Source organism: Lycium ferocissimum, chromosome 10 (assembly GCF_029784015.1).
Source record: "Lycium ferocissimum isolate CSIRO_LF1 chromosome 10, AGI_CSIRO_Lferr_CH_V1, whole genome shotgun sequence".
NCBI lineage: Eukaryota > Viridiplantae > Streptophyta > Magnoliopsida > Solanales > Solanaceae > Lycium > Lycium ferocissimum.
The window spans coordinates 36,749,303-36,802,295 of record NC_081351.1 but is presented as its reverse complement, the minus strand read 5'-3'; the positions used below and the strand labels follow the sequence as shown (position 1 = coordinate 36,802,295).

The 52,993-nt window shown below is 33.8% G+C and overlaps 4 protein-coding genes across 7 annotated transcripts; 3 read left to right on the top strand and 1 right to left on the bottom strand.

Moving 5' to 3' along the window:
- Positions 1-12,394: 12,394 nt before the first annotated feature.
- Positions 12,395-16,100, top strand: LOC132033701 (phospho-2-dehydro-3-deoxyheptonate aldolase 1, chloroplastic). Its single transcript, XM_059423751.1, has 5 exons — positions 12,395-12,999; positions 13,578-13,855; positions 14,395-14,671; positions 14,761-15,006; positions 15,671-16,100. The coding sequence occupies exons 1-5, from the start codon at positions 12,448-12,450 to the stop codon at positions 15,926-15,928; spliced, it is 1,611 nt and encodes a 536-aa protein (XP_059279734.1). The 5' UTR covers positions 12,395-12,447; the 3' UTR covers positions 15,929-16,100.
- A 3,867-nt stretch (positions 16,101-19,967) lies between these two features.
- Positions 19,968-31,733, top strand: LOC132033700 (lysine-specific demethylase JMJ21). Of its 3 annotated transcripts, none has more exons than XR_009408855.1 (16): positions 19,968-20,270; positions 21,922-22,032; positions 22,135-22,190; positions 22,286-22,428; positions 23,376-23,573; positions 23,653-23,852; positions 24,914-25,013; positions 25,122-25,697; positions 26,852-26,974; positions 27,320-27,400; positions 27,488-27,816; positions 27,948-28,205; positions 29,364-29,430; positions 29,650-29,863; positions 30,402-30,559; positions 30,774-30,913. XR_009408855.1 is itself a non-coding variant. In XM_059423748.1 (16 exons), exons 1-16 carry the CDS (start codon positions 20,128-20,130, stop codon positions 31,599-31,601), a joined length of 2,901 nt encoding a protein of 966 aa, XP_059279731.1. In that variant the 5' UTR covers positions 19,978-20,127; the 3' UTR covers positions 31,602-31,733. The 3 variants fall into 3 exon arrangements, 2 of the variants coding, with proteins under 2 accessions (XP_059279731.1, XP_059279732.1); XM_059423748.1 differs by lacking the exon at positions 30,402-30,559 and adding an exon at positions 31,463-31,733 and having other exon boundaries at positions 19,978-20,270; positions 30,774-30,936; XM_059423749.1 differs by lacking the exon at positions 30,402-30,559 and adding an exon at positions 31,463-31,733 and having other exon boundaries at positions 19,980-20,270; positions 27,951-28,205; positions 30,774-30,936.
- Positions 31,734-32,894: 1,161 nt separating this feature from the next.
- LOC132033698 (serine/threonine-protein kinase SAPK2-like) lies at positions 32,895-36,374 on the bottom strand. 2 transcript variants are annotated; one of them, XM_059423746.1, is made up of 9 exons: positions 35,956-36,374; positions 35,755-35,829; positions 35,115-35,216; positions 34,415-34,468; positions 34,240-34,332; positions 34,062-34,154; positions 33,867-33,971; positions 33,624-33,722; positions 32,895-33,338 (listed from the first exon to the last, which is right to left on the bottom strand). In XM_059423746.1, exons 1-9 carry the CDS (start codon positions 36,073-36,075, stop codon positions 33,063-33,065), a joined length of 1,017 nt encoding a protein of 338 aa, XP_059279729.1. In that variant the 5' UTR covers positions 36,076-36,374; the 3' UTR covers positions 32,895-33,062. The 2 variants fall into 2 exon arrangements, with proteins under 2 accessions (XP_059279729.1, XP_059279730.1); XM_059423747.1 differs by having other exon boundaries at positions 35,755-35,836; positions 35,956-36,093.
- A 9,898-nt stretch (positions 36,375-46,272) lies between these two features.
- Positions 46,273-48,394, top strand: LOC132033697 (14-3-3-like protein C). The gene is made up of 4 exons (XM_059423745.1): positions 46,273-46,892; positions 47,635-47,757; positions 47,891-48,007; positions 48,157-48,394. Exons 1-4 carry the CDS (start codon positions 46,407-46,409, stop codon positions 48,208-48,210), a joined length of 780 nt encoding a protein of 259 aa, XP_059279728.1. The 5' UTR covers positions 46,273-46,406; the 3' UTR covers positions 48,211-48,394.
- Positions 48,395-52,993: the final 4,599 nt, after the last annotated feature.

Here is a 52,993-nt window from a genome sequence, read left to right as displayed (position 1 = left end):
GATATCTAATCTAGATTGAAGATTATAAACTTCATTTTGGATTGAATTTTTTTCTTTTTCACAAATTTCTAATCTTGATTCCCATTCCTTTTTCTCCCTCTTGATTTTCTATATTCATCAAAGACATTATTTAGATCCATAAGAGTTTGATCTAATAATTCTTGGGTTTCTTCACATTTAGCACGGGAATGAGAACTTTTCTCTCTCCGAGAGCCATGAAACATATATTTTCACCTTCTTCGATTCTTATCCGAGATCTGTCACTAGGTTGAAAGCTATTTTGTTTTTGATAGCCTACGGTTGGTTTCTTTCTTATCTCGGGACATTCGGACGCAATATGGCCATATTTTCCACATTCAAAACATTTTCCGTAACATGTCCGATTCGGGGGTCTTGCCTTTTTAAAGTTTGAGCTTCCTTTTCCGTGTTACTTGATCTTCTCATAGCTTCTATCACATGCCTCGAAATCATGGCTACTTCTTTCTTCTTTAAAATCATCATCATCATCGGATTCCTCAACTTGAGCCTTGAATGCGACCACTTTCTTCTTTTCGTCCTTCCGGTATCTTTGGATATGATTCTTTTCAAAGTGAGATTTCCTCTTAATTCATCATGTGAATTTATCCAATTTCCGTCTTCAAGAACAATGGCTTTGGTTTCCCAAGTCTTTACTTACATACCACTTTCTAACTTGTTGAGAGTTGGTATAGGTTACTCCAAGCGACTTAAGTTCTCCAATAATCTTTTGAATCTTGTGAACATTGATTCGATGTTCTCATCATCTTTCATCATGAAAGCTTCATAAAGTGTCTTAGAGCATCAATTTTTATTTCTCTTACTTTTGATGTTCCTTCATAAGTGACCTCAAGTTTATCCCACATTTCCTGGCAAGATCGGTATCACAATTTGAAATTTTTGCATACTTTTCTCCCTCACGTTTTACAAAATAGTTTGTAAGAAGCTATTGCCATTGCATTTATTTGTAGAGTCTCTTGTTATTCTTTAGTAATGTCGTGTGACTCTAGATCAATTCTTTAAAACGCATCTTCTTTGCTTTCGGTGTTAATTGAATGGGTTTAGGTCCCTTTTTGATCACGACCCGGTGCTTGATAATTAGTTGATTGCACAAATATTTTAAACCTTTCCTTCCAGTGCATAATGTTCCATTAAAGTATGGTGGTCTTGTTGTGGAGTGCCCATCTTGCAATTTTGACCAACGATATACCATTTGATCTTTTCTCACGTGCGGTTAAGCATCGAAAGTGAGACCTTGCTCCGATACCCGATTGAAAGTGCAAGGGGGGGGTGAATTGTTAAAATTTTCGCTCCGTTAGTCGACTAGGTAATGTAGCTCGACTACTGCATCGGTGAATATTTAGGTAAAGTAAAATAAATGACACATATAATTTATAGGGGTTGATTCAATGTGAATCCTAGTCCGGTCCTTTAGGTTGGGGTGATCTTAAGTTTTGTTTAAGGTTTAAGGTTTTATGAAGTTTAACGTCTACATCAAAACACTCTTATTTTTTAGCCTCACAAACTATAACTCTCCTTTCTCTCTTATTACACTATAATCACACGGACTAATAGTTTGTTTGAAAGTAAAGTTATAGAAAGAGGTAATGAGACAATTGATGATTCTTCGTTTGCGCTCGGACGTCTTTTATATTGTTTTAGGCACTTCACGTGCAGAGAGTTTTTGATCCTTGGAAATGGAACAATCCTTATTTCCAAGAATAAGACCGAGCTTTGTTTACCTTTCCTTGTGCGTCGAGGCGTTGTTACATTTCTTACACCCCGCGAGATATGCCTTTGATATTTTTCCTTCGAAATGATTTTCCCCGAAAAATTCCTCTTTAAATTTTACGTGATTTCCTTTTTTGAAAGATATGATACCGAGAGTTACAGCGGTTAAAAACCACGTTTGGGCTAGGAAGCCATATGTCGAGTGAATCGTCAATTTGGGCTTCCAAGTTGTTCAATTTTTGGGCTCACATATATTAATGTGATTTAATTTCTATACTCGCACAAGTAAAATTGTCATCATAAAAACTTGACACTAACAACCCCTACCTAAAACGACAAGTGGCAAAAATATCTAGTGCATGAACCGTTAAAAAATTGTATTTGAAACCTTATTTTAGTGGCATGTAGTATTTGTTTTTACTTTTTTTCATCTACATTTCCAATATTTACAAATTCAATGGTTTGCAGTAGTGGAGAACCATCCTTGTCCAAGTATTGTTAATAGACATATGTTCGCTGAAAAATTACATTGTGTAGATGCGACGTACCCAATTCACATTCGCATAGCCCAGCCCCCTTCCAATATTTACAAATTCAATGGTTTACAGTAGTGAAGAACCATCCTTGTCCAAGTATTGTTAATAGACATATGTTCACTGAAAAATTACAGTGTGTAGCTGTGACATACCCAATTCACATTCGCATAGCCCAGCCGCCCGTTCTACCTCCCTGCACATACCCAATATATATTAAATCAATCTTTTGATATTTTTAATCAGAAGCTGATCTTTTTGAATTAAATAGTCGATTATTTTCTACAAAATTCTTGTAGACCTTCCTGAGAAAAACAAGGAACAAAATTAGGAAAGGAATTCGTGGGACTAGAATATTAAATGATTGAGTTTGGTTCTAGTTTCTATTACCAAATTGTTGGATCACTAGGCTTGATTTGTTTGCTCTTCTGGGTTTGGTGTTACATTCTTGACACCTTCTTTTGATATTTTTGTTTCTTTTCGATTTTATGACATCATTAAGTTTTCCTTTTTCTTCTTTCTTTTAGGAGGTTGTCGGCACCAATTTCAGAGAATTAACTAATACCCAAAGAACTGAAAATGGGATACTGAATAGCCACTAGCCACCATCATTTTAGTTGGTGGGTCTTTTTGTAGTAGCATTGTCTACCTAATATCCCTTGTTTCTTTTGGTTGATTCTTACTGGTTTCCATATCACGTGTTCATGTTACTCCTCCAAATGATAGTACGATCATAGGCGGCTAAAGGTTAAAGCAGCCAAAACAACTATTTTAAGGCCCCCTAATTTTGAGTTCTTAATCTTTCTAATACTCGTCATGTTTCAATTTATGTGATATAATTAAAATCGAACTTTAAAAATGAAAAATATTTGTTGTAGTTTAAATATATAAACATAAACATGTTGTGGGCACACTTCTAAAAAAAGATGCCTTAAACACGTTATAATATTTATCGTTTATGCTTCTCATTAAATGTAAAACAGAAAATGTGAAATTAATTGTTTTCAAATATAGAAGCGTGTCATTATTTTTAAACTCACTACAAAAAAAGTATGTCACATAAATTGAAACGAAAAAAGTAATAGTTGTATATATTAATATTGTCTTGAAAATAGATTTGAACAATTCGAAGCATATGAAATAGTTTTGATTTCCTTATTTAATTATTGGTAAAAGAATTGATATCACTAGATGATGAGAGTTTAAAAGGGTATTCTTTTAATCTTGAATGTTTTTCAAAACATAATGGTCACTCTGATATTGATGGTTTTGACTCGATCACTCTTCAAATTGCAAGTATTAAGGGAAATGATGAAAATAATGCTATTATAGTTATACTCAATCAGATAAAAACATTGATTATTTTTCAAATGTCTATACTGCTTAGAGAGTGATGTTAATGTTAACAACATGTGTAACAGTTGTCTCGACAAAAAAAAAAAGTTTTAAAAAGTAAAATAAATAAAATCTTAAAAGAGATTAAATGTATTAGCTATATTGTTAATTAAATTTCATACAATATATATATATATATATATATATATATATAAAATTTAATAACTTGATGAAAAATAATTGTAAATATTCTATAAATAAAGGATTGTCTCACAATCTAAAATAAATAATATCTGTTATATATGATAATTTAAAATTATATTGATTTTGTAAAGTAGATCTGCAATAGGTGCATGATTACTTTTCCTTGTGTTCATTAGAGCCGATACGATAATTTCAATGCGGATATCGGATGCAGGTGAAAAACCAAAAAAGACTAATGAGCTCTAGTGAATTCGATGTGATGTGTATTTTCAACCATTGGTAATATAGAGGGAATTATTAATGGGATAACTACATGACATAACTAACTCTGCTACATATTTATATTTAGTTGCTATAGTTTAAAATAATTATATCCCACAGTGAATAATAATATGTTAAATACAACTTATAGCAATATATATATACACAAAGTAAAATACCCTATCAATCACATTATTCACTTCCAACCAAACCTTCCCATCTCTCTCTTCCATCTTCTCCCATTACTAGTATGATATACGAAGTAGAGCCCGTGGAAAAAACCAAAACAAATAAAAAATTTCCTTTTCCTCAAAAAGTCTTCTTCTATGGCGGAGCAACCTTCTTCTTTTTCCTTCTTCACCTTTGACTGGAAAATACATTATTTCTTCAATTTTTTCAGATCTAATAGGAATTTTTAGATTTGAAGGTGACGGTGATGATGACGGAGAAAAGAAGGTGAAGGAGAAAAAGGTGTACACATATCTGATTGGAATTTTTGACTGGAAGTTTTTTTCCAGATTTTTGAATACATACACCGTATACATATTTTTCGGAAGTTTTTTTTCCCGTCATATGTGTATACATATACCGTATACAATATTTTTGCGTTTTCGAAGAAATCTTTTGTATACAAATTATGAATTTACGCCTGTATACAAATGAATACAATCAATTTTATTTTTTGTATTCAATATTTGAATGTATTCGTTATTTTTTTGGTGTACATATGTTGTATGCAGTGTTTTCGCCTGTTTTTGTTAATTTTTTTGGTGTATCTATGTTGTATACACCTGTATTTGTTGTATACATATCGAAAAATATGGTGTTTGTTATATATATATATGTTTATATATATATATATATATTCTACGTATTTATATATATATATATAGATATATATATATATGAACACACACACATGGTATTCATGAATACATAAAATGAAAAAAACGTATATATATATATATACACACAAATGTAAATACACACACATGTTATGTGGCTTGATTAAAACCCAAATGTTTATCATTTATGTAGTTTGCCCATTATTAATCTCATTCATTTCGTAAAACATTTGTCTTACTTGATCCATTAAATTTTGACCAAATCTTTTCTTAGCTTAGTTACAAACGAAAGTTCTAAAAAAAGTCAAGTAAGCACTCTTTATCAAAGGCCCTTTTTCTTTTTCCTTTGGAAAAAGGGTCAAATTGCTTGTTTATAGCTTAAATTGGGGTTCCTCCGTCAAAATTAAAAGTGATCAAATTTGCCCTCCACGTTATGGATTTTTCTTTTTCGATTCCACAATACAAAAAAAAAAAAATAACCACATAGGATCCTATACCCAACTCAATTAACTCATAACCCGATTTGTTTCCCCATCCCATAAATATTCTTTCAACCCATACCCAACTCATAAATAATGTGGAAAACAATATAAATAAATAAAAAGGCTGCTAACTTATTTCCGTGGGGTGACTTTCATATTCTTCTTGTGTAGTTGAAGTGCGAAGTGGTCCAGTGCTTTGTCTTTTTCTCTCTCCCCGATTTAACCTACTGGCTATTCGTATAATGAAATAGGTTGAAAGAATATTTATGGGATGGGGAAACGGGTCGGGTAATGGGTTAATTGAGCTGGATAAGAAATCCTACGTGAATCTAACATGGATTCAATGTGGCTATTTTTTTTTATTTTTTTATTAAACGAGAAGTACAACATATTCCATCTATAAAGGACAAATTTATAGAAGTCTTGCAGGGGACAGACAAATTTGATCTCAAATATTGTTTCTTTGAAACAAATTTAAACTATAAACCTTCTCTAACAAATTTGACCCTTTTCCTTTTTATATAAAGTATTGTGCTAACTTAAAATATGAGGAGGCAAAAGTGTTTTAATACCTTCCCCTACACGTTTATAAACTTGCCCCTTGTCGAGGAATCTCTCGCGACTTTGCTACACAAAAACAAATATACCACAACTGACAGAGCCGAGACAATTATCATGAATCTTCCAAATTCAGTCCTTCACGCAATTGACTAGGAAATTAAAAATGGATGGATATGTCATTGTGTTGGGTTTTAAGTGTAGTGTGAATTTGATTTTGGTTGGTGAAAGGAAAATGAGGTTGTTGTGGTTATATATAAAAGTACTTCTTCTTGCGCTTAAAGAATGAGTAATGTATTTATCATTTGCTATCGGCTTTATGATCTGATTGATTGGATACTTCATTTATTAGTTTTGTCTTCAAAGCGGACGAAGTAATAAATAGGGAAATTTATTAGTTTCGTAAATTTTATTTTCCAATACAGAAAGATAACACATACCGTAGAATATACCTAGGTCATGGGTTCAAGTCCCAATTGGATTCTTTTCACAAAAGTTTTAAGACGACTTTTTTTTCAAAGATCGATTTCCTTTATTTAAGCAAATAACCGTAGTTCAATTCATTTTCAATTCCCAGACTCTAATATCACTCTCTTGCCAAGTTTGGAAACGAGTTCAATTTTGAAATTTGACCAGTTATTTTAATATGGAGAAGATAAGTTATCCCATTAGAAAGAGCACAAACAAATGGTTGTTAGAGTTGCCAAAATAAAAGGAGGTATTAATTAATAAAAAGAGAAGATATAATAAAGAAAATGTGGTTGGTGGATTGAAGACTCGAGATCCTTTTGTTGTTGTTGATTAAGAGATTCATAGGTTGGTAAGCTGATGAAGCCATTGTGACATCAACAATTAATTACAACAAAATTCTTTTTTCCTTTCAAAAATAACGGAGAGGTTCAACGTATGAGGTCCGTCAAAAATTTAATATTTCCGATTTCAATTTGGACATCAATTTCTTAAACTTTTAGCATAAAATCTAACTACATAACTAGATCTAAATAAACTGTTTAATAGAATTACAATTTATTTTAATTAAAAATATTTTACAGATATTAAAAAAGGTTGTAAGTCAAAGCAAAATTATTTAATTCTCCAAATAATAATGTATAGTATGATATAAAGTAGGCCCTATGGTAAAAACCAAAACAAATAAAAAATTGACATGAACAAAAAGGTGTTAGAGTTTTTTTTTTCCTTCTTCTATATTAATACTATTGAGGTAAAATGACCGAATGAGCCCGTCAACAAGAAGAGAAATGAACGTTGCACTTGAAAGGTGTTTAAAATAGAGTTGGCAATCATTATATTACAAACTTTAATTGCAGTTGACTAAGTCAAAGTGCATATATATGTATTATATTGTTTGAGTTTGTGCTTGTTCACCTAAACTTATAACAAGTGGCCTTTTTTTTGGAGATTAATTCATAAGCTGGTATTAACTAGGCCGATTTTTTTTCGCTACTGAACTTATAGTAAGAGTTGATATTTTTCCCACTTTAAATTCAAGGAACAGACACACGCACATTCTATTAATATAAATATACATATATATATATATATATATATATATATATATATATATATATATATACACACACACACATGGGTTTTCATCAAGAGTATATATATATATATACACACACATATAGACACACACACATGGGTTTTCATCAAGAGTTCAATATTTATTAGAGTAGTGTATATAAATAAAAAAAATTAACCTTCTATATATGGCATGACATTCAAGCGAAAAAGACTAAGATAAATCCCCTATATGTGTATGTGAATGTGAGCGTATGCTTGTTTAGGTTGGGGTTGGGGGGCATGAGGGAGTAGGTTAGCTTTTTTTTCTTTTTTTCTTTTCACCATTTCTTGTCCATAGCTTTGGTTAAAATTACACCTCAACGACATCAAAATTTCAAAAAGCTAGTACGAGACAATTAAACAAGAGGGGGCAAGTATTGTAGTTCATGATTTTCTTCTAGGGGTGAATGGTGATTCCAATTTGTGCCTTTAGATAGATATCTCATGCTTTTTTGGTTCTATAAACTGCAAAAGCTATTAGATAGAAAATGAAGGAAGAATTACTCTCGCTGATCCATTATTTTCATCTTTTCTCCTCATATATTAAACGAGAAGTACAACTTTATTATTTATTTCCTCAAATTTCATTAGAAGTCTTGCAGACACGCATACACAATATATTGTTTCTTTGACAAACAAAACATTCTTCTCTAACAAACAAATTATAACTCCTTGGTGTTCGATTCTAATCATGCAATTTTATCCTCCTTTCCTTCCTATTATTACTCTAGGCCTCATTTATTTCATTAAGATTAAGACGTTTAAATCAGAATGTACGAATGATTAAGCTATTATTTCTAGATCTGAATACCGAATGATGAACACTGTTTGTTTTCTCACGTTGAATGTGCATAATGTATTTATTTAAACATAACTAGATTTTGGATCTATCATTATTATGTCCATTGTCTTCAAAATTCAAAGAAAAGAATAATAAATAAAATTCAAAGATCGTAGAATAAAATTGAAGATCATCAGTGTGTTGATATTTTATGATAACCATGGTATAATGGCCCTCCGGTAAGACATTATAACATCACAACGACCAAAAAAAGGATACAACACTTCTACAGCACCTGGAGAAGTAGATCAACATAATTTATTAAGCAGGTATATGAAGAGATTTCTTCAGACAACACCCTTGGCCTTGACAGCAATACTAGAATCTTAGTTGGCCAAATATGATGATATAGTTGCTGTTATTGGATCGGATGTAAACATAATACCATCTCATGAATCAGTTCACACAAAATTGTAAAGTAATTGTACTTATGAGCCAAAAAACAACAATGTAGCTCAAGACTCACTTTAGAGAAAGGAGTTTAAACTCTCACGATTCTGTTATAAGTGAAATATATATTGTACCTTAGCTAGAGAAATCTATTGCAAGAAGAATTATTAATACAACGTACCATCAACCGTGAGCTTTCTCCTTTTTTTTTTTTCATGAGCAGTAGAAGTGAAATCTTCAATCTTTTCCTTCTTAAATATGAAAAAAAAATTGTCAAGCTGAAAACATGAAGGTCCCAACCTAGACAACGAAATTCCCTAGTTCCAACATTAAATTTAATTACCTCATTTATTAGAGTTTGTCTTTTTGAGACATTTTCTCAGTTTTACTTGCCATGAATTTTGGGTTGTTGGGGTTGTTGGGGTGGGGGGTGGGGGGGGGGGGACATTGGTTATCCTTTTTATCTCTAAGTCTAAGAAACTAAATCAAAACATAATTTGAATAAGTAATTGGCGAACAAAAAGTATAATAATGAAAGAGGTTATGTCTTGTACGACACACATGGATTAACATGTTGAAATCTACTAGTGCATATTTTCCATAGAGTTCAATTGAAGAGGTCATACATCAGATGGTTATGATGAAGAGAGATCATTTGAATTTAAAAGGCAATCATGTGGTATCAAATTAACCATAAGATAATTAAATGTCCTAGAGGAAGCTTTTTGATAGTACCGATTTCGATTTCAGATTAAATTAATCGAAAATTACTCGGGAAAAAGAATTGCAAAAAATTGTGCCAAAGATAAAGAATCTTGTTAGAAATACCTGTTGCCTACCTCATTTATATTGGCGCTTCAACTGTCTGCAAAAGCAACACGTCAATTATTTTCTCCTGAAATAAAAAAAATTATCACATAAGTTGTTGAAACAAAATTTTAGCAGTTTATTTTCATGTGAGAGATCAAACTCTTAAACGTTAATTAACAACATTATATAATAAGCAAAAAAACAAGATATTAAGCAAGAAGCAAAATGAAAAGAAAAAAAAAATCTTAAAAGAACATGCGGCAAGGGCTCTCTGCTCTTTAAACCAAATTCAAGTACACTCTATGCTCTTGAAACCAAATTCAAGTACATAGTACTGTCATTGGAAGAAAAAGTGAAAGAGAAATAGACATTTGAGGAATCGAAGAAATACAGATAATTGGCGAATGAAGAGATAACAGTTTCTTTTAGTAGATTATTAACGAATAATTGTCTTTTCATTTGCTTTCATATTAAAATAATCAAATTTATTATGAACATTTATATTACTTAAAAGAGAATAATAATGATAGCAATTGAAGAGAGATATATGTACCCAAAAAAGCTGAAGACATATAAGTAAGTTAAATTTTCAAAAGTTAAATTTTCTGTACTAAAATTTCTTGAAGGGTTACAAAGTAATATTATATATGATGATGATGATGATGATGATGATAATAATAATAATAATAATAATAATAATAATAATAATAATAATAATAATAATAAAAAAATAATAATAATAAGATAATATGATCATTTAGAATTTTTTATTATTTTAAGCAATCGGAGAGGATGGGTTGCTTTTTCAATTTTTTAATTATTTAAATAGATTTTAAAATAGAGTTTTTGTTAATTTTTAATGATTAAAAATTGTTTTTGTTGCCTACTTCAAATTCTTGAGCTCTTCTATGACTTTGGCCTACTATATATGATGATGATGATGATGATGATTATGATGATGATGATGATGATGATGATGATGATGATAATAATAATAATAATAATAATAATAATAATAATAATAATAATAATAATAATAATAATAATAATAATAAGATAATATGATCATTTAGTTTTTATTATTTTAGCAATGACAACTCTTCAAATTCTTCCGTTGTTTTTTATAACAATAAACAATAAGCCTGGTTAATGTTGAACAGCCTGTTTAATGTACCAAATTATGAAGGGATTGTGTAGTTTTCTAAAGGGAACTAAATTAATCCACCAACATTAAGCTAGGAGGTGAAAAGGTTGAGAAAATAAATTCATGGAACACGACCATAGTAACAACTCAATCAGTTAATATGATCCCATCTAATCACACTCTTTGTTGCTAATTAGATATTTAATTCGATTTTGATTTACTACATTAATATATTACTGTTTGATTAGAAATTTAATTAGATTTTAATTTACTACAGGGACAAAATGATAATCCAACTTTACACTAACGAGCTTCCTGCTATTAGTATAATATGATAAATATACAGATCTAATAATAAATAAATAAATAAATATTTGAAAATAAATATAAATCTAAAAAACATCTCATTATATAATTTTTTTTCTTGAAGACAAATATAAATCTAATAAAACAAAATTACTATTATATAAAAAAGAACATTTATGTTCGTTAGTGATGGTTGAAATGTTTTGTAATGATGGTGATAGTTGGTGGAGGTGGTTATTGTTGTAGTGACGAGCACGATGGAGGTGGTTGGTAGTAGTGGTGGTGCTTGACAGTAGTGGTGGTGGTGATTGTGATGGCAGAGATGGTTCGTAGTGTGGGTTAGTGGGGTGGGGTGGAGCGTGGGTGGGTAGGGGTAGGTAGGTGGGAGGAGGAGGGTGGTGTGGGGCGGCGCAGGGGTGGGCGGGGTTGGGGCTTGGGAGGGCGGGGGTGGAATTAGTGGTTGTGGATAGAGTGGTATTAAAAAAATATTTATATTTTGTTCAAGATCTCAATGATTAAGCACCTATTAGACCAAATAAATACTTAAATCTTAATACAAAAAAATACACTTAATGACTAAAGGTTTACATTATTCATATTCAGACCTCCATTAAGTGTAAACAAATAAGGCCTAACTGAATGAGTACTATTTTTTAAACTTTAAATTTTCTATTTCAAATTTAAAATAAAAAATAATGAACCATATTATATAACAAATATTTATCTAAAAAAATCATCAAATATTAGAACCCTAAAATAAAAATAAAATATAAAAAGAACTCAAGAATGAGAAGTATCTTTCAAATAGGTTTCACTATTTCATCTTCCTTCAAAAATATCTTTTAAATATATTTAAGATTATAATCTTAAAAATAAGATATGCTATCTATCATTATTGTACTAAATGAATGTTACTGATGATGTAAATTTCTTTTCACGCTAATAGTTTACGTCACACAAACTCATTTTAAAAAATAGGGTATTTCACTTTGTTAAGTTTTTCTTTCGTCTTTCACTTGGTTAAGCTTTTCTTTCGTCCTTCACTTTGTTAAGTTAACCAAATTTATTTGAGTAAAAAGAAAATATAAATAGGTGCCTATTTTCCTTTCTTTTTTTTTTTTTGTCTAAGAGTAGGTACATATTTGACTTTCAACCAGTTCAAAGTGAGTAAATATGTTATACCTAAAATACCCTTCACCTAACTATACTCCACTTGTCTCATTCTCTCCTTCCTCCGTCCAACCACTTCCCAATACACAAAAACCTTCTTATAAAACCCCCCATTCCATTTCTCCTCTTCGTCAGGTACCTACCAATACATCCATCTCTCTCAACAACAAAATAATAGGTGCCCAAAACAAAGTAAATCACACTCCATAAACACTCACATTTTGTCTAAAAAAAAATGGCTCTTTCAAGTAGTAGCACTACCAACTCTCTTCTCACAAATAAATCTTTGATTCAAAACCAACCCCTTTTACCATCTCCTTTAAAGAATGCATCTTTCCCTACCAACTCAACCAAATCCGTTAGATTCATCTCAGCCGTCCATTCATCTGACTCATCCAAAACCCCCATTGTTTCTGACAAGCCCACCAAGCCATCTCCACCGTCAGCCACTGCCACGTCAACCCCAACCGTGACAGAAACAAAATGGACGGTGGATAGCTGGAAAACCAAGAAAGCTCTTCAGTTACCTGTATACCCAAATCAAGAAGAGCTTAGATCTGTTCTTAAAACAATTGAAGATTTTCCTCCTATTGTGTTTGCTGGTGAGGCTAGGAATCTTGAAGAAAAGCTTGGTGAAGCTGCTATGGGGAGAGCATTTTTGTTACAAGGTGGTGATTGTGCTGAGAGTTTTAAGGAATTTAATGCCAATAATATTAGGGATACTTTTAGAATCCTTCTTCAAATGGGTGCTGTTCTTATGTTTGGTGGTCAGGTTCCTGTCATCAAGGTTAGTTTTTTTTTTCCCTTCCCTTTTACCTGTTTTGGCTTGTGTGTGGGATAATTGTCAAATTTATGTTTTCCATGTGATGCACATGGATGTGATATCTTGTTTTAATCTTTCATTGATGGTATCTTTCAAAAAGATTCTTGTTTGTTTGTTGGTTTTAGTATTTTACTTTATATTGCCCTATTCTTGAAAGATTTAACTTTTATGTACTTTTTAGCCTATTAGATTGGTTAAAATTAAGTGTTGATTGGTAACATGAATAAATATGGTAAGTAACTTTTTGCTGATTTTGTTATTTTGCTTGATATTGTCCCTATTCCTGAAAGCTTTAACTTTTATGTACTTTTTAGGCCATTAGATTGCTAAATTTAGGTGTGATATGGTAAGTAAACCTTTTCTAATTGTTTAACCACATTTGTATGGAATTTAAATCCTGCTTAGAAATGAATTTAACTTGGATTCTTGGCATTGACTGTTATAATCATCTGTTTATAGCGTTCGATTTCTAGATTTCCATGTTTTGAAGTGATCTATGTTCAAATATATGCTTGTATTAAGCAAATGGGAATTTGGTATAGGTTGGAAGAATGGCTGGTCAATTTGCAAAGCCAAGGTCAGATAATTTTGAGGAGAAGGATGGTGTAAAGCTGCCGAGTTACAGGGGAGACAATGTGAATGGAGATGCATTTGATATCAAGTCCAGGACTCCTGACCCTCAGAGGCTGATCAGGGCTTATTGCCAATCTGCAGCTACTTTGAATCTGTTGAGGGCTTTCGCTACTGGAGGATACGCTGCCATGCAGAGGATCAACCAATGGAACTTGGATTTCACTGAGCATAGTGAGCAGGGTGATAGGTATGCTCCTTCTTGTATTGCTTTTAGTATGCACTCTAATTGTATTTGTCTTGCATTTTATCTTATTGTCAATATTAGCTGCAAAGTGTTGGTATGATTACGAAGTGCAGTTGTGATGGCATCATGGGCGGATCTAGGTAGAAGGATAGGGTCAAATTTTTGTTTTATGTATATATATTAAATGTTGAATCCTCTTAACACAAGCCAAAAGCTCAGCTCAGTGGTAAAGGGGGTTCAGATTCTCTTAGAGGACATGTTCAATTTCTTCAAACCACAGTTTCTAATCTTTTCAGCTTTAGGCGTTTCTTAGTTTTTTTTTGAATTCCTTGGGCAAAAATCCTGCCTCCGCCACTGGTCATGGCATCACTGAATTTTTAGTTTTTTTACTTCACCCGTGACTAGCTTATTACCATAAAAGTCTCTTTTTGCTATAAAATGGTCCTCTTTTGTGCATGCTATTCAGGACTAGATAATTAATGATCTCAATTTACTAACTAAGATAGTTTTGTAGGTTAATAATGTAACTTTTTACATGGTAGGTACCGTGAACTAGCTAATAGAGTGGACGAGGCCCTTGGTTTCATGGCTGCAGCTGGACTTACAATGGACCATCCCATTATGAAAACCACTGAGTTCTGGACATCTCATGAGTGTTTACTTTTGCCCTATGAGCAGTCACTAACACGGTTGGATTCAACTTCCGGCCTTTACTACGATTGCTCTGCCCATATGATTTGGGTTGGAGAGAGAACCAGGCAGTTGGATGGTGCCCATGTTGAGTTCTTGAGAGGAGTTGCCAATCCCCTTGGTATTAAGGTGACCACAGTTCTATGCTACAAACTTTTGTAATTTGTTCATTTTCGTTTTCTCTTGAATTTGGGGGCTTATGTAACTTTGTGTTGCAGGTGAGTGACAAGATGGACCCAAATGCATTGGTCAAGCTCATTGAGATTTTGAACCCTCAAAACAAAGCGGGGAGGATTACAATTATTACCAGAATGGGAGCAGAGAACATGAGGGTTAAGCTTCCTCATCTTATCAGGGCAGTCCGAAGAGCAGGGCAAATTGTCACTTGGGTATCTGATCCTATGCATGGAAATACCATCAAAGCTCCTTGCGGTCTAAAAACTCGACCTTTCGATTCCATTAGGGTAAGTTGTTGTGCCAGGTTTAATTATCCATAATTCCTCATATCCTAACATCCATTTTATTAAGTTCAATATTATTAACAAGGTGGCTGATATTGGACCACACATTGAATTCATAAAATTCGTAAAATAGTTCTTAAAGCAATTGCATAGTTCATCTGCACGGATCACAATAATTGCATCCAAACTAGTAGTCATTTAATAGGTTTTTCGTTGCAAGTACTAAATGGACCGGTAGACCACCAATGATGAGAACATAATAGGTTTTTCATTGCAAGTACTAAATGGACCGGTAGACCACCAATGATGAGAACATGGGTAGTTGACAGGAAGAATCGTAGTTGTTTCTTGGCAAGACCAGGACCAAGAAAGTAAGCAGGGTGGGTTGGTAGGAGAAGAGGCTCAACGTGTAGCCTGGAAAGGTTTTTCTTCAGTGAATCAGTCAACAGAATATATATTTTTTATATTGATGGTGGGTTTAGACAATGTGTGCAACTACTTTAGTAGGTTTGGTTGTTGTGTGTCTCTTTCGATGAGTTTGGTTATCGGGACCCACGAGTTCTGGTCGCTCTACTCTTTTTAATGAAGCTCTTCCATTGTTAAAGTTGTGAATAGGTTACATCATTAAACAAAGCACATATCTCACATGATTTTCTTCTTGTGACAGTCTGAAGTAAAAGCATTCTTTGATGTTCATGAGCAAGAAGGAAGCCACCCAGGAGGAGTTCACCTGGAGATGACAGGCCAAAATGTCACAGAGTGCATCGGTGGATCGCGAACTGTGACCTTCGATGATCTGAGCTCACGTTACCACACCCACTGCGATCCTAGGCTCAATGCATCTCAATCCCTCGAGCTCTCATTCATTATCGCTGAACGTTTGAGAAAAAGGAGGCTTGGATCACAAACCGTATTAGGTCAATAGATGTTTGGAAATGTTCAAATGCTGCCTCTTTTTATTTACTTATGAATGATTGTATGAATATTTACATTTTCTTAAATCCAATTTGGAGGATATGTTATGTTACTGAAGAGTGTTTTAATGTAATGAGAGTTTGGTGAGACTAAGGAATAAAGCAAAGGAAGTTATTACTCTATGTTAGTATATCTATTAAATTTATTTATTTGTATACCAATCAACTTGAACTGCCTATGCTACAGGTGCCTATCTATCATCTGACGAAAAACAGCAATAAGTGACTTATTTTCTTCGTTTGTTGATGGTGGGTGGGTTTGGTTGTTGGGATTGGTAGATCAAATGAGAAGATGAACTATAGTATATTCTCAAGGGATTCGGCCACCTACCACTTACAAACATGGGCTATTGAAATATAGGTATTTCTAGGTAAAACATAGATTCTTTCAACTTATTCCTTACCTATTTACCATTATTCCCGCATATTTCTATTTTATCCTATCTACATTTGTTTGGAGGGGAGTAAGTCCATGAATAGTACGCGAGGTGACTAAGTGAGAGAGAAACGATGTTTGGTGAACACCGCCTTAGGCTTAGGTGGAAAATTTTGCACAGACAGCTTATTTTCAGAGCGGCATTTAAGGTGCAACCATCTTTTTAGAAACTCTTATGCGTAGTCGGTTAAGGATTTCCAGCATTAAAATTACCATTGTTGCAAGCTTAAAGAAGTGGTCTTGAATTTTGAATATAAAGTTTGAGTTTAAATCAAATGAGTATTGAAAAAACTTGAAAACATCGGTAGAGATGAAAATAGGTAGTTCATATTTCAGAAAAACTATTTTCAGTTTCAAAAACATTTGTCACCCCAAATTTAGGTATGATTATTGAAAGTTTGGCCTTGACAAGCCAAATTTCAAACAAACAAGTCGGAAATTTGGCTTTGGCAAGCCAAACTTAAGACAAAAATACCGGAAGTTTTGCCTTGACAAGTTGAACTTCTAGCAAAAATATCGGAAGTTTGTTGCCAAACTTAAAGGATTGTCCGGTGCACAAAGCACCCCGCTTTAGCAGGTCCTGAAGTTAGTTCTGCCACGGTAAACTTACAAATTTTTATGTACAACGGTTATGACTTAAATGGTGGTCCCAAAATCGACTATCGGTGCACTTGCCCGCTTAAGTTCATGGAAGATCCGATAGCAATTTTGGGATGTAGGAGCAATTTAAACTTTTCTTTTAATAACATTTCCCGTGAGTTATTTGGAAAAATAATGTTTATTACATTTATACGTGAAAACGTTGAGGAGCTAATGCAACTATTAGAATACCTATTCAATTCGACGTTAAGGCAAAAAAGTTCATTAAATTAAGTGTAAGATGTGTTAAATAAATACAAAACGCTAGTATAAATAAGGCTGTGAAAATATGTCATCATTTATAGAAGAGAACTTGCACGCCATGTACGTGTTAGGTTTCCCCGTATTTTTAGCATTTGTGCTAAACACAAGAGGGATAGATAGCTCTCATTGAGAACACGTGAAAATGTTAGTTTCAACACAAACAAAAGTATTACTGTTAAGGTTGTCTTTTCTTTATTTTCCTCTTCTTTTAGTTGACTAACTTATATAGGAGTATTTGCCACGCAAAGTATAATCAGACATTAGTATTTGGACAAATTTTAGGAAAAGGGCAGTATTTTCTAAATATAATTTTATGAAAAATAAAAAAACTAAAACATATATAGATAGTTTAATTTCTTTCTTTTTATTGGTTATTGAAAATTTGTGCATGTTTTGTGTCTCGTCTCATATAAAATATTTACCTAGTTCAGCGAAACCAAATTTTATGAAACATATTTTGAAATAACTTTTCAAAAAATAAAAGAACAGATTTTTTGAAAAGCTTTAATTTTGTCAATCTCATTCTACATTAATATACCATGTACGAACAAAAAACTTTTGGTCATCTATATTCCTGGTCACCCTGAATTTAGGTAATCAATTGAATTTGTAAGTGAGGTATAGGATATGTGGATGAACTTTAATCTATTATGGGCTAATATGAACGTATGAGAATTCGTGTGTAAAGATAAGAATATGTATATGAATATATATTTATCAACAACTTGAGCTAAGATGTAAACGTTGATGATTAGAGCTAATATGATATTGAAAGGATTATAACTCCACGGATTCGGACCGAAGAGAAAGAAAAACAAAGCTTTAATGTATTTTTTTGCTATTACAATGTTCTAGATCTTAAGAAGCCAACCCTTAAAAGTAGGGAAATGTCTCCTATTTATAGTTTTGCCCTATGGGCCTTGTATACAACATAAAGCCTTTTTAGAATAAAGTAAACCCTAAAAGGATAAGGTTGGGTCGTACGGTAGTCGGTACAATGTGACAGAACGATGTTGACGCGTGGCGATTTTATAACTGATTAACCGGACTAACGGCCACGATCAACTCGGTCATCTTTGAAACTAGACCAACGGCCACGATCAACTTGGTCATGGAGAAACCGGACCAACGGCCACGAAAACTTGGTCATGGAGAGACCGGACTGGCTATGATGCCGAGTTTGGTCCGGAGATGTCGGACTAAACAGGTTTGCTTCGCTTTTCCCAGGGCAGCCGCAGCCGGTGCAACTCCATCAGTTCTAAGGGCAGACTCGGTGACCATGATTGTCTCTTTTTATCTCCGGCCTCATCGGTCTTGCATATATCCGATTTTTACCGTATACAATTCCAAGCGCACAATCACTACTAATTCCCACGTTGAAAATCAAAAGGGAATGAGAAAAAGGAATCTTATAGATATTAAGTGGTCATTGTCGAAAAGACTATATTCGTTTTTTCCCCTCGACTCATTACTTTAATTTGTAGTTTCTCCTTCTCAAATTAATACTATACCAATATAATGTGCCAGAATAATATCTACTTCCATTTAATAAATTTCTGATATGATGCTCAAGCAATGGTTTTATCTTACCCAATTTTGTTGTTTCCTATATATGTATTTTTCCCCCTCTATGGCATATAAAATAAAAGCATTTATAAGCAGAGATACATACACTAATACACATATCCCAGAATCTATATATATTTAAGCATTTAAAACACGAGACACACATACACCCACGCACATGGAATAAATATCTCTACTTAGCATCTACAGGTACAACAGAAAGGTTCAGTAACGTCACGTATGTTTTCTCAACAAATTAAATTCTGAAAATTCAAATAATTTATTTTCTTAATATTTGAGAAAACAGCTAGTTTAATAAATGTTTAAAGTGAAAATAAGACAATAATTTGAAATAGAGGGTAATCTTTTTAACTTCTTGTAAATTTAAATGTCAAATACAACACAATGTTTAAGATATCCAATTCAACAGTAGATGATGTAAAACCACATTTTTTTTGTGTGTGTGTAAAAGGAGATGTAGAGGTGCAGACGTTAAAAATGTATTTTAACTTCTTATGTCTTTCTAGATTACCAATTGGGTTAATTATTGACAGCTACCTATAATTGCTACACATCTTGACATGCTAAAATAACGTATTGTCAATGAATAAAAATTAAATTCGTAATTGTATATTTCATCTTGACCAAAAGCTCTATAGGTTGGACCGCTGGAGTAGTTGAAGTTTCAGAAACAGCGTGTGCATAACTCATAAGGCAATTTAATTTGGTGTTCACTTTTTTTTTCCCCTTCAAATTGGCGTCAAAATACAAGTTAAATAACTTTTTCAAATATTATCCTCAAAAAAGTAAAAATTTAAATGGTTTAAACTGTTTCCAATGCAAAATATTTCATTATCGTATTTATTACAACAACAACATATCCGGTATAATTTTATAAGTGAATTTGAGAAGGGGTAAAATGTGCGCAGAGTTTACCCTTTACGCTCCAAATGTAGAGAAGCTATTTTGCTATAGCACCATGCTCAAGATAAAGCAATAACAAAACAGGTTAAAAAATAAACAAATGCTAATAAAAGTGAGGGAAATTGTAATAACAAAAAATATTTGATGGAACCGGGGGCGTGACACGTTATTGCCACGCCTAAGAAATCGGGAAAAAAGGATTATTAAAAAATCAAAAAGGAATAATGTAACGCGCTCGAGGAATTGCTTAAGTTTTACGCGGCAGAATTAACAAACAATTGAATTCTGGAAATCTTCTTCTCAGAAAATCCCGAATTGCAAATGCGACCACCGATGGAAGTTGAACAAATAGATCGGAGATCAACGGCTCTGGGAGACCTCCGCATTCTTCCCGACGAAATTCTATGTGATATATTGACTTATCTCACTCCTCGCGATGTCGCTCGCCTTTCCTGTGTTAGCAGGTTTTTTTTTCAATTCAAAAACTTAGTCATGTGTATTTGTTATGTTTTTGAATGTGCAATTTGTAAATATAGTTCTAAATTCAGCGTTGCGCAATGACTTCTGGTTTGCAGCTTAATTTCTATGTAGATAGGGATGAGTTGTTCAATTTTGAATTTAGTTAAGGTTTTAAGTCATTAAATTGCATGATTTGTTGCCTCAACAACTTAGTTTTATGTATTTGTTATGTTTTTCAATGTGCAATTTGTAAATATAGTTGTAAATACAGCGTTTTGCGCAATGACTTCTGATTTGGAGCTCAAATTTATGCTAATTATACGTAGATAAGGATGAGTGTTCAATTTTAAATTTGCAATTTGTAATATAGTTGTAAATACAGCGTTTCGCAATGACTTATGGTTTGGAGCTCAATTTCTGCTAATTATATGTAGATAGGAATGAATGTGCAGTTTTTTAATTTAGTTAAACTTTAATTCATTCAATTACATGATTTGTTGCTTCATCTAAGCGTATAGGTGTTTAATTTTTATTTCATCTAAACTTAGTCTTGTGTATTTGTTATGTTTTTGAATGTGCAATTTGTAATTTAGTTGTAAATAACAGCGTCGCGCAATGACTTTTGTGTTTGGAGCTTAGTTTCTGCTAATTGTATGTAGACAGGGATGAGTGTTCAATTTGAATTTAGTTAAGGTTTAAGTCATTCAATTGCATGATTTGTTACTTCAAAAACTTAGTTTTATGTATTTGTTATGTTTTTCAATGTGCAATTTGTAAATATAGTTAAAATTACAGCGTTGCGCAATGACTTTTTGGTTTGGAGCTCAAATTTATGCTAATTATATGCAGATAGGGATGTGTATTCAATTTTGAATTTAGCTAACCTTTAATTCATTCAATTGCATGATTTGTTGATTGAATGAATTTGTTGCTTCATCTAACGTATAGGTGTTTAATTTTTTATTTGATTCCTGTGAAATTTGTAGAATGTGGATCTTGTGTGCACCTGATGCTTTCTTTTTCTCATACAAAATCAGTTCACTAGGGATTTTTGGTAAAAGCACTAGGGACTTGCTAAATATAATTAATATATAACAAAGTGAAAGGTATTGTTTCCTTATTCTTACATAGGCATGTTTAATTTTTATTTGAATTTCTGTGAATTAGTAGTGTGTGTATCTTGTATGGTTTTAGTGCAGCTTAGGCTTCTCCATGTTCTTGTGTGTGTGCGAGTATTTGTTTTTCTTGCATAAAATCAGTTCAATAGGGATTGTTGGTAACGAACAGTAGGAAATTTTCAAACTTTAATTAATAGATGATAAATGACTGGTTATGCTGTTTATTTCTTCTCATATTCAGTTATCGTTGGTCTATGGGAAGATAGATGCAGATAGTTTGCTTATTAAATACTTAGAATATCTGCTTAACAAAGTTACGGATGATAGTGACAAGTTACTACTTCTAATGGTTGTACCACCTATACCCGTTAATCACTCTTAGAGTTAGTAGAGCCGAGCTTATTGATTATATAGGATTTCCTGAGATACAGCTCCTTATCCGAAGTGCTGTCAGTGTCTTCCATTTTTTTAGTAAGCTTAAGGAAAAACTCAGTGCCACATTATGCAGTAACTTCTTCAAATACTTTCTGTTTTGCAGTGTGATGTATATTCTATGCAATGAGGAGCCTCTATGGATGAGCTTATGCATTGATATTGCTGATCGTCAGCTTCAGTATAAAGGCTCCTGGAAAAGAACAGCCCTGGATCGGTATGGTTATTCATAGAATTATCGCCTCAATGTCGTTACCCTTCATTGACTAGATTCAAGTTCTTTGACAGTCTGTTCATTTTATCTTCCCTGTTGATGTAGATTGAATGTGACTTTCGAAAATGATGAATCCTGCCAGAAACCGCTACACTTTGATGGTAAAATATATCGCTATTGGTTTGTTGGATCTTCTTCCACTCCGTAATGCTACTTGTATTGTACATAATATGCTAATGGGAGCCCAACTTTGCAGGATTCAACTCTTTGTTCCTTTATCGTAGACTATACCGGTGCTATACATCATTGAATGGATTTTATTATGATACCGGAAACGTGGAAAGAGCGAAGAACCTTTCTATAGAAGAGTTTCGTGATAAGTATGATGGACAGAAACCGGTATGGTGTTCGCAACTTATAAAACCTTTAATGCACATGGAGTGGTCGTTGGATTGTTGATAATTTGGTAGATTATCTTTGTATTCTCTATCTTTTATCGCATAAAATCTGTGATTAAATTATGTTTTAGCTTGCATCATTTCAAGCCATTTTACCTCCTCCTTTGAACATGCCATTTTACCTCCTCCTTTGAACATTCTGCCTTTCTCAAATTATATGTCATATGTTCTTTTCTTTAATTCGCCCCACAATTGTGTCTACTTTGCGTAAAGGGACACCTTTACTCTATTCTCTTTAGCCCTGATTGAATATCCTAGTACCAGAAGTCACTGTAGTTGCCACTTTAAAACTGACTAAAATATTCAAGTTCTTGCATAGTTAGTTTTAATAACTTTTGGACCCACCTCTACTTAACTACTTGAACATTATAAGTGTTCCTTAATAGTTCTTCCCAAGTCAAAGCAGGATACTTGAGTAGATCAAGGTAGAATCTACTGTCTTGTAATCATTAGTTTTACATGTATATCAGAAAAAATTACTTAGTGATTCTTACTTATCAAAAGAAAATTAAATAGTTATTCTTGTTGTTTTTTCCTCTTCTTCTTTATTTTTGCTCTGTCTTTCTTTCCTTTTCTTTCTTATATACATTGTATTCATCAAATTATCCCGAGGATTCGTATAGCTAGAATCCAACTAGCTTGGGATTGTGGGTTAGTTGATTGATTGATTGATATACACTGATTTTCTCTTTAAGTCTACTTGATTGCATTTCTATCGTTTGACCAATGTTGTTCGCGTGTCATTCTTGAAAAGGGAGCAAAAGAAATGGGCTTAAATTGTCTGAACCTTTTTTATGTACTGATAGCTTATGTGCATGGTTTTCTTGATAGAAAGCTCATATAAATATGTTACGATCTTCACCAAGCTTATTACTTACACTATAACAGGTTTTAATTGGTGGATTGGCCGACACTTGGCCTGCAAGGACTACATGGACAACAGAGGAGCTTTTAAAAAATTATGGAGATACAGCATTTAAATTATCTCAAAGAAGTCGTCACAAGATTAGGATGAAACTTAAGGACTATGTATCATATACGAAAGTTCAGCATGACGAGGATCCTCTTTACATTTTTGACGAAAAGGTTCCTTTCCAATCATGCTGTTCTCTCTGTACAGTTTCTCCGGTAACAGATTGTTCTAATTTGAATTACATTCTCTCAGTTTGGGGAAGCTGCACCGGAGTTGTTGAAGGATTACAGTGTTCCAAATATGTTCAAAGAAGACTTCTTTGATGTGCTGGACAGGGATCAGCGACCTCCCTTCAGATGGCTCATTATGGGACCAGAGAGGTCTGGTGCCTCTTGGCATGTTGATCCAGCCCTAACTAGTGCTTGGAATACACTTCTATGTGGCCGTAAAAGGTATATTACCAGTCTATCACTTGCCCAGTCATCTTGTCTCGGGGTCTTCCTGAATGCTTCAGTTGATGCATGCTTTTTTTGATAATTTGATCAATCAAACTCGTACTCATTACTACCTGCATAGCTAGTAAACTCCCTGATCGATCAATTAAAGGTAGGGCAGAAAGCGATGGAAGTAGCGCTGGTTTGCTCAGTTGTGGGTGGATAAAGTAGGGATGAAATGATCAGAAAATAGCTGCCGAAGTGTTGAAGAAAAGAAGTCAAAGATAGAATGAGAAGCCTAAATAGGAATTTATTTAGAAAGCCTATACTTCTGAATGATACTTTCTTAAGCTCTCTCTTCCTTTCTGGGCCTATAGGCAGATCATACTTTCTGCATTTTATGGTGGGTTCACGAGTGTATGTCTGTAAAAAAGGCAGTTTGCTGAAAATTTAAGTTCCGCCAGTCTTTCATCTTTGTCCTCAAAGTTATTCATGATAAGTGCGCTTGAAAATATGTGTATATAGAAGTTTAAACAAAGTAAAAAGAGTTTGGCTTAAAGGAATCCTCCCATAGTTTCCATCAACAGGCATTAGCAAGTTTATTGCTTTGTATTTTATATACCTTGTAGCAGGAATGAGCTAAAATGAATCTCTGCAAAGAAGTCGGTGGTGACAAAGCATAGATTTTGGGTCGCTGCTGGGAATTTCTTGCTTATAGAACTATATTGATGTTGCTTGCTCAAAATTCTCCAACAATAACAAATGGTGCTAAGTTGTCTACTTCTTGAGTTGTGACTCTCCTTTGTTATTCCCCCCCCCCACCACCCGGCTCTTCTTCCCAACCCCACAAACACAAAAGGAAAGAAAAGAAGAAAAAACTGAAGGCTATTTCAGAAGGGATTTGAGTTTGTTTTATAGCATGTAATAAATAATAATAGGATCTTTTGAAAAATCTTGACGTGCTCTCTTATACTCCGTCCAAGAATTTTTCTTCTACTGTAGTTTGAAACTAGTGGATTAATCACCATCTTGATACTTGTTGGAGGACAAAAAGGTCATTAATCATATTTATTTTGCAGGTGGGCGTTATATCCTCCTGGGAGAGTGCCTTTAGGAGTGACAGTGCATGTAAATGAAGAAGATGGTGATGTCAGTATTGACGCTCCATCATCTTTACAGGTATTAATAAATTTTGAGATGCAAATAATTTGCTTCTACGTTTCCTAATGCTGTGATTGATTTTCATCTATTTGAGCCATGTGTTGTTTTTCTCTCATGTTCATCCAGTGGTGGCTGGACTTCTACCCTCTTCTTGCTGAGGAAGACAAACCAATAGAGTGCACTCAACTGCCTGGGGAAACAATATTTGTTCCAAGTGGATGGTGGCATTGTGTGCTAAATTTGGAGACTACTGTTGCCGTGACACAGAATTTTGTGAACTCCAAGAACTTTGAATTTGTGTGTCTGGATATGGCTCCTGGTTATAGACATAAAGGAGTATGCCGTGCTGGCCTTCTTGCTTTGGATGACATCAGTATTGAGGATGTCAGGAAAAATATGTTGTCCTTGGAAAGTGGTTTGAGCTGCTCTGACTTGTCAAGGAAAGAGAAGAGGACTAGAGTTGACCAACCTGCTAAAGGTTCAGACAATGGAAGTACAATAAATGGTGTCTCTGAATGCATAGATTTGAGAGAGGTGGAATTTTCTTATGATATAAATTTCTTAGCTATGTTTTTGGATAAAGAGCGGGATCACTACACTTCGTTATGGAGCTCGAGCAACTCTATTGGACAGCGAGAAATGAGGGAGTGGTTATCAAAGCTTTGGGTTGGAAAACCAGAGGCTAGAGACATTATATGGAAGGTATTTATATATTCCACTCTCTGCTTGTTTATTGTTAGTGTTTGTTATTCTTTTTTCATTTTTATCAATTAAATTTTTTGTCTCAACTAATGCCGCTAATTGCATGAAAAACAATTTCCTGGAAAAGTCAGAGTGACCTTCTGGGGCAGTCAATATGATTATTCTAAGTACACCATAAGCTTCCTTGGAAAAAGTCAAAACTATGGCCAGGGCAAAAGAAAATTATCATTATTGTCTTTCCTTTTGTTATTTGTATTGAACCATTATATGATGTTGATCGGGATAGGTAAAGGAAAACGGAGGAATTTATAATAGACCCAACTAGAAAGCCATAATTAGAACATTCGTTATCAAATAAACACCCTAATTATTTACTGAACCTCGTTGCTTTGGTAATAAAATTGTTTAGTTACCAAAAAATAAAACCTAACTATGCAAACAAGAAGAACCTAAACTACCTTGCAAGTTTAGAATCAACCATGGCATACAACCATCACCTTTCTAAAGAGAAATCTCATGTTCAAAGCTAGCTACCTAAAATGGAAAGAAAGACACTGTTTATACTAGGGTTCGTATTAGTATTACAAATACCTAAAAAGTCCCTAGACATAAGACTAGGATGAATTGGGACGGAATTGAAAAAATGGCCAAATGCAGAATTGAACTTCCAGGACATCATCGCGGTCTTGGACCCGCAATCGTAGCCTTCATGATGCTGCCTTCTTTGCGATTGCTGTCTTTAATTTAGCAAAACTCTGCAACTTCCAAATGTGTTTTTGGTCTTCTAATTGCTTGGAGCTTGGCTCCCTTTCTCAAATATCCACTGGATCATACTATGGAACTTGAGGATATCCTTTCTCTAAATACTCCAAGCCCATCAGTAGTGGAAGAATGCTCCAAATTCCTTGAGGGCTACCTTGATCTACATCATCATATGAGACATTAAAGCTTATGAGTTTATATATGCATAATTAGCTGCATGGCAGGAACCTTGGCCTTTTCGGCTGCACAGCTGATCGCACATAGCCTCACGTTATGAATGTTCTGCATAATGAAGTGTTAGACCAATAATTGGTTATCTCTCATCAGGGCCAGCTTTGTGTAATTTAAGCTTTCGTTATCACTTTTGACTACCTTTGAATTACTTTTGCTAGGGAGCCTGTCTGGCGCTGAATGCTGATAGATGGCACACTTACGTGACAGAAATTTGTACCTTCCATGGGTTGCCATTGCCAACTGATGATGAGAGGCTTCCTGTTGGAACAGGCAGCAATCCAGTAAGTTTTTGTGCTTAGTGGATCTTCTACTGATGTGCTTATTTTATTCGTATCACTTTTTTCTCTAGACTAAAATTGAAGGGCATTTTTAGTTATTATTTTCTTAAAATTGAACTTTTAGTTATTATTTTCTTAAAATTGAACTTTTAGTTATTATTGGCGCCTGAAGCTATTACCTTTGTGATAGTATTGAGGTTTTTATACATCAATATTCAAATAGGCTTTTCTCATCTCAATGAGTTAATGCTGAAGTTAAGATGCTTAAGAAAGGGTGGAAGATCAGTTATTCTCTTACAAAGATGTATTATTATCATTAACCTAACAACTTGTAATACCTGTGTACAGGTTTATCTAGCTGGGGACAATGTTATAAAAATACTCGTTGAAGAGGGATTAGAAGCGTGTCTTCATTCTTTGGGCACCGAGGTATATCTGTACTCTGGCAGTTTTTTTTTTCCCGGCTGATATATTTCTTTGTACTTCTATTCATTCAGTTTGTTTGATCTTTTGCAGCTCGAGTTTTACAGTTTACTCCAGAAAATAAACTCCCCTTTGAGGAATCACATTCCTAGTGTTTTAGCCAGTGGGATTCTCTATATTGAAGATGGAATGTGTAAGGTTCAGCTTTGGGATGGCAAAGGAGTACCAGGGGTGGTTGCTAATTTTAGTCCTCCTGTGGAACATGAGCAAGTTGATTATCCATTCGGTTTATGGAGTAAAAGGCAGTTTGATTATAGAAAAGCTGGGATGTCATTACCTGAATTAGTAAGCGCTGGCAGTGGTGCAACAGTATGGCCATATGTTATAACACAGAGATGCAAAGGGAAAATATATGCTCAAATGTTAGTGAGATCCATCTATTTTTTAATAGATATTGATAATGGACTGTATCATTCACTTGAAATACTTGCAGTTGTTTTTTTCATTTTTGATGTACTGCTCCTCTTCTTCATTTGTATTTTGTGCTTGCTAGCAGAAGAGATTCCATCTCATGGGAAGATGCTCTAAATTTGGCCTCGTTCCTGGGAGAACAAATGCGCAATCTTCATCTTGTGCCCTGCCCAGCTTTGAATGATTCAACATTGTTGGAAACCCGGCAGAAAGCAGTCCCCAATGCTAATGGGAATCTCGAGGATGATGAGGATAAGATTTGTGCCCCTGGAGAGTGGAATTTATTCCTGAGAACTCTGAACAGGAAAAGGAAGGATGTTTGTGATCGCTTGACCAAATGGTAAACATTTAACACCTGAATACTTTGTTGATCATAAAGCAGCTTTCTAAAGTCTCAGTATTATGTAGCAAATGTTCTCCTTGTTACCTTGCTGCTGCTCATTTGGCTTTGTGCCTTTAACTATGATGCTTGAGACCATGTATTTCATTTATTCCCCTAGATACTAAAGCCCTAGATAAATAGAGCTGTGGGCCTAACTCCTGTCTATTCTTTTAGAGAATTTCTTGGGTTGATTAGTGTTACATCAACGTAAATGCTATGTTAGGGATTATATGATTTTTTTTTGGGGGTTCTTAGTTGTCTCTTTGTTTAGTGTCAGATCAACCTACATGTTACTCCATGAAACCAAAGCTTTTCTTTGGACCATTGGTTGCCTACCACACTAATCTCTTTAAAATGGTTACTTGAGATCCACTTTTATTTCAGATAACGTTCAAAGTCTCCAAAAAGTCAATTTTTTCTAATGTTTGACTAATTTAATTTACTATAATAAGTTTCAACTCCATTAATAATACACACACACACATATGTATACAGACACATTAAAAAAATATACTTCAACTCTTCCCTTGATAGTTGTGATGAAATAATTTATAAAGAAGAACTCGATTTGAAATCTCACGAGACACCTAATTTTGGACAAAGAAAGTACTTTTGTAAAGTCATTTCTTGAACTGGGAAGATAAAATCTTCACTGACTTCTTTACTACTTATATATTGCATAAATAAGATGGTAGAGGAGGGATATTACCCTAGCTTAACTCGCCTATACACCAGATGAAGGACAAAATATGGTCAGTTATTTAGAATTGGGGAAGAATTATTCTTAGACAAACACCTCTTATTAATCTGTATGTTGGATTTTGTGCTGCTTTTTTTTTCTTTTTTTCTACTGGATGTTTTACTCTCTTGTTAACGTCATCAAAATTTACGTTGGGTCAATTCTTTGTGCCTTATTTGAACAAATTCTATTCAGACAGTCTTTTGCCTGTTAATGTGTATGTTTTGGGTACTGTGATTCCTGTTTTCAACTGTGTTGCTCTGTTGCAGTGTGGGGTACCACATGAGTTTTTTCCTTTGCATTTACATATGCTGGCACCAGCACCTTAGCTGCTAATGCATAGTCGGATCTGAGTCTTTTTTTGTTTCAATCTTTAGGGGTGATCCGATTCCTAGAGAACTGATTGAGAAAGTTGAGGAATACATCCCTGACGACCTCGGAAAGGTTCGTATATTTAAAGATGAAGTTGATTGGTTCGTATATTTAAAGATGAAGTTGATTGGTTCGTATATTTAAAGATGAAGTTGATTGGACTTCCTTCAATCGGCTAGACACTTTATTGTTTCTTGTCCCTTTTTCCTTCATCTTAGTGACAACGGCAGTTACGTTCACTCTCTGGTGAAAATGCATTTCTCTGATTCTTGTTATGGTCTCCTATTTAAGGTTGACATGGGAGTCAGATCTTGTACCTGGATACACTCCGATGTAATGGATGACAATATCCACATGGAACCATGTTCCCTTACTTCTCGCTCAGGAGGCACTATTGATGATCCTGAGTTAATTGACAATGTTTCTGCAAATGGATCTGATTTGAGTGAGCCTGTACATGCATGGCGTCCTACTCATATACTCGATTTCAGTGGTCTTTCTGTTGGTGAGTTATTGAGAAACTTTTACCTTGCTTTTTTGGGCTTGGTCTGCTGGTAGTTTTGTGTTTTTTTTTGCTGAGATGAACCATGTTCTTATATGGACTGTATTAATCTTCTACTACTTGGCCGTAAATGATTTATAATTCAAAGAAGTTAAGGTACGTTTAGGATAGGAACTGTTTCATGATTGTTCATGTAAAATGAATCTGGTGAAGTTCATGGTGCATATTAGATGGAATGATTCTTCAGCATAAAAAGAGAAAACTAAGAATAGGAAAGGGAAATAAATATGGCAGTGATTTGGATTTTAGAGTTTGGCACCAGTTTAAGAGGCAGACTTTGCCTATTTAAACAAGCAAATAAATAAAAAGAACAAAAAGAAAAAAGCTTTAGAGTCAGATTAGTAAGTACTTCCAATTCACTGTTTTGTAAGTATAATTTGTGAACTATTTTCCTTGTGAACTGTTTTCTTTTATTTTCCTGTATGTTTTGGCATACCAATTCTAATGTACAGTTGAATACTGCCCTCCTTGAATTGTGCAGATTAACCTTACTTATTTTAACGTGAGAGCTAATCAATAAGATATCTTAAGGACTCGTAGGTCCATAAAAAAACAAAGGGCTTTACCATTTTTTGGAGTAAGCTTTGGTGCATATTTAATTGGCAGTCTCCCCAGACCCCACTTGTGGGATTACACTAGGTATGTTGTTGTTTTGTTGTATTTATAATTGGCAGTCTCGTGCGAAAATATTACACCCGCCATCACTTAACTTCAAGTAGATCAGTCTCAAGTTAGCAGAGTAATCTTTGCGTCACTGAAAAACTCATATGCGGAAGGTTATAAAATGCTGATTCCTTTCATATCATTTTTAAACATTTGAGTTTTTGTGATTGGTAACCAGTTCTTTTCTCAGGTGACCCAATTTCTGACTTAATCCCGATACACCTGGATGTCTTTAGAGGAGATCCACATTTACTGAAGCAGTTTCTGGATAGCTATAAACTTCCATGTGTTAAAACAGGAGAGAATGCATCAGCTAAAAGCAACGGATTTCAGAGACTTTCTTACCGAGCTATGTGAGTACATATGTTCTGATGTCATATTTCTTCTTATATTGTTGTCATTGGTTTTTCATTAAATATTTGGAGACATTTGTTTCTTCAAAGTTAAATTGCACTACCAGAGCTTATACAATATCCGACTTTATGAAGATAGTTAGACATGTTTTGGTAACATATAAACTCAGTCCTTAGAATCCATAACCCTCGGCCTTCACCAAATCAAGGAATTATTTGTCATTTTCAGAATTGTTGAGTATCCACCAATATCATATTCTTAATCAAACCACTCAGTCACTTTCAAAATGGAGTGATTCTTACGCTGCAGTACTGTTTAACATGCTGAGAGTTGCTGAATACACTAGGAGTTTGAACTTGAGATCATTCAGTGGAGGTTTTAGTTGTTATTAGAACTAGAGACCAAGTGTTCTGTGTGGTAGCCAACATGAGCATTGTGGATGAAGATAGAATAGATTGGAGCCTCATCCTTCTTTTTCCACGAAATATGCTTTAAACTCACTTTGAATGACTTCTGTCTATACAGGTGCTACTGTATTTTGCATGACGAGAATGTTCTGGGAGCTATTTTCGGTACTTGGAAGGAACTAAGGACCGCAAAATCATGGGAAGAAGTCGAGGAAGCTGTATGGGGAGATCTTAACAATTATACAGGCTCCTGTTGAACTTTCTTTTTGTTCTTCTTAATTTTGTCTTTCAAGCCCTTGGTAAAAGTTTTATTGATGAATGTTGAATAAGTTCAATCGCATGTACACTAACATTTGTTTGATGTAATTTATTGATATTTTTTCCCTTTTCCTACTGATCATATCTTCAAAACTTTGACAAAAATTATGCTCTACCATAAAACTCAAGCAATGATTGTGGAGTCAGTACATTGGCGGAAACACGATTTGTTTTCCTTGTTTTCTGATTTTACCGTTTTCGGTAAAACTAAAGCAGTAAATCCACAAAGAATGTGTCTCCACCTGAATTATGTTAACACGATTTGTTTTCTTTGTTTTCTGATTTTACCGTTTTCGGGAAAACTAAAAGCAGGAAAGCCACAAAGAACGTGTCTCCACTTGATTTATGTTAACACGATTTGTTTTCCTTGTTTTCTGATTTTACCGTTTTCCGTAAAACTAAGCAGTAAAGCCACAAAGAACGTGTCTCCACCTGAGTTATGTTAACACGAATTGTTTTCCTTGTTTTCTGATTTTACCGTTTTCGGTAAAAGTAAAAGCAGTAAAGCCACAAAGAACGTGTCTCCACCTGAGTTATGTTCTTCTATACGTTTGAACATAGTCCTACTCGGAATGATTGAAGCGTGATGCAAGACCTAATTTAAGAGTATGGATATATTAAGTTCACGTCTCATCTTTACCTGTGAACGGAATATTGTTGGTTTAACAGTTTGGTAGGACAATAAAGTTATCCAAATCTCTTCCTTATATGTTTTGCAGTTACCCTTTGGCGCATCTTTTTTAGGCCCACATGTAAAGGTGTGTTGTAGATCAAATAGATAAGTACATCGCTCTCTCTGATAGTAAAATAAATAAATAAAGATGGCCTCTTTATATATGATCCACAAAATTCAACAAAAGTTCAAATCAGGGTAGCTTCCTTAGGACCTCTTATCATAGGTTTTCCAAAGATCAGAAAAATCATTTTGCCATGATTTTGAAAATATAGCCCTTAAGCTCATCTCTGCAATTAAACTGGGAGCTATTTGTTAACAGCAACTTCATTTAAAAGCTCTGTATGACTCTGATTTCCTGCTGACAATTTATGGACAAATTTTATACTAACAGCAATGTTGTCTACGCGTGTGCATTAGACACAATGAGCTCTAGAATATATTAACATAAGAAATTTCACCGCTAAAACACTAGATTGCGAGAGAAAAATTCCAAATTCAGACAATGCACAGTTTGATGCGTCTTGTGAGCTTCTCCTGAACAAAACTGTTGTGGGACGAGTGTTTGTTTCCACAGACCAAAAGTGGTAAACACCATTTAGTCAAAAAAAAAAAACCTATCAGCAAATTATAGGGTGAACACTTGAGAGTCAAATCCAGATATTACAGCACATTACACATTAGTTTCTTTCTTCACCCTTTTGGTAATCAGATCATTGTGTACACATCACAATTGACCAACAAAATCACCGCTAGTTTCAATCATATCTTCAATATCAGCATCATCCAATTCATCAAGTTCCATACTGCCCCCAAAAGAATATGTTCCACCCTTTGGAACCTGCAAAGGAATTCTTGCCTCTTGTATTATTGCCAAAACCTCTTCCATGCCTTGGGAGGGGTTATTTACATCGACAAATTGGTAACTTCCTCCTTCCATCAGTTCCACTGGCAAGTTCTTCAAAAACCAGGGATGCATTTTAATTTCTGGAATGGTTATTCTCTGCAAAATGAATCAGGAAATCACCACCAAGATCGCATTATGATTTTGGCACAGTCGCACTAGTGAGGTGTCCTATCAATCCTCACATGACATGAAACAAGAAACACGAATGCAATTTTGCAATTTTGCGTGGATTGAACCTTGCACCTAACTCCTACGTAGAATGCATTGAGACAACGAGGTAATTACTGATAATGACCGTTTTAGTTTGAATGGTTTCTGGACACAAGACATGAACTATTCTATGATCCTCAACTTTAGCAGAAGACTTGATGATTTTATTACCTTTTCAGGGTCTGCCACAAAAATCCTGGTTAAGAGATGACGGCATTCAAGGGAAATTCGAACTTGCTCAGGAATTGAGTAGCGCACGCTGAGTATTTTCTGTCATGGAAACTAGCCAATCATAATGCTGCAGTAAATTGCTTAATGCACAATTGCATTTAATAGAGTGATCCATTTAATGCAGTAAATTGATCTTTTATCTTTTTCATCCACAAGAAATCTTATTACGTCGCCATCACTCACAGCAATAGTCTTTGTAAAGTTTTTTGGATCGCTTGGATCTTGAAAAGGATAAGCTCCAACCAGCATTATGTATAAGGTGACTCCACATGACCAAACATCTGCAAGCTATAGTTTCAAGAATTAACAGGTGGAGAAAAGAGTATATACCATAGACATTATAAAAATTTCTGCAGGTAAAGAAGAAAGAACAAGTACCTTTCCATCATATTCTTTCCTTGTTAGGATCTCTGGTGCTACATAAGCAGGTGTCCCAACAGTGGACTTCGGTTGTGAATGAAAGACGGATGACTGCAAACAAGTGTAGAACTTTATATGAGTTTAAACTTGAATAGATGCAAAACTTAAGACTTCGAGAAAAGATTAATTAGGTAACCTTGGAGTAACCAAAATCACATATTTTCACACGTGGTGCAGCACTTCCATCAAGTAACGTATTTTCCAATTTGAGATCTCTATGACAGATTTGCTGCAACGGTAGACCAAAAACTTAATAAGTGCCAAAGGAGGAGTCAAAGAATTACACAGCATGAGAAGTATCGATATTGTACCATGAAATGGCAGTAGCTAACCCCTGATATCAGTTGTTGAAAGAAGAACCTTGCCTGAGTAAGAAGTAAACATAATGAAGCACTCAGCTTACTTTAAACTAGAAAAGAGTCTGCTCGGAATTGCTTCACTGAGCAGTATACTATGAAAAAGCATTTTTACTCTGATACAGGTCCATAAACACATGAGTATAGTCTACTGGTAACATATTCAATAGACAATTCTAAAAGAAAATTAATCCACAGTTTCAACTTTCAAGATAACATGCTTGGAATTTGGAAGTCAATAATCTAGTTTTACTCATCAACGGGACCCATGTCATGAAGGACCTTTACTGTACTGCTAGAGGTGAAACCAAAATTTAATTTCTATGGGTTCAACCTTTAAGATTCTTAGTATTGAACCTGTTGTGTTTTAAAATTATATGTTCAGATCTTCTAGTCGATTTTTACATATAAATTTATGCTCCGCGCCAAAAGTATTGGGTTCAGATGATTCAACAGTACATCCGCCTTTGGTACTGCCTATAACCAACAATGTAAAGTGGACCTCCAAAATCAAAGGACCGCATGAATGTCATGGTAGACCAAAACTGCACCATGAATTCATTACATTGGAAATAATAAAGAACTGTGAGAAATATCCAGTTTGTTTGTTCTAGCCAAGACTAATTGCAGGGACTAATATAAGTATCATTCTTACCTCATCTTCATTAAATCTTCCAGCATTACAGATTCTCGCAAAGAGTTCTCCTCCCGCCGCATACTCCATTACTATTGCTAAATGAGTAGGTGTCAGCAAGACCTGCAAGTGTTAAGTTCATTCATGATTAAAAAGCAAACAACAATTAAGCAGCACTGAAAAGTCTACTAGACACATCTTTCTTTGTTGAACTATTGTTTTAAACTAGGACAAGGATTCTGAACAGTCATTGTAATCCTACTAATCATAAATCACAAATCATCAAATTACGGCTACCATTCAAAAAAGTTCATTGCTTTCAACCCATAACATGCCGAAGATTGCTTCAAAAAGAATTCATAAGATCACAAAGTTTAAGTATCTTGTTACTGTCATTACCAACCAGATTCTCTGTCCCAGTAATTATATTCATTACTTTGATCATATCAAGATAAATAAAATAGTAGTAAAAACAAAAAACAAAACAAGCAGGAGTTGATACAATTTCTATGAGACATGATCACATGGTTAAACAAACAAATTAACAAGAGTTCCTTATAAGCCTAGATTGCAACAAAATTCACAGTCCCCATAAGAATCAAAGCAGATAACAGAATAAAGAAAAAGAACATTCTTTCTAACAGTATAAAACAGAGTATACCTCCTTAAATCTCACTATATTTGGATGTTTCAGTGATCTATGATTCATAATTTCCCTTTGCACATGTTCATCTATCTGCAACCTCAATACAGCCAAAAAGAACATTCATTTTTTGTCACCTCCCAAAAACACAAATGAACATTAAAATACCCTTAGATGTAGTAAAGACATCAAATTTAAAGTGGTAAAAGGGAAGGAAACCTTTTGGCCTCTTTCAATAAACTTGACAGCAAAGAGTTCTCTGGTCTTCTTGTCACAAACAAGCTTTGCTACTCCAAAATTACCAGAACCCAACTCCTTTACTATCTCATAACGCTCCATGATCAAGAGAAAAAAAAAGGAAAAAATAAAAAAAGATAAGGGGTTTCAAATTCTTCAGAATTCAGAAAGAATCAAACTTTTTTTCGTCCAGTGCTATTATAACTGAGATTGACTTGCAGAATTTATAATATTCAAAGATAAGAACAAAGGGGTCGAAAATATTCAGAGGTTTATTTGAGGAAGAAAGACTGGAAAACATTAACTGATAGTCTATTGGGTAGATTTTCTTGGTAGGTACTAAGTTGTTCAACTATTGTCATCACTAACTAGCTCAGAATGTAAGAAGAATATTTTACTTTACTGCGGTTAAAGGAGACTTTTGCAAGTTAGATTCTTAAAGCCCGTTTGGATGTGTTTTGACTTCATAATTTAGAAATTCGAACTTTTTAGCTTATTTTAGCTTAAAAATAACTGTTTAAAATATTTTTTTTATTTTATTCAAACACTACGAGAGTATTTGGATTTAATGTTTATTGACTTTTAAGCTCTTTTCTACATTTTGAGGTGTTTGGGTAAAATAAAAAAATATTTTACACACTTACTTTTGGGCAAAGATGCAAACATACACCTTAACTTTGCGATTTAGAACAGATATACCCCTCGTTATAAAAGTGGTATACATATGTCTCTGTCGTTACAAAATGGTGCAAATATGCCCTTTATCTTTGACGGAATTTTTTTTAAAAAAAAAATAATTAAAAAAAATATCACGTGACTTTAAAAAAAAAATCTACCCATTTTTTTGAGTAGACATACTTTCTAAAGCTACATAGTAATTTGTTTTCCTGGTGGATCGAGTCTGGTTTATTTTTAAAATGGGTAACTTATTTTCTTTAAAGTCACGGAGATATTTTTTTAAATGAACCAGACCCGGCGCACCAGAAAAAAATTACCATATGGCTTTAGAAAAATATGTCTACTAAAAAAAAGGTGGACTTTTTTTTTAAAGTCACATGACATTTTTTTAAATCAAAAAATAACCTAAATGATTTAAAAAAAAAAAATCGTCAACAAAAAGGGTATATTTGCATTATTTTGTAAAGGTGGGGGTATATATACACTACTTTTATAAAGAAAGTATATTTGCTCTAAATCGCAAAGTTAATGGGTATATTTACACTTTTACCCCTTACTTTTAAACTAAAAAAGTTCAAAAATAAGTCAAAGTCAAAAGTTGAGTATTTTCAACTTATAACTTTTATCTATTTTGGCTTAAAAGCACCTACAATAAACCAATCCAAACTGGCTCTTAATCAGAGATTAAATCGTGAACGTCTTTGTTAACAAATGCTTTACTTTAATGTAAAACTTCCTGGTTCGAATTTAGTGGAGCAATATAAATACCGAACCCTAAACCAAAAATACTACTAGGAAATTTGAAAAAAAGAAAGAGAAGTGATTGGACACGTGGCAAACGTTGAGAAGGAAACAAGGGGTAGGAAGTTGTGTACACAACATGACAAAACAACTTGCTTGTCGGTAAGATTCTGCAGAAAATGTTGGCACTGATTGGATTTTGGTCGGTCAATTGATTAGAGTTCTTCATGTTGGGCCTGGACCTCTGAATTTGGGCTCTTTGAATGAAATGATCCAATTGAGAGGGATGAGATCCTCTAAACTTGGGTCATCCAAAGCCCACCAAAGACGGTGGAGATCTGGGAGGAGGCCCCACACACATACAATCATTTTTTACACTAATCCTATTTAATTAAGGGCAATTCGCCTTCCTCTAAACTTGGGTCATCCAAAGCCCACCAAAGACGGTGGAGATCTGGGAGAGGCCCCACACATACAATCATTTTTTACACTAATTTATTTAATTATTCGCCTTCTTTTGAGGTGTGGCTTTAAATTTTTACTCTATTTGAAATGTTTAAATTTTGCCCTTCGGCTAACATACGAATCATTTTAATTACACTAATCCATTTTATTTAATTAACTAAAGTTATATAAAGTTATGTTGGATTATAGTCCTGAAATTATAATCCTGGGACTAGGGCTGAACACGAAAAACCGAACCAAACTGATAACCAAATCAAACCGGAAAAAAAACCGACATTTATTTGGTTTGATCTGGTTTAGTTTTTAAATTTAAAAGCGAATAACCAAATCAAACCGGAAAAAAAACCGACATTTATTTGGTTTGATCTGGTTCAATTTTTAAATTTAAAAACCAACTACATTTGATTTGGTTTTGGTTTCAAGTCTAAAAAAATAAAAAATAAAACAAACAAAACCAAGTTTATATATACATATTTTAAAAATTATATTTGTATATATATGTGTGTATATTTTAATTTTTTTATGAAAAAATTACAATTTAATTATGTTTTTATACTCTTGGACCATGCTTTTGAAAAAAATTACTTTGGCATATTTCCATGTTTATAGCAAGCTCTGGCAAGGAGTATTATATCTATAGACTAGTAAGTCACTAGTACTGTTAGATACTTTAGCATGTTTCCATAGTAAAGATGTGGCAAGTTTTTATTTTTAGAAAGGTAATAACTAGTAAAGGTGTGGCAAGCTTTTGTGGCAATATACAATTTTCTATTTCAGATGAATTTGGTTTTAGATAGTGACTACAATGTATTTTAAAAAAACGACAAAAATTGAAAAAATCGATAAAACGCGACAAAAATCGAATAGTAAAATCCGATATAGTTTGGTTTGGTTTGAAAATTTGAATAACCGACTTAATTGGTTTGGTTATTTTTTAAATAAAAATCGATCCAAACCGAACCGTGAACACCCCTACCTGTGACTAAATAATCTCTGGATTATTTAGTACTAGTTCTTTGTTTGGTTCATTGGATTAAAGGTGGGATATATCATTAATAATCCAAAGCATGTGTTTGGTTTGAAGTTGGATAAAGCTGGATAAACTTTTCATTTCCAATTTTAACCTTGATACTTCAATGGCTTATTGTGCATAATTAGTACAAAACTTATGCTGAAAAATGCTGGAAATGTGCAAAAAAAATGCAAAAAAGTGGGCAGAAAGCCAAAAACTATGCAGAAACTGTGCAGAAAAATACAAAAATTGAAGCCAAAAAATGCAGAACTTTTGTAGAAATTATGCAAAAAAAAGTGCAGAAATTATGCAGAAAAATGTAAAAACGAATGCAGAAAATACAAAAAATGAAGCCAAAAAATGCAGAAAAAGGAAAAGAATAAAACTATGCGAGAAAATTTAAAATAGAGAATTGTGGTTAAGGGGTAAGATGGTCATTTAGAAAAGTTATCCCAATATTATTAATACGGTATTAGTTATACCAGCTTTCCAATGGGATAATATTATCCAAGATTGTAGTATAAGTTTATACCGGGACTAATTAATAACTCAAATCAAACGTGGTACAAATTTAACCCAAAAATTTAATACCGGTATATCTTACCTTATACCCTCTACCAAACGACCCCTAAATGTATTAATTAAGCCTACTACATCACTATTCGGGTGGGAGTTTTATAAAATCCGGCCAAAGTGATTTTTGTAATAACAGGAGCAAAAATAAGATGATTTTTATGTAACAAAAAAAGAATATTTTTTGTGTAATGAACACAAAGTTGGATGACCACTTATGTGTGATTGATGATTTCTTTCTTTGTTGAGTTAGTTAAATATGATCAGCATTCGTGAAGAACATTTAAACCAAATACAATTTTGATAACTTTTATGTAATTTTTAAAGATTTGTACAAAAACCAACTGTGAAAAAGTTTTTTGTTCTATTAAGAGACGAGACATGATTTCATAGTTAATACGCTACCCAGGGGTATCTTGTTAAAATTTAGTGCATTTCCTTGACATTATTTTACGTTCCAATGAGAGCCAAGTTGTGTGAGGGTAACAGGAAATTGCATTCTACGCGTCGTTTGGTAGCTGGTTAGAGTTATGCATGTATTAATAATACATGGATAAGTTATGAGATAATCTATGTATTATTTTATGCAGGTATTAGTCATGCATAATTTAGTTATTCATGTATTAGTTTTCGCATTTTATTCTGCATAAAATAATACATAGATTCCCTCATAACTTATACATATATTGTATTAGCTATGCGGGTTTCTAAAATGCAAACCAAATGTTGTACTAATTTTATACATGAATTACTCACTTCATAACTAGCTACCAAATACAGTATTACTTATGCAGGATTTTAATACATGAATAACTTACTCCTAACCAGTTACCAAAAAAACCCCTTTGGTTCATTGGATCGCCGAAGTCCAATATGTGTGTACTCTTATGTGATGTTAAATTGTTGGTTTCAACTTTCAACTTCCAATAAAGAATGGCGATTGTGTTAAGTTAATAACGAATAATATTAGTTTATTTATTGGTGAATGCTTAGACAGTTAGAATATTCTTAAATTTTTTGGCGAAAGAAAAATACTAGTATTGGAACGAAACAGGTCCAAGCGGAGAAAATGGATATTAAAGCTTCATATAAGACCTCAACTAGTTATTTGTTGTTGTTAGATTAATTTAGGAGTGGCAAAACTAGCCAAATTCATTTGACCCGCTCGATCCGCCCAAGCTTTAATGAGTTTGAAATTTTAGAGTGATTTTGAAAAAACGAACTCGATTTGAGGCTAGCCCAAGTTGACCATCACAAATTATCGGCAGAATTCAGGTAATGCCCTTATTTTGGGGTGTCTTTAATTTTCGCTATCAAAATGAAAGTATTTAACTTTTCGCTCTTCTCCTAAAACCTCGAGGTTAGGGTTCAAGCTCAAACTCGGCCATTATGAAATTAAAAAAAAAAATCGGCGGAGGTTGCGCAGAGAGGTTGCTTATAAACTCTACCCCGCTTGACTATAATGTGCCCGCAAGGCATATTGCACGATCGGGTTGGGTAGAGTTTAGCCCGCAAATTATGCCCTTGAAAAATAAGTTGGGGTAGAGTTTGTTTAAAGGCTAATTATTTTTTAGTTTGCACAAAATGACCCGACCAAACACAAAAAAAATCGAGGTTGGTGTAACTGTTTTGTTTGGCATGCAAAACTCTGCCTGCGAATCCAAACCTCTGCTTTGCGAAATTCCTTTTTTTTTTTTTTTTTTTTTTTTTTTTACTGAGCTGAAATTCAAATCCAGAACCTTAGGATATTAGGCGAAGGGCAAAAATTAAAGACCACTAATTTGAGGGGCAAAAATTAAAGACCAGTGCTTTTGAAGGGCAATCCGCACCCAAAAAAAAAAAAAAAAGAATTATTAACCCAAACTGATCCATCAAATAAGCCCAAACTGACCCTTCAACCGCCCTTCGTTCAAAAGTATAAAAGCTACAAATGATGATTACTTTTTTCTAATCATTATTTAAGCGAGAGAATAGTTGCAATAAAAGAATATCAATATTTTTAATTTCTCAAAATGTTTTAAAAGTGATTTAAGTTGGCCGGGTTGGGTTATGACCCCATCGTGTAGCCCATCTTAGCTCAAACAAACTTTGAACAGGGTCGGGCATTGACCCATATATTAATTCAAATTTTTATTCTAAACATTGCTCAACTTCAAATTTAAACGGCCATTTGCCACCCCTAGGCCTACCTAGATTAGAGAAGTTTTGATAAAAAAATAAAATTAAAATCTTGTGATTTATTGAAAAAATTAACGTTTTTTGATTATTGAGAATTAACCCAAATTGTTTTTCCCAAAACCAAAAACAACCAAATGGTATTTCACCAAAAATTTATACTACAAGTGCTTCTTCATAATTACTTTCTCAAAAAATGACCCAAACCTTCAAAACCAGATATCTAAGATCCAACAATATACTACTAGTAAATAGCAAACATTAAAAATATGACTATCCTCAATTCGATTCGTTTTCCCACTGGGTAGATTCCAAAAGCGATATGCTCATTCTTCCTAGGGAACTGGTCCAAAGAAAAGATTAGGAAGTTGTATTGGTAGTGGACACTTTAGGTAAAAGTTTATAGGTATTCGGTGTTTACACCAAGTTAATAGATCAATAAGATATGTTTGTATAGACATTTGTTAAATCACTTTACTATTGTAAGTTTACGTGATTTTGTGTAAATATCTGATGGGGATAAATATTTACCCGACACTTAGTATATAACTTTATGCCTTTTTTTTTTCTCCATTTGATATATTTTTGCTTCGAAACTCTATATAGGTGATTAAATCGGATTTTAGACAAGAAATTTTATTTTGACAATAAAATACTCTATATCAAAGATGATTTTATTTTTAAGATTCGAGTTCGAAATTTCTCATTGAGAATTGAACAATGCTTACCACTCCACCCAATTTTTGATGGTATATATTTAAACCTTATTCAATCGAATGGTTCAAAAACACAAAAAGAAAAAGCTCTGAATGAGTTGTTGCTGTGTCAATGGATTCTTTAGGGCATATATAATGATAAGCAAAAATGTAGGAACCGCGTGGAGTGGACCACGTCACAAATAAAAGTTGCACCGTCCATGCCCATCTCCCCCACTTCATTCGCCTAAAATGGCGGGGACCCCTCCACCTGACCCACCACACTTTCAACTCTAATTCTAATAAAATTATAAAATAAAAAATAAATATATACTCGGAAGCATTATATGCATCAAATCAATGAATACCTAATTCGTATACAGTCAGACCTCTCTATAACGACATCCGCATATAACAACATCTTTCTATAACAGCTAAAATTTTTTGAAACCGATCTTTTATGTTATATTTTACTTCTTTATAACAACATTTTACTTATAACGGCAACGACCAACTTTATGACAGTACGCTCTTTGTAAAATTACCCCCCATATAACAGCTATCTGCTTTTTCGGGTAATATAGTAGTTAATTATCTTTATAAAAAATAGAATATATATGGTTACCAATAATAAGTGTATAGATTTTGATCAAATAGTTAATTTGATACTTTAATATACTATATTTATGACAGAATATTACATATGAATACATATTTGTAATTTAAGAATGTCATTGTCTTCTATAACTTTATTTAATATACATATGAATATCATTGTTTTATTACAATAAATAAAAGAGCTTCATGGAAAAATATTTAATTTGATATTTTAATATACTATATTTCTATAGATTTAAAATGTCCGTCCGAGTTTTAAAACTTTATACATTCACTTATGAATTTATTAAAATTGAACTTTCTTAAATGTTTAGTTAGTGAAGTATTCATATCTTTGAGATTTAAATTTTAAATAATTTGTTATTTTTTACAACGTTAAAAATAAAAAGCATAGTGTTTTATGCATCTTTTTGCCTATAATGTACCATATATTATTTTAATGGCAAATCAAGTTATAGGTATTAAAGAATCTCTATAACAACCAAAAAATTTCGGACCCAACGATGCTGTTATAGAGGGGTTTCACTGTATAACACTATCACTTAACTAATACATAATATATTAAAATGGGAATCTTAGTAGCTCATTTGATTGAACTTTCACATTATTGGTGAGGGTTGAATTCCCATCTTGTAATCCCCTCCTCATTTTTCTTTGGGAAAAGGGTTTGTCATACACCTCTTTGGAAAAATTATATCGACTTATTTTGGGTTTAATCATCCTTAAAGTTTTTCAAATAAGATTATCCCCGAAATCCATCATTTTTTCCATCATTCAGCTGGCCCAACTAAATAATTACATAAGATCCCCTTATTCCCCCAATACGTAGGTTTTGAAGTTCTGAGGGAATTGAATCTTGCGTTATTATTTAGTTATTGGGTTTAAATGATGGAGCTGGTTTAAAAAATGATTTCGGTTATTCTGGGGGATAATTTCCATCAAGACATTGGATATATTTGAAAACTTTAAGGATTGAGGATGGGTATTTTTGACCCAAAATAAGTTCGAGATATTTTACCTTTTTCCAAAGGGTATTTTTGACCCTTTTCCCTTTTTCTTTTCCCTAATTCTTTTTTTTTTTTTAAAGATACTCCATCCGGTCCAAAAAAAATGTTCACTTAGCCATTTGGAAGCCCGTAAAATACTAACTCCTGGGCAAAAATAAATAATTTGACTAAAATGCCTCTAATTAAATAAATATTGGGATTTGGTCACTTAACACTTAATAAGGGCAAAACTTGAAATGTAAGGTTAATTTTTTTTTGATTTGGTAAGTGAACACTCTTTTTGAACCAAAAAATAAAGGCTAAGTGGACAGTCTTTTTAAATCGAAGGAAGTAATACATTAAAGTAGTAGTGAATAAGATAATTTTTTTATAATTGTAGTGTTTGAACTAGTTTACGCACATCTCGATTAATTTCATACGATACCTGGGCGGAGCTAAGGTTCTTGAACCGGCTTATTCGCAGAAACTGTACACTATATATACAAGCAGGGGCGGACCTATGTACATTTTGGAGGTGCTCCAGCACCCATTAAACCCGACGTAGATTAGGTATAGTTATATAAGAAATATATGAAATTTGGTTATAAATATTAAAAAAACTCTGAAATCAATAACATAAGTAGGTGCTTTTAGTTTCAAGCGGAAAGCACCCACGATTTTTAAATCGGGTCCGCCTATCGTATCTGAGTCAAAATTATTATTTACGTATATATAGTAGTAGGTGTTGAATCTCTTTAATTAGCTTCTTTATATGTTTACTTCTTTTTAATTTAAATTTTCTTAGTGAAAATCCTATCAAAAGTATGTACTATCTTCCACCTGTATAGGTATCGGATAACTCTAATCACATAAGAAGTGTTTTTTAGTAAACTTATATCATCTAACTATAAATTTATTACTTGACTATACATAATTTCATGCAAGAATGGGCATGTTTCAGGGCCACTAACCTTCCCATTTCTCTCTACATTCCGTTTGATTTCTTTAATACAGCTCTAACGTTGGTGCCACATAAATTGATATTTGACTTCCTTTTCCAACACTAGCCTCCCTCACCCCATTTTCCTCCTCCCATTACTATATTTTTCCTGCACATACTTAACACAAAGATAGAAAAAACTCGGATAACAGTGATTACATATAGAACTCCTAAATTCGTCTGGAAGTATCATGCAGAGTAAACACACACACAAGAAAAAAGAAAAACTAAAAATACCATACACGATTGATAACATATAGAACTCATCCTAAATTTGTTCCTATCTTTCTACTTTAATAAGAACTCATGTAAATTAATCTGATACAACTAATAAATTTTTTGACAATCATTGACGTTTGAGGGTGAGGAGTGTGGACTGGTGCAGGCAAGAACTTCCCCACATAGAAACAAAAGTTTTGTTCCATGCCCTCAATATTCCCGCTGAATAAATTATCTTCGGAAACTTCACTAATACTGTTCTACAAAGTTACTATACCTTTTTATTTTAATCATTCAAACTTGAGAATCAGAAGTCTAGGATAACTTTAGAACGTACAAAACGAATAGGAATTTCGAATTGCAAGGACTTGATTGGATTACGACTTACAAAGAATGTGGACTCATTCGAAACCAAAAAGGAAAAAGTGTAGTTAATTACACCTTGCTTGGATGGTTGTTAAGTATGGTTTCATAAAGTATTGTATTACATTGTATTGTATTATATTATTTTGATAAACATAATATTTGAATAAATTATATTGTTTTCCGTCGTACATAATGTTAGACACCATCAATAGAATAAACCTACAAGAAAGTGGGTACAATGTATTGATCATAAAAAGATACAGTAATGATAAGATATAATTATTAGACAATAAACAAAGATAAAATAAGAAGAAAAAAAGATAACAACGTGTTCAAACCAAATCAATCGTTAGATAAAATGAAACTTTTAATCGTTACGCAATGATAAATTTAACAATACGATGCAATAAAATATAAATAACAATCAAAACAAACAACAACGTCAATAACGTAACCATTGCAAACTAACAACCATTGCATTTAAATCTAACAATACAATACGATAAGCAAACAACCAATCAACCATCCAAACAAGCTGTTAAAAGCAACAAAAACAAAATGTTAAAAACAAACTTTATATTGGTACTACCAATGGGCCCGACGTGATAACCAATGTAAGCCTAATTTCAGCCCAAACACAACTGTCCAAAGCCCAGTCAACCCCACTCCTCCATCCCTATAAAATCCAGCTCAAATCCCTGCTGTCAATCAATCACTTTAACCAAACCAACGGTCTAGATTCACCCATCAAAATAAAACAACCTAAAATCTCTCCACTCCTCTCAATTCAAAAAACCCCCTCTTTCTCTCACAATTTTAAATAATTCCATTCACAAAAAAAAAAAAAAAAAAAAAAAAAAACTCAAAAACGCCCTCAGATCTCACACAACAGAGAGAAGAAAAAAATGGCAGTCGCACCAACGGCGCGTGAGGAGAACGTGTACATGGCAAAGCTAGCAGAACAAGCGGAGAGATACGAAGAAATGGTAGAATTCATGGAGAAAGTGTCAAATGGACTTGGTTCAGAAGAACTAACAGTTGAAGAACGTAACCTTTTATCAGTTGCGTATAAGAACGTGATTGGAGCGCGTAGAGCATCATGGCGTATAATATCATCAATTGAACAAAAGGAAGAATCTAGAGGAAATGAAGAACATGTTAATAGTATACGTGAGTATAGATCTAAGATTGAGAATGAGTTGTCCAAGATTTGTGATGGGATATTGAAGTTGCTTGATACTAAGTTGATTCCTAGTGCTACTTCTGGGGATTCAAAGGTGTTTTATTTGAAGATGAAAGGTGATTATCATCGTTATTTGGCTGAGTTTAAGACTGGAGCTGAACGTAAAGAGGCTGCTGAGAGTACTCTTACTGCTTACAAAGCTGCTCAGGTTTGTGTTTTTATTTTGAGATTATGTTTGATCTGTTTGTTGATTTGATTAGATTTTACGGATCTGAACTTTCTAATATGTATATGTCTGACCGGATCTTCTATTTATGAGTGTTTGTTTTAGCAGATCTTATATTTATAACTTTTGGCACAGTGATGTTTTTAACAGCAAGATCAGTTTTTTGGCACATTTTTCAATGTGTGTGTATATATATTAAGAAATGCTCCTTTGTTGTGAATATTGACCTTTTTTCTGTTAGCGGTATATGTTAATTTATGTTGTTTTTGATTATGGTTGTGTTTGGAAAATGTGATTTTAAGAGTATTGGCATATATTCAAAGCAAAACATGATGAGTTTTTTCAATTCTTTGAATTCGGAGTGCAACTTCTGGTGGTGGGGGTGGAAGGGGGATAAGGTGGGGGGGGGTTGGGTGTGGGTAGGTTTGTAGTCTGGGGGGAGGTAGGGCGAGGTGGGGGTAGGGTGTGGGTGGGTTTGTAGTGGGGGTGGCCTGGGTGGATAGTCTGGGTAGGGGGGTTGGTGTGTTTTTATTGATTTGGAAAATGTTTTCCTCAATTGTTTGAGGAAAACAATTTCCTCCATTTTCTCCTGTTTCTGTTTGTGGCATTATGTTATTTAATGAGCTAATGCTCTGTCATTAGCCAAGATGATGTCTTGGTTATGGTATGAACTATCTTGTTTTGTTTTTGTTCAGTTTTCCTCATTTTCTACAATGCTTTGTAGGATATTGCATCTGCTGAACTTGCCCCAACACATCCCATCCGACTTGGACTGGCTCTTAACTTCTCTGTGTTTTATTATGAGATCTTGAACTCTCCCGACCGTGCTTGCAACCTTGCCAAACAGGTAAAACTATCTTCCGTATAGATCTGATGTTTTCTAGTTCCAGGTTATCTTATATTCGTCGAGACTGTTTGGTCCCTCAGCAACCTATACATGTTCCATATAGATATGATATCATGTTCGTCCTATGAAACAGGCCTTTGATGAAGCAATTGCTGAGTTGGACACATTGGGAGAGGAGTCTTACAAGGACAGCACTTTGATCATGCAACTTCTTCGTGACAATCTCACTCTCTGGACCTCTGATATGCAGGTAATAATCCGGCTCTTACAAACATTTTTTTCAATCATGTTTGTTTCCTTGTCTATTTACACTAGCTATAATTAGTTGGATATATGGCTTTTACTTGACAAAGGGTGCTTGCAGTACTAATGACGTTCGTGATCTTACTTTTGGTGCAGGATGATGGTGCTGATGAAATCAAGGAAGATCCCAAACCTGAAGAAAAAAATTGAGGGAAAATGGAACCCTCTAATTTGCTTTTCACTTCTCCCTGGTTGTTTTTATTGGGAGAAGCTGATTATCATAATTTCCTTGCTATTATGGTTTTCATTAAGAGGTTCACTTCTTATTGGCAACAATGAACTTTAGTATTGATGTTTTAAATGTTCCATCTTTAATTTAATGTGATTCTGGAGATTAAGAGGTCCTCTTTTTTTTTTTTTGGTTCCATCTTGATGATTTCCATTAAGAGGTTCTCTTATTGGCAACAAAAGCGTTTGAATTGTTATTGTGTAATTCACATATCAAATACATCAGAGTGAAACGCAACAATCTGTTTTTGGTAATAAAGCTTGTTTATGTCGTCTCTTTTTTTTTTTTTTCCTTAATCTTGGAGAAACATGGTTAAGGGGCTGTTCCAAAGTGTCAAAAAAGTCTCGTGCAGTGAAATCGATTTTCATTGGAGCTTCTTGTGTAAACTATCTTTCAATTTTGAGGGAATCATAGTTTGTCTTTAACCTGTACCGGCCAAAAATAGTTAGGTAAAAAGTATCACGTGCCCTTTATTGCTGGTTGCAAATTCAATGGTTCTCTCGTCCTTTCGTCCGGTTATGGCAGATTGATTGATGCCATCTAGCTTAGTCATTCACCTATGCATTCATGTTTTTTGTCCAATTATACGTACTGCCGGCTTTTCAAGGTGCCTAATCAAAGTGTGCTCTGCTTCTTATCTTTGAGAAAAGGCTATAAATAGTCCCTTATCTATGGGAGTAGGTCTAAAATGATCCCTTAACTATACATTTACCGATTTTAGTCCTTTAACTATCTAAAAACTTATTAAATTTGTTCTCCGTCTATTTTTTTTATACAAACAGCGTACAAACTCATAAACCTTCGTGAGATTAATCGTTAAACTATTCCTCAGACCTATATTTCTCTCTCTCTCCTCGCTTCTTTTTCCTTAAGTTCCTCTTGTTTAAAAAAAAAAAAAAGAAAGATTTAAACCGGTGTCTTTAGTCTCTAAATTCGAAAAGATAAATTCAAGCACAAAATTTCTATAACCATTCTTCTCAAACACTACTAAAAAACTGGTAAAAACCGATAGCAAAAACCGACGGAAATACCGATGGATTCCGTCGGTTTTTTCAATAATTTTTTTAAATCTTTTTTTTCTTTAAGAAAACCGACGGACTGTGTCTGTTATTTTTTGAACAAAAATGCGCGAAAAAATATAATTATTTTCTAAAATAAACCAATGGAGTCCGTCGATTTTTTATTTTTTATTTTTTTTTTATAAAAAACCCACGGAGACGGACTCCGTCGATTTTTAGAGCGAAAAACAAGAAAATTAAATCAATGTAAGTATATGAACAAAAAATATCAGTGTTCTAGTGGTAAAGCCCTTTAATGCCAAGGAACATATCCGGGTTCGATTCCAAGTTCCTACATTTCATTCTTTAATTTTCAAAAAAAAAAAAAACCGACGTGAGACCGTCGGTTTTTTTTAACAAAACCGACGGACTAGGTCAGTTTTAACCAATGCAGTCCGTCGGTTATGAAACGCGAGAGAGAGCTTGAGGAAGAAAGTTGAGGTTAAAGAATGAACTTGAGGAAAAAGAAGCAGGGAGAGAGAAATATGTGTCCGAGAATGGTTTAACGATTAATCTCACGGGGTTTATGAGTTTGTACGTTGTTTGTATAAAAAAATAGACGGACATCAAATTCGATAAATTTTGGATAGTTAATGACTAAACCTAGAAGTCAGTATACAGTGACCATTTTGCATCTACTCTCATGTAACATATGACTATTTATGGCCTTTTCTCTCTTATCTTTCCACATCCTATCTTAGATCAAATAATGACTCTCATGTACTACTGGGGCGAGGTATCATTTGGGATCACAAGGGTGATATAGTTAAAGTTTTTGCCACTACGGTCAATTTAGTAAGTAGTAACAATCCGGTAGGAGCAAAGGCAGTTTTATAAAGTAGTAAAACTTGCAGCAATTCTGGTCTCCTGAATGTTGTGGTAGAATATGATTCATTGTTAATCATCAACATAATCAATAGAAAGATGAAGCCTCCTTGGCAACTTGTTCACGTGATTTGAGTGTATTTGGGATTACTAAGCCTGGGAATTTTATGTGAAGCATACTTTTAGAGAGCGCAATAACATTGCTGATTATCTAGTAAATTTGGGGGAAGTGTCTAAATCTTGTTGTATCTTCAATGAAGCTGTTTCTTGGTTAGAGCTTCAATGAAGTTAGAACATGATGGTATCCCAAGTCTCAAATTTAGGCCTAGAAGAAACAAGTTTGTCTCCAATGACAATTGACAATCTTTTAAGCAGATTGATGAGAACAATTCTGTACAGTGTCTCAACACTGATGCTATGACTGATTCAAGGCTTAGAAAGGATTCACATACTCACAGTATAAGTTTTTGTGTACAAATTTGTAAAATTTTGGTTGACACCAACCTTCACGGTGTAATTAATGCTAAGGCTTATGTCCACTTCCATGTAATTATGATATTTAGTATATACAAATCAGGCCAGCCTAACTCCTCCATCATAATGATGGAACTTTTTGGGGAAAAAGGTACTATTTGTCAATTTGATTGTAGGCCTATGAATATTCATTAGTGTTATTTATGTTGTAATTCAATTCTCCTAGGGCCACAGTTGACCCGTGTTATTTTAGCAACAAGACACACCGCCCATAGTCCATGGAAATTTCTTCTGTACATGCTATTTGTATTGCTCATTTTTCTTATAACGTCACTGTCGTTACTGTTGATCTTTCGTGTTCCAAAGGTGTGAATACTAAAAGTTCATAGGCAGTAAACGCCTTCAAACTATTGTGGAGTGCATTAATGGACCACATCAGAATAGGCTTCGTCCATGTTGAGTACCTATGAAAGTAGACAGCCAAAAAGTAGCTGTTCTTTTTCGAGACGCATGAATATTGCTGGATTGTGTATGTCCTAATCTTGATATTCACTGAATGTGTTTTGATTCGTCAACATCTTACTATTTTTTTTTCTTCTTCTCGTAAAAGACAATTTTCTGAGGAGACTTTTTTGTTTAAAAACTAAAAAGAAAGAATGTACTAATCAGTTAGATTGACAAGTTGAGGATGTCTTCGATAGAATGGCACTTGGTCCCTAATGTTTTTTCCCTTCCCTCCTCTCCTCTCTTTTGGGGCATAAAAAAAAAAAAAAAAAAAGAGAAAAAAGCAGCAACCAATATTTAAACGTTGATTTGCAACTATTTGGTCGTATTTAAGAAATACGGCTCCAAGTATGGCCGTTTATGGTAATGGGAACAAACACTCCAACTTGATATATGTGACCTTCTTATTTGAGAATCACATTTTTGTTAAGCTTCATTGTGAGATCGGATAGAACTGAACTCCTGGACTACATGAAATAAGGCCCAAATATGCACGTTGAAATAGTTTGGCCCTTAACGTGGTCATACTTGGGACCAAGTAGGCCCGAAATGAAAATGGCATAAAAGGCTTAAAGACAAAAAAAATTGCGCGGATTGTCCTTCATATGGACCGGTCTTTAATTTTTATCCTTCAAATTGGTGGTCTTTAATTTTACCTTTCGCTTAATATCTCGAGGTTCGGGATTCGAACCCTAGCTCAGTAAAAAAAAAAAAAAAAAAAATTTTTTTTGCAAGACGGATGTTTGGATTCATGGCAGAATTTTGTAAAATTCTACCCATGCAAAACTCTGCCTTAAGGAAGAATTCAAGCCATTGAGAATACATCAAAATTCATTGATTAAAGTTGTTAAGGCACATATTCAAATATTATTACCATTGAAATACAATTGCCTTTAAGCAAACTAAACTTTCCAACTTTCCTATAAAAGAGTATCGGCTAGTACCTATCTCGACTGTAAAGGTAGAATGTACATGTTTCAACAAAGAACGCCATATCAGGAACCTGCTTGCTTATTCACTGCTGTACTAAAACTCCCTACCTAAAAGAAAATCCCTGCGGTTCTAAAAGTAGCCTGCGAAATAGTCTATATCTTGAGCAACCTGAACCAAGCAACAACTTGTTGAAGGCAAAACTCTGCTTTGTGAATTCAAATTCTAATTTTTTTAAAATTTTTTTTGTCTCAGCGGGGGATTCGAACCCGAAACCAAGGAATTTTTAACGAAGGGAAAAAATTAAAGACCACCCCCAGCAAAGGGTAATCCTGCAAATTGCCCGTTTAATTTTTGTCCTCAAATTTTTGACCTTATTTCTCATTTTTCTCATTTAATGAAATTTGTGGGCCAAAGTACCTTATTCATTGGTCTATGAAACCAAAGACTCTAGGTTCGAACTAGGGGTGGGCGTTCGGTTTTTCGGTTCGGTTTTATCAAATTTCGGTTTGGCTATTTCGGGTGCGGTTTTTTGAAGGTGGACACCGAACCAAACTAGTTCGGTTCGGTTCTTTCGGTTTCAGTTTTTTAAAGTTCGGTTCGGTTCGGTTTCGATTTTTTCAATTCGTTTTTTTTAATATAATATTAGAAGAGATTCCATTGACACTAATTCATATTCTCAAAAGCAATAAAACATAAAACTGATAAATTGAAATCAAAATCAAACAAACGGGATAGATACACAAGAAAAGAAAACTATAATCATGACATAGGATTACTAGGTGTTATATATATACCGTAAGAATAATTAAGAAAACACATAAAGGACATACATTAATCCTAAAGAGACATCGTAGTTACCTTTCTTTGTTAAGGATATCTGATTTTTTTTTCAATTGAAGTGAAAAATTAG

Excerpts from the sequence above, each read along its gene's own strand:
- LOC132033700 (XM_059423748.1), top strand. The coding sequence starts at position 20,128 with ATGCGACCACCGATGGAAGTTGAACAAATAGATCGGAGATCAACGGCT. Across the intron at positions 22,191-22,285 it reads GAAACCGCTACACTTTGATG|GATTCAACTCTTTGTTCCTT; the intron begins GTAAAATATATC and ends CCAACTTTGCAG. Across the intron at positions 23,853-24,913 it reads CTTCTATGTGGCCGTAAAAG|GTGGGCGTTATATCCTCCTG; the intron begins GTATATTACCAG and ends TTTATTTTGCAG.
- LOC132033697 (XM_059423745.1), top strand. The coding sequence starts at position 46,407 with ATGGCAGTCGCACCAACGGCGCGTGAGGAGAACGTGTACATGGCAAAG. Across the intron at positions 46,893-47,634 it reads CTGCTTACAAAGCTGCTCAG|GATATTGCATCTGCTGAACT; the intron begins GTTTGTGTTTTT and ends AATGCTTTGTAG. Across the intron at positions 48,008-48,156 it reads TCTGGACCTCTGATATGCAG|GATGATGGTGCTGATGAAAT; the intron begins GTAATAATCCGG and ends CTTTTGGTGCAG.
- LOC132033698 (XM_059423746.1), bottom strand. The coding sequence starts at position 36,075 with ATGGAGCGTTATGAGATAGTAAAGGAGTTGGGTTCTGGTAATTTTGGA. Across the intron at positions 35,217-35,754 it reads ATATAGTGAGATTTAAGGAG|GTCTTGCTGACACCTACTCA; the intron begins GTATACTCTGTT and ends TAACACTTGCAG. Across the intron at positions 33,972-34,061 it reads GGAAAGAATATGATGGAAAG|CTTGCAGATGTTTGGTCATG; the intron begins GTACTTGTTCTT and ends TTGAAACTATAG.
- LOC132033701 (XM_059423751.1), top strand. The coding sequence starts at position 12,448 with ATGGCTCTTTCAAGTAGTAGCACTACCAACTCTCTTCTCACAAATAAA. Across the intron at positions 13,000-13,577 it reads GTCAGGTTCCTGTCATCAAG|GTTGGAAGAATGGCTGGTCA; the intron begins GTTAGTTTTTTT and ends AATTTGGTATAG. Across the intron at positions 13,856-14,394 it reads CATAGTGAGCAGGGTGATAG|GTACCGTGAACTAGCTAATA; the intron begins GTATGCTCCTTC and ends TTTACATGGTAG.